The 72,089-nt window shown below is 36.7% G+C and overlaps 4 protein-coding genes, 1 long non-coding RNA gene and 1 other non-coding gene across 9 annotated transcripts in view; 3 read left to right on the top strand and 3 right to left on the bottom strand.

Moving 5' to 3' along the window:
* The window catches only part of LOC136228732 (uncharacterized), a 2,532-nt gene extending 2,470 nt beyond the window's left edge, over positions 1–62 (top strand). For both annotated transcript variants that reach the window (XR_010688822.1, XR_010688823.1), the window contains exon 4: positions 1–62. This exon is cut by the window's left edge and continues 283 nt beyond it. This is a non-coding gene — a long non-coding RNA (uncharacterized lncRNA).
* Positions 63–20,569: 20,507 nt separating this feature from the next.
* On the bottom strand, positions 20,570–22,864 carry LOC136228881 (cytochrome P450 78A7-like). The gene is made up of 2 exons (XM_066017370.1): positions 21,829–22,864; positions 20,570–21,424 (listed from the first exon to the last, which is right to left on the bottom strand). The coding sequence occupies exons 1-2, from the start codon at positions 22,816–22,818 to the stop codon at positions 20,807–20,809; spliced, it is 1,608 nt and encodes a 535-aa protein (XP_065873442.1). The 5' UTR covers positions 22,819–22,864; the 3' UTR covers positions 20,570–20,806.
* An 8,774-nt stretch (positions 22,865–31,638) lies between these two features.
* On the top strand, positions 31,639–31,719 carry TRNAL-AAG (transfer RNA leucine (anticodon AAG)). Its single transcript has one exon. It is a non-coding gene; the product is annotated as a tRNA-Leu (tRNA).
* Positions 31,720–31,777: 58 nt separating this feature from the next.
* Positions 31,778–33,755, top strand: LOC136230010 (uncharacterized). 3 transcript variants are annotated; one of them, XM_066018920.1, is made up of 10 exons: positions 31,778–32,038; positions 32,120–32,215; positions 32,297–32,371; positions 32,463–32,531; positions 32,625–32,701; positions 32,804–32,892; positions 32,977–33,106; positions 33,184–33,274; positions 33,358–33,423; positions 33,513–33,755. In XM_066018920.1, the coding sequence occupies exons 1-10, from the start codon at positions 31,886–31,888 to the stop codon at positions 33,630–33,632; spliced, it is 966 nt and encodes a 321-aa protein (XP_065874992.1). In that variant the 5' UTR covers positions 31,778–31,885; the 3' UTR covers positions 33,633–33,755. The 3 variants fall into 3 exon arrangements, with proteins under 3 accessions (XP_065874992.1, XP_065874993.1, XP_065874994.1); XM_066018921.1 differs by having other exon boundaries at positions 31,896–32,038; positions 32,293–32,371; XM_066018922.1 differs by having other exon boundaries at positions 31,896–32,038; positions 32,120–32,210.
* Positions 33,756–35,006: 1,251 nt separating this feature from the next.
* LOC136230968 (4-alpha-glucanotransferase, chloroplastic/amyloplastic) lies at positions 35,007–41,936 on the bottom strand. Its single transcript, XM_066020192.1, has 16 exons — positions 41,426–41,936; positions 41,230–41,292; positions 40,623–40,711; positions 40,464–40,524; positions 40,012–40,090; positions 38,245–38,381; positions 38,002–38,160; positions 37,799–37,875; positions 37,143–37,282; positions 37,037–37,068; positions 36,875–36,949; positions 36,071–36,143; positions 35,865–35,953; positions 35,562–35,606; positions 35,338–35,490; positions 35,007–35,244 (listed from the first exon to the last, which is right to left on the bottom strand). The coding sequence occupies exons 1-16, from the start codon at positions 41,798–41,800 to the stop codon at positions 35,140–35,142; spliced, it is 1,752 nt and encodes a 583-aa protein (XP_065876264.1). The 5' UTR covers positions 41,801–41,936; the 3' UTR covers positions 35,007–35,139.
* Positions 41,937–45,826: 3,890 nt separating this feature from the next.
* LOC136228708 (stress enhanced protein 2, chloroplastic) lies at positions 45,827–47,713 on the bottom strand. Its single transcript, XM_066017161.1, has 2 exons — positions 47,333–47,713; positions 45,827–46,310 (listed from the first exon to the last, which is right to left on the bottom strand). The coding sequence occupies exons 1-2, from the start codon at positions 47,651–47,653 to the stop codon at positions 46,053–46,055; spliced, it is 579 nt and encodes a 192-aa protein (XP_065873233.1). The 5' UTR covers positions 47,654–47,713; the 3' UTR covers positions 45,827–46,052.
* Between the last annotated feature and the right edge of the window lie 24,376 nt (positions 47,714–72,089).

Here is a 72,089-nt window from a genome sequence, read left to right on the forward strand (position 1 = left end):
TTGGATATATTTTGTAAGAACCGACTCCATTGGATAATATATGAAAGTATATTCTTAATCTTTGGATAAAAAATTTAGTTGATTGGATTCATTAAAAATATTTTGTAATTATATATTTAATTGTAAAAATTATTCAAATATTATATATAAAATAAAAAACCATTTTTAAAAAAACGGTCTAGAGGCGGTTTAAAACTCCTCTATAAGAATAGTACCGTCGTTGTAAACTATCGCAAAACTGTCTCAAACCGTAGTAAAATCATTAGAAAACCGTCTGAAAATCGTCACAAACTAGCCATTCCTATAGAAACTTACCCCGACACCTTATAAAAACTGTCACTTAGAGTAGCAACGTTACAGAAACTTACCCCAACGTTAACGCCTATTGTATAGACGATAAGCAACGGTTTTAAAAACTGTTTTTAAAGTCTTTAGTGATAGTTTAAACCGCCGCTAAAGAAGATACATTCCGTTGGTAAAAGCTTTGTTTTTTTTTGTGGTGTAATGCAGGGGCGGAGAATTGAGAAATTTTTTTTTAGTAATGATATCTGGTAATATTTTGGAGAGAATTATATTGACTCTATGTAGTATTATTTCAATGTTTAAAGGTAGATGAGATGGTTAAGAATGTTTATTTCTATTTGAGAGGTCTATGTTCAACTCCCTACAACCTCGTTTTTATTTATTTTAATTTCATTTTTTAATAATTATAAAAATATGTTACTCTTATTAATTAATTTAAATAGACTCTTTATTTTTATTTTGATAACACTTTTGAATTCATTTTTAATATGTCTTTACTATTAAAAAAAGTAAATATATTTAATATTCATTTTTAGTATGTCTTTATCATTAAAAAAAAGTAAACATGTTTAATTTTCTATTAGTTCAATGTTAGTTTCTAAAAAAAATGATAACATTTTTACAGTCTTAATGTTTGGAGGCTAAAAAAATTTTGCCCAACCCTAATGGACTGGACTTTGAAAATTTACCGTCAATCGAACAGTTAATTTCGATTTTTTTTTTACGTTTTGAAATTTTTTTTACTGATATGTTTGAACTCCGGATCATCCGGGGTCCTGGTTCCGCAACTGGTGTAATGAGAAACAGAGTTGTGTTATTTATAATAAATCAAAGACTTATATGGTAAATGGACCAAGTGATTTAGCCGATCCATTTTATTATTTTTACTACATTAACTCATATTTGTTTTTTCAAATGTTTTTGTTTGAATCTATGGCTAGGAACAACAAAAGGGATGTGGGAAGTACGTAAATAGGTGTCTGGCATGAATGGAGAGCAGTGTTTGGCAAAAGAATCCGAAGGAGCACCGAGTGAAAGGCCAACCTTAGTTTGGCACACCATGCTCAAATAGCATCTGACAAATATTCTGTTATTAAAAAGTGTTTTGAGAGAGACTTGTATTGTTACTTTCTCACCAGTAAATAATTCATATTTTCACATGCCTTTGTTCCTTCTTCACCTCTTCTCTCTTTTCACATCATATCATTTTCCACCTGCTCCCTGCCACTTGTTTAATTTTGCGGATCCAAAGAATTCCCTTTTTTTTTTTTTTTTATCCAAATTCACTTAGGTATGGTAAAAATCCATTTTGTGGACTTAGGATGAATGACTTTTAATAATAATAATAATAATAATAATAAATTATACATAGAAGTTTAAAATAAAAATTTGAGTCTAATATCAAATTATTTGATAACATTTTAGACCCGCATGAATATTATAACTATATTTATAATAAAAATAGGGTTAATTACAAATAACTATCCTGTGGTTTGGCCGATTTGCGATGTGGTACCTGTGTTTTTTTTTTTTTTTGCAAACACAACCCTATGGTTGTAAAATTTTACATGTTTTTTTTACTTTGCCAAATTTGGCCGATGACGACTTCGAAATGAAAATTTTCAAGAGTTAAATGATATTTTAAGCAACTTTAATTCTTCAACTTTTTAGATTTGAGGTTATTTATGTGTTGTTTTTTTTTTTGAGAGAGAAAGAAAATGTTTAGAGAGGGAAAACTCCAAAAATGATGATTTTGAAAAATTAAGAATATGGTTCCATAGTAAATATGATACCAAACAAATTTAATTTTTGAAAATTTTCATTTTGAGGTCGTTATCGGCCAAATGTGGCAAACTAAAAAAAAACATATAAAATTTTGCAACCATAGGGTTGCATTTGTAAAAAAAATATCACAGATACCACATCGCAAATCGACCAAACCACAAGATAGTTATTTGTAATTAACCATAAAAAATAATATTACATAAAAAAAATTAAAGTCCTTTTAGCTTTGGACGGCCGCATTTCTTACCTATACCAAAGGACTGCTTGATAAAAATGTCAATTACATACAAAATTTTATAATCCACACAAATTCAATTCCATTTTGGTGGATTAATGTTTTACTAAATATGTAATGAATTATTATTTTTACGTTGATACATAATTTTTTTAATCTCCGATACCATATCATGGAACCGATTGAACTAAAAGTTCAAACTGATAGTTAAGGCTCAATCATATATCTTATATTAATCTCCGATACATTCCACACGCAAATATCCATTGGACTTGCTGTGTTCCCGCTATGTATTTTTAATTCCACAAATTAATGAGATTGTCGAGACTCGAACCTAGACCATTTGATCCTAGAAACTCTGATACCATATAGAATCTAATTAAGTGTAATTTGAGTAAAGTATATTTTATTGATGTAAAGGGATTAAACTCTTATTTGGGGTAATTTTTGTAAAAAATTACCCCACTAGACCTGGTTGGGAAATTTTTCTCCAAAAGGGCTGTTTCCCAACCAGGGTTAATTATTCATTTTTTTTATTTTTTTTATTCATTACGGCGCCTATGCGCTCGTGGACAGGAATCTTCCTGTCCACAAGTGGGGGTAGTGGCTTGCCACTGCCCCCAACAAATATAAAAAAAAAATTTATTTTATAAAATTAAAAATAAAAATAAAATTTATACAACAATTATAAAAAAGAATTTAATTTATTACTTTATAAAAATAAAATTATATATTATAATAATATTATTAATGCACTAAATATTTTCTTATGTTAGTATATACTAAATATTTAACGTATACGTTTCAAGTGAAGTGCAAATTTAATCATAACGTATGGAATTGTGCAAATTTAGTTATAACGTATGAAATTGTGCAAATTCAACACTAACGTTTTCAAGGAAGTTAATTTATTATTTTATAAAAATAAAATTATATATAAATCATACTAATGTTGATTGAATTTGTACAATTTGCAAGTAATATCAATTTTAACCACACACTACCGAAAATTTAAAAATACTTTTTTAACTGTTATTTAACTATATCGGACATTCTAAACTAGTTTGTCGATAGATTGAAACACTTTCATACATTTTTTTAACTATATTAATAATACAGTAAAATATTTTAGACAGTTTCAAAAAACTTGTCTAAAATATTTTACTGTGTTTATAGTTACAAAAAAATATATGAAACTGCTTCAGTTTACCGACAAACTGGTTTAAAAGGTCTGATGTGGCTAAATAACAGTCAAAGAAGTCTTTTCAAATTTTCGGTAGCGTATGGTTAAAATTGATCTTGCGTGGAAATGTTAGTGTTAAATTTGACAAACTGACTTAGAAGGTCTGATGTGGCTAAATAACAGTCAAACAAGTCTTTTCAAATTTTCGGTAGCGTATAGCTAAAATTGATCTTGCGTGGAAACGTTAGTGTTAAATTTGCACAATTTCATACGTTATAGCTAAATCTGTACTTCGCTTGAAACGTTAAGATTAAATATTTAGTGCATTACTAACAATTATGAAATAATAAATTAAAATTTTTTTATATTTATTTTATAAATTTTATTTTTATTTTTATTAAATAATAAATTTTTTTTTATATTTGTGTGGGCAGTGGCGTGAAGCCACTGCCCACACTAATTGACAGGAATCCAAAGATTCCTGTCAATTGCTTATTACGGCGCCAAAGGCGTCGTAATGAGTAATTAATTTAAAAAAAAATATTTATTAGTAATCCGGTTGGAAAACAGCCCCTTCCAGGGAAAAATTACTCAAATAAAGGGTTAATCCCACTAACATGTACTACTTTGAAATAATATAAGTGTTTGAAATTTTTATTATTTTTTATTATGTTTTTATACATTGCCTTTATTAATAGAATATTAGAATTACAATTATCATATACAAATTTAATTATTATTTTTCATATTTTTACATGTTATTTTTAGGATATTACTATTTACCGCTTTCAAATTACTGATCACCGCCTTCATTGGATAATTTTGCCCTTGGCATAAAAAAAAATTCGAAATTGGGAAATTTTTTTTGAGAGAAAATTCAAAATTTAGCCTAAACGGATGCGGCATACCGTTCGACCCATGGCGGGAATAGATGCCGCATCCGTTCCCGCCATGGGTCGGGCGGTACGCCGCATCTGTTCCCGCCATGGGTCGGATGGTATGTCGCATCCATTTAGGCCAAATTTTGAAATATGCAAAATCGTAAAAAATTTAGTGACGAAAAATACTAAATCATTTAATTTTTTGTGGCGAAAAATGAAAAATTCTCCTATTTTTTGTGACGAAAAATGCAAAATCATCATGAAAAATATGTATTATTTTCATGAGTTCTTTGATAAAAAGAGGTAAATCTTAATGTTTCCGACTCGTAATCATCCATTTTCGGGGTTCGGATTGTCACACATCAATTATTTTTATAATTTCAATTATTGTTGTTCGGGTTTATGATTTTGGAGAAAGAATTTTCAGTTTTTGATCAAAATTATGAGAAGGGCAAAAAAGTCCAAAAGAGGCGGTGATAAGTAATTTAAGGATGGTATTTAGCAGTTGACTATTTTCAATATAGAAAATAAAATTAAATGTGAGATGTAAACATATTACACGAATTTAATATAATTATTCAGTTAATGATTCATTAAATAGATAAAGATAAAGTTTAAATTTGCTGCTATCATTTTTATGGAAGTGCATATTCTTGACGGTCAATCCAGGAATGACCAGATCTATCTAATGGTTGGATCTATCAATCACTCAAGCGATTTCTGACACATGTCATGTAACAGTCGTATGGCTAAAGAGGCAATAGTCGTGTGATTAAAGGGGACTTAGTTGCATGGTTGAAGAGTTATGACTATATGGCTATGATGTAATGGCTACTTATGCTTAAACACTGCCATGATTATCTCAATAAAAATAACACACAACACTATAACTATATTCTCCTCCTTTCTATTAAGTATATTATATAAAAATTATAATTAGGTACAACTAAATTATACTATTAAAATTCATTTTAAATATATTAATTTTATATAATAAAGTATGATCATAATTCAAAAACTCTAAATCATAATTCATAAATTTTAAATCTTAAAAAATATATTTTAGACTCATAATTTATAAATATTAATCCAATAATAATTTATTTAATTTGACGCAATTTAAATTACTACTTGATATAATATAATTATATATAAAAAATAATTATATATAATTTTTAAAAAATGAAATTCTATATAAATTTCTCTATATTTATATTCATTAAACTGTTTATCATTTTTTATTTCTAAAATATTAAATTTAAATTTATAAAAAAGTAAAAAACGTAGGAAAATGAAAGCCGTGGGTTGTAAAATGTTGGCCGGCGCCTGGATTTAGCCCAATTGAGAAGATGGTAGCTATGAATTTACGAAATCCAATGAAATGTTTTGTTGGAATGCTGTGAATTATTACTGCAACTGAGAGACAGAGATAGGATAGAATAGCACGTGGAAAGTAGTAATTGGATGGTACGGAAGCAAAGAAAAAGATGTTGATTTTTAGGGGTACCGACACGGACGAGGAAGTGACAACACAAATCATATTACTATACTATAAATGGGCGTACACAGTACACCTTCACAGTTCCAATTTTATTACTAGTTTCATCTCAACTAGTTTCGTTAACTTCCACTTCTACTTACACTTGTCGGTCCTCCCTTCACTTACATTTAAATCTTTTACTGTTTACTATTAGAAAAAACTGTTTTTCTAAAAAAACATAAATTTTTTTGCTTTTATAAAATACTATTTTTCAGATGTAAAAAACAAAACTAAACACCTAAAACTCACAAGTAAAAAGACAAACATGAACATGAAAAAGAGCAACCAAACACTCATTTAAAGTACAAAGATTAAATTCTCGTTCCATTATCATCATGGATACTAAACTTGAAAATTTTATGTAATACAATCTCCTTTATATATTGTTCGGTTACCTACTTAAAATAATGTGGAACCTAATCATTACGTTTTATGTACTCAACTATTTATTTACCGTTTCTTAATATATATATATATATATATATATATATATATATATATATAATGTTAAGATATAGTAAAAAAAAAACTAACGTGTTTTTACTTTTTGTCAAATTGGTATTTGAATTTATTTTATCCATACTGTTGAAACACATTACCACACTGATTTTGATTTGATAAATCTATTTAAATTAAAATTAAATCTCTAAAATAAATTTCCAACACATTAAATTTAAATGCTTTGATTTATTATCACTAATGTGTTTGTTGAGTATTTTTGGAGTAATTAAATATACAAGTGCAAAAGATATTAAAGACAAAGCCCAAGTCCAATAAGCTAAGTCAAGGCCCAAAAAAAGTCAATTGGATCAAAAGGCTTTTGATCCACTCAACCCAACGTGAAGAAGGATCCAGAAGGATGACTAACTCCTTCACAACGAAGCTGCTGAGTTTAAACTTGGGGACAAAGGCTATCCAAATGAGGAAATGTTCAGACGCAACAGAGAAGATGTCTAGGAATCTTTGCCAAAAATGGAGAGACAATCTAACGATTACTGACTAAAACAACTGAGGCACTGATCAGACAACATAGAAGACTACGTTCTCATTGGCCGCGACATTGAGCACTGAGGTTGAAAGGGACAGCAGAGCCATTTCCCTCCAACGGTTATTTTGAAATTCGAAATGACCGATGGCTTCAAGTGTCATTATAAAAAGCCTGTCATTTGCTTCAATCAAGGTGGTTCTTCAACAAGTCGAAACGCTAAGCAAATTCTCTCTTGAAGTTCCCTTCAAAAGCAAAGCAAATACATCTTACACCAATTCTTATTTTTGTGTAAATGATTAGTTTAGATCTTTCAAAGTGTTATTTGTTTTAGAACAAACAACCTTATCAATTATCAAATTGTTAGGAGACTATGAGTTGCTCGTTATTTAGCACTCAGAGGTAGATAGTGTTGAGTATAGGTTATAGAGGAAGGTACTCTATAATACTCGCTGACTATTATAAGGGGTTTGTGCTCTACCCAAAAAAGCTCATTAATGGATTAAAGTTCGGAAGGATTCCCGGGACTGGATGTAGGCAGGAGGCCAAACCAGGATAAAACTGTTGAGCAACCTTTTCTATCCCTTAACTCCTTTATCTGCTTGCTTTTATTTTGCCTAGTAAACACTTAACTTAACATATACTGAGTTGTGTAATTTGGTGCTGAGTTCAGGAATAGACTCCCAAGTGCTATTTCCTGACTCAACGTTAGAAGCAACTTTAGTCGTTGATCAACTAAAGCTGCCTCTGACTATACCCAATATCATTGTGCTAAGAATCAAGTGAAAAACTTTAACTCATAACTGAAACAAGTCAGTCTAAAAGAGCAAAATTTTAAATAGTTCCTTTAACCCCCCCTTAGTAACTTATTCTCATATCACAAGGGACCAACAAGTGGTACCAGAGCTTAGTAGCTCAACTCACAAGATAACACTATCTTGAACTGATCCCTAATATGGCTATCAATAGCACTCCCTTCCTCACAGGAAATGAAACAAATCAGATCTTACCCGAGGGCCTGTCCATCACTAGGCCACCTTTGTTCTTCTGGTCTAACTATACCTTTTGGAAGAATCAAATGAAAAATTTCATTCAGGCAACGAATATGAGTGCATGGCTAGCAATAGTCCAAGGCCCGTTCATTCCTTATGAAATTGTTGATGATGTAAAAATTATCAAAGATGAGGCTAAGTGGACTGAGGATGACCTAAAGAAATTACAAAATAACGCCTTGGTTATCAATATGCTTCACTGTGAGTTAGATGCTGCAGAGTACAATAAGATTTCAGGATGCGAGTCGACACAGGAAATCTGGAAGAAACTGGAGGTCACCTATGAAGATACCAGCAAAGTGAAATAGTCAAAGGTGAACCAATACATGAGACTGTACGAGCTGTTTGAGATGAATGATGATGAAGGCATCTCTGAGATGAATGCAAGATTCCCCAACATCATAAATGAGCTCAAGAGACTTGGAAAGAGCTTCTCTGAAGAGGAGCAAGTCAAGAAGATACTCAGGAGCCTTCCAAAGAGCTGGCAAGCTAAGAAGACTGATGTTAAGGAAGCTCAGGATCTGACCACGTACAAATAAGATGAGCTGATTGGATCTCTTCTGACTCATGAGATCTCCATGAAGAGCTTTGAGGTCAAGGAGAAGTCAAAGGACAAGAAGCATAAGTCATTGGTCGTGAAAGCTGACTCCACTAACAATAGTTCCTCAGATCATGAGGAAATGGCTATATTCACTCGAAAGATGAAAAGGATGTTCCGCAAGAATGAAAAATATGGAAAGAAGCCTTATCAAAAGTATGACAAGTCTAAAGCTAAGTACAATGATAACAAGGTCAGAAAGGAGAACTCAAAGTCCATCACTTGCTTTGAATGTCATCAACCTGGCCACATTAAGTCAAGCTGCCCCACTCTGAAGAAAGAGAAAAGGAACGGGAAGAAAGCTATGGTGGCAACATGGAGTGACAATAATGAGTCATCTTCCTCTGAAGCCGGTGCTGCTGAGACAGCAGACATCTGTTTCATGGCTGATGAGATTGATGAGTCCTTTGCATCTGAACAGCCTGAACCCTCGTATGCTTCTGAGAATGATGATCAAGCTGCTGAGGTAATATCTCTCCCTGTCCTTAGAAATGAAATGATCAATGCACTAAGTGATCTCTACTCCCTTGTTAAAAAATGTAACAAGAAAGTTAGAGCACTCAGTAGAAGATGTGATGAGATTGAGGAAGTCAAACTCAGTGACCTCCGACATCTCCTCCAAGACAATACCAGGCAAGATGAAAATATTAAAATCATACACAGGTTTGTCTCGGAAGTCCAAGAGAATTCTAAGAAACTCAAAAAGGACATCACATCAATTTAGAACCAACTCAAGGTTTCGAATAAAAAGAATCACCATCGGAATGCTCAGTATCAAGGTTTTAGTCAGAGTAAATGGTATCCACAGCAAAATGTCCAATGTGACTTTTGTGGGAAGAAAGGTCACACAACTAAAGTGTGTCGTCATCGAGTAAAATATAATGTATTGCCTGCTGAGTCTAATAAGAAAGGACCTAAAAAGATTTGGGTACCTAAAAACAAATAGTTCCATTGCAGGTAGGCATGAGGTGTGCTCAAGACATATGACGGGTGATGAAACCCAGTTCATCCCACTTGTGCACAAACGAGGAGGAAGTGTAAGTTTTGGAGACAACAAGAAAGGTAAAATAGTCGGGTCAGGAACCATAGGTGGAAACCCAACTATTAAAAATGTCTCCCTAGTCAGAGGGCTCGAATATAACCTACTGAGCGTAGCTCAGCTGTGTGACAGCGGTAGGAAGGTCATATTCGATGCCTCTGGATGTCAAATTATTGAGAGCAAAGCTAATGCCTTAATCCTTACTGCTCCATGAATTGATAATGCTTTATGCTGAACTTAGAAAAGAATTTTTCAAAAGAAATATGCTTAGTCTCTAAGGAAGAAAATTCCTGGCTATGGCACATGAGACTTGGTCATGTAAGCATGGACATCCTGGCCAAATTAGCAAGAAAGCAACTAGTTGAAGGATTGCCAAAACTCAAGTTTGAAAAGATCAGTTGTGCAATGCTTGTCAGTATGGGAAACAAACAAGAAAATATTTTCAAAGTAAAAATATTGTGTCGACCAAACGTCCTTTGGAATTACTACACTTGGATCTCTTCGGGCCAGTCCAACCACTGAGCTTGGGTGGTAGAAGATTTTCCTTAGTCATTGTAGATGATTTCTCTCTCTACACATGGATCATCTTGCTCAGTAGCAAGGATGAAACACTTGAGATGTTTTCAACCCTTTGTAGGAAAATTGAAAACGATAAGGACTTAAAAATCGCTCATATCCGAAGTGATAATGGTGGAGAATTCAAGAACCAATTGTTTGATGAATTCTGTGAAACCAATGGCATTGACCACAATTTTTCTGCTCATAGAACTCCTCAACAAAACGGGGTTGTTGAAAGAAAGAACAGAACCCTGGTAGAAATGGCCAGGACAATACTGAGTGAAAATAGGCTTCCAAAGTACTTCTGGGGAGAAGCTGTCAACACAGCGTGCTACATTCTCAATAGGGCTTTAGTCAGACCTATACTGAGAAAGACCCCATACGAACTTTGGAAAGGACGAAAACCTAACATAAGTTATTTTCGAGCCTTTGGTTGCAAATGTTTTATTTTAAACACTAAAGACAATCTTGCCAAGTTTGATTCCAAGGCTGATGAAGCCATCTTTTTGGGATACTCAACTAACAGCAAATCATATCGAATTTTCAACAAAAGAACTCAGGTCTTAGAGGAGTCAGTCCATATTGAGTTTGATGAAACTAACCCTGCAGAGAAGGTCAATCAGATCTCAGAAGATGATCCTAGGCCAGCACCTGTTGAGATGAGCACCACTCTTGAGTCCTTCCCACTCGGACTCACCAAAAGTAAAAACGAAACCGAGATTGCCTTTGCTGACCAATCCACTACTGCAGATATTGTTGAAACACCCAACATCGAAGACATTACACTACCAAGAGAAGTCAGAATCCCTAGAGGACACCTTGAGAGTAATATTCTTGATGCTGCTGAGAACCACCTGATGACTAGAAATCAACTAAGGAGGTACCTCAGCAACATTGCGTTCGTCTCAGTTCTGGAACCCAAAAATTTTCTAGAACCTGAGAATGATGAGTTCTGGATGAATGCTATGCAATAAGAACTTGACCAATTCAGAAGGAATGAAGTTTGGGACTTAGTTCCACATCCAAAGAGTCAGAAGACAATCAGAACCAGATGGGCTTTCCGAAACAAGCTAGATGAGCAAGGCAATGTTGTTCGAAACAAAGCTAGACTTAATGCACAAGGGTATAGTCAGCTAGAAGGTATTGACTATGGTGAGACTTTTACCCCAGTAGCAAGTTTAGAAGCTATTCGAATATTGTGTGCTTATGCGAGTTTTATGAACTTTAAATTATTTCAAATGGATGTTAAAAGTGCATTTTTAAATGGAGTTATAAATGAGGAGGTGTATGTTAATCAACCTCCAGGGTTTGAGGATCCAAAGTTCTCAAACCATGTTTATAAACTCAAGAAGACTCTGTATGGGTTGAAACAAGCACCATGTGCTTGGTATGAATGCTTAATAAGCTTCTTACTGACTAGAAATTATGTCAGAGGAAAAGCCGATACAACCTTATTCATAAAGAAAAAGGGTAAGGATACCCTACTGATACAAATATACGCTGATGATATTATATTTGGTGCTATTGACGAGTCACTTTGCAATTAATTTAGTAAACAGATGCAAACTGAGTTTGAGATGTCCATGATGGGAGAACTCAACTTCTTTTTGGACTCCAAATCAAGCAAGGAAAGAATGGAATCTTCATTAGCCAAACAAAATATGCAAAGGAAATGTTGAAGAAATATGACATGGAGAATTGTAAGTCAATATCAACCCCTATGGGTACTGACACTGTCCTCTCAGTCGATGAATATGGTAAGTCAGTAGACAACAAGTTGTACAGAGGTATGATTGACTCTCTACTTTATCTCACAGCAAGTAGGCCAGATATTCAGTTCTCAGTATGCTACTGTGCTAGATTTCAAGCTAACCCTAAGGAATCTCATTACATAGCTGTAAAAGGAATCCTTAAATATTTGCAAGGCTCAGTGAATATAGGTCTATGGTATCCCAACACTTCTAAGTTCACACTCCTTGGATAGACTGATGTTGACTATGGACGAGACAAGCTGGAACAAAAAAGTACCTCAGGAGGGTGTCACTTTCTCGGGAACAACCTTGTGTCTTGGTTCAGCAAGAAGCAGTCATCAGTAGCCCTATCAACCATTGAAGCTGAGTACATTGCCGCTGGAAGCTGTGTTGCTCAACTTCTCTGGATTAAGCAGCAGCTGGATGATTATGGAGTAAAGACAAAAACTATTGAGGTCAAGTGTGATAATAAGAGCGCTATTGACCTATCCAAAAATCCAATTTAGCATATCAGAATGAGGCATGTCAGCATAAGACATCATTTCATTAGAGATCATGTACTCAAGGGTGAGATCAAACTAACCTACATTCTAACTGAGGAGCAGCTCACTGATATATTCATGAAGTCGCTGGCTCGTGAGTAATTCTGCACGCTGAGAGAAGCAATAGGTATGTTCAATCCTCTCCAATAACTCTAAGAATAAACTGTTATGAGTGATAAACTGACTTGCATGCTCTGAGTTCATACTGAGTAGATAACATATCTCCTAAGGTTAGCACGCGTACCTAGTTTATGACTAGGATGACATCATCATCATAATTACTTGAGAAACCATTCGCCGTAGATAGCATTAATGTCAAAATTAAGGCCTCTGAGTGGTTGAACTTCTGACCGTTAGGTTTCTGACCTCTCACCTCCCTCACATTCGACTATAAAAGGGGAAGAAAATTCTCTCATTTTTCCTTACGCTTGAAATATTCGCAATCCCTTTCTCTATCAACTCCTATCTTTCTTTTGCAAACTGTTCTTCAATTCTCAAGAACATCATATCTTCCTCCCAAGATGACCGAAACTCCTTTAGTGGCTCTGAGCAATACAAGGACAGAGCCTCTGACATCAATCCCTCCTCACTTGAGGAACAGGAGCTTGACTACGAACAATCACTTGAACCTCAATCGAGACTCGAACAGGACGAACACACTGAAACCCAACACCATGAACAGCCTGAAACTCAGGAATACGAACATACTCATCCTAAAATCCAAACCTAACAAACTCGGAATACCTCTGAGCAGGATGCTGAGTCATCTCAGCCCAAGACAAAGAAGGCTGGAAAAATGCCTAAGCCACGAACTTTCAAAACCGTATATCCAGGCCTTGACAAAATCGAAAACCCTCAAGTCCATATGTCTAGATGGTTCTCTGTTGAGTTCCTCAAGACTGCTGAGCCATTTTAGAAATGGATTGCTGACCTAGAATGGGCTACCCTTTTCGGTCTTCCTGGACTGACCTACCCAGCGTTATTGGTCATGGAATTTTATGTTAATCTCAAGGTGGCTGATGATAATTGCGACCATCTGACTTCTGCTTCTTGTCCTCTGACTTTTCATTTTTGTGTAAATGATTAGTTTATATCTTTCAAAGTGTTCTTTGTTTTAGAACAAACAACCTTATCAATTATCAAATTGTTAGGAGACTCTGAGTTACTTGGTATTTAGCACTCAGAGGTAGATAGTGTTGAGTATAGGTTATAGAGAACTGTACTCTATAATACTCACTGACTATTGTAAGGGGTTTGTGCTCTACCCAAAAGAGCTAAGTATTGGATTAAAGCTCGGAAGGAGACCGGGGACTGGATGTAAGCAGGAGGCCGAACCAGGATAAAACTGTTGAGTAACCTTTTCTATCCCTTAACTCCTTTATCTGCTTGCTTTTATTTTGCCTAGTAAACGCTTAACTTAAAGTATACTGAGTTGTGTGATTTGGTGCTGAGTTCAGGAATAGACTCCTAAGTGCTATTTCCCGACTCAACGTTAGAAGCAACTTTAGTCGTTGATCAACTAAAGCTACCTCTGACTATACCCAATATCATTATGCTAAAAATCAAGTAAAAGACCTTAACTCATAACTGAAACAAGTTAGCCTAAAAGAGCAAAATTTTAAATAGTTCCTTAACCCCCCCCCCCCCTTAGGAAGTTATTCTCATATCACAATGGACCAACAAGTGGTATCTGAGCTTAGTAGCTCAACTCACAAGATAATACTATCTTGAGCTGATCCCTAATATGGCTGTCAATAGTACTCGTTTCCTCCCAGGAAATGAAACGACTCAAATCTTACCTGAGGGCTTGTCCATCACTAGGCCACCTTTGTTCTTCGGGTCTAACTATACCTTTTGGAAGAACAGAATGAAAAATTTCATTCAGGCAATGAACATGAGTGCATGGCTAGCAATAGTCCAAGACCCGTTCATTCCCTATGAATCTATTGATGATGTAAAAATTATCAAAGATGAGGCTAAGTGGACTGAGGATGACGTAAATAAATTACAAAATAACACCTCGGCTATCAATGTTTCATTGTACGTTAGATGCTATAGAGTACAATAAGATTTTAGGATGCGAGTCGGCACAGGAAATCTGGAAGAAGCTGGAGGTCACCTATGAAGGTGCCAACAAAGTGAAAGAGTCAAAGGTGAACCAACACATGAGACTATACGAGCTTTTTGAGATGAATGATGGCGAAGGCATCTCTGAGATGAATGTAAGATTCACCAACATCATAAATGAGCTCAAGAGTCTTGGAAAGAGCTTCTCTGAAGAGGAGCAAGTCAAGAAGATACTCAGGAGCCTTCCAAAGAGCTGGCAAGCTAAGAAGACTGCTGTTGAGGAAGCTCAGGATCTGACCACATACAAATATGATGAGATGATTGGATCTCTTCTAACTCATGAGATCTCCATGAAGAACTTTGAGGTCAAGGAGAAGTCAGAGGACAAGAAGCAGAAGTCATTGGTCGCTGACACACAGCTGAGCTACGCTTAGTAGTTTATTTTGTTATTTTGTTATTTTTGTTATTTTTTTATTTGCACAGACCATTTTACCCTTTGCCACATCATTAAGTTAAACGTTGTTATGTCATTTTCTGTAATTCTTGTAACGGCGTATGACACAGTCTTTTTTTTTTTGTAAAAACAAACCACATATTTTTTTTTTGAAAAACATGAAACTACATGTTTTTTTGGGAATTTACCCTATTTAATATGAACTTCACACTAGAGTTCAATTCGAAAAAGAGACCTAAGTAGGCTCTAATCACCATTTAATTCTAATGTTTGGTTTTGATTAACTAGATAACATGCATAAAGAATACTTATTATTGGTTCATAATTAGCTTAATGTGTGTTAAGCTAATATTGAAAGATTAATGATTTATGTAGTGCTTTCATTTCTATCGTAAACAGTTATAGAAGTTATGTAACAAAAACATAATACATCAAACCATACTAAGAAAAACAAATTCTCACATTTCAATCAATCAATGAAACTAATAATGTCCTGAAAATGGAAGTTCTAACAAAAAGAAAATTCCAAAAACCACTTGTTCAAACCATTTACTCAAGACCAAAAATTTAAACTTATTCGAAAACAAGATAGGTCCTAACCTACAACCCCTGGACACATCCAAAGCCTAGCCAAAACATGCATTTCTCACTGGAACATATTATATGACACATACGATGTACCTATCAATGTTCCTGGTTAGGGTGCTGGCGTATACACGGGTAATGATTGTTTTTCCCTATCGCACAGTTATAGTCAAACAATTTCAAGGAACTCTAACACCCATATCTCTTAGTCTTCTCATGAACAACTGCACAACCTTTCTATAGTTGTTCTCGTGAGTTTTCCATTTTGCATCTAAGAAATTATAAAGCTTCTCATATTGCAACAATTCACAGAGTCACTTGAATAGGGTATACTCGTTGTACCCTCTAGATAAACCACCTGCACAAATGCACTCTTGCATCTGAGTATATAATGACTCCATGTGGCGCATAATCGCCTCAATGTCATTCCAGATACATACTTATCTAAACGGCACGTCCTAATGTTCCTCTCCATTCGTCTCATTCTAACCCGTTGCTCAGGGAAACGAGCAAGAAGTGGGATCCTGGTAATGTCGATCATATTGTCAAGGCAAAGAAGAAAAAAGAAAGATTAGGTCATGAACTTAATCTTTCGGGAATCAAAACCAATTTCGATCCATTTCTTTGAGGAACAGATGATTCATGATAAAAACAATTTTCTAGATTATGTGTATGTATGATTTTATTGGTTATGTAAACAGATTACAGTCATACAGTTATATGCACTAAATGACATATAATTTTTTTTAGAACAATATTTGATTATCTATTATGAATTAATAATCAATGAATTAGAAAAAAATATTTTTAATAATTATTTTTAATCACACGTACATTCAAAATATATTAGAAATACATTTTGAATATCTAAAAATTAAAAAGTATAATCAATCGTTTATTAATTTTACTTTAATAAAAAACGTGCCCCTGAACATTTAATTTTTTAAATCTGAAAAACGTTTTACTTTTCTGTATTTTAATTTTAATTTATGCAATTTTTTGGATATTTAAAAAATAATAATTTTTACACATTAATGTTTTTTTATAGAATATTAATTAATTCAATATCAATTATTCCGTACACCCAAAAATAAATTAAAAATTACAGAAAAATCCAAAAAATACATACGAGCAGACTGTAAAAATTCGACACCAAGCAGCCGTCTAGAGACGCCACACGTGTCGTGCGTGTGGGCGGTGGCCTGCAGCCCGTGGAGGCCACATGCCTTCTTCCTAGTGTCAGACGGCTTTGAGACTCTAGACAGTGGGGGATTTTTGGGGTCTCTAAGTTTTATGGTGTGGTTGGTTTCATGTTTCGGTGACTGAAAATTAGTGAAACAGTACAAACAGACCCTTAATTGCGTGCATTAAATCGCTAAAACGCGCCAGAAATAATTGGTATATTCTTAGTAATGTTGCTTCATTTTTAAGCAACTTGGCTAATTGTTTTCATTTTGCTTATGTAGAGGGATGACATCGAAGTTTTTGAATTCTCAAGTTGGTTTGTTCTTAATGATGTCTTCTAAATCAATTTTAAATATTTGAGGATTTGATGCGAAAGGTATAGATAAAATATAAATGAAAGATTGTAAAATCCTTCAAATAAAGGAGACACGAGAGCAAGGACAATAAAGAAATTGGATTTTACAATTGCATGAAAAGGAGAACTATTAGCTTTGTTCACGTCATTTTGTCACTAACCATCACCACCATTAACGAATTATCTATCAAAATTTCAATTTAAATGTTGATTTTAATTTGCAATGCAATGATAAGTTTAATTCTCTATTTTTTTTTATTTAGTTAGTAGAATAATTGTTGACACACTTAGAGAGAGAAAATAAGATATGTTTTGCCTATGTATGTGAAGTTGTGTGTGAGTATGAATATTTTTTTATATAAAAATACTTATAAATTTCATTAGATGAACAAGTATAAGTACAACATGAAAATAGTAAGTAATTGAACCGCATCTAAGTATAAGCTAAAGTCTAATATAAGATCCAGAAAGGGAATAACAAAACTATACAAATAACAAAAAAAAACCCGTAAAAGGTACAATTAAAATAAAAAGACAACAAATCTCATACTTATCTTGAATCCAAGCATGAAAGTAGCTGCAAGTCAATTGTTATTATTTAGTTTCTTCCGGCCATTCGGATCTTAGTCATTTCTAGTGGTGCAACCTCGTAGATCAATTGATCTATGTATAAGATAATACGTTTTTACTCCTGTTAAACCCGAAAAAATATAAATGGAAGAGTTATAATTGATAAATGCAAATCAGACAGGAAAATAATCCAAAAAAAAAGTATGGATTTTAACTAAAAACAAAGAAAAGAAAACACCAATAAAAAAATGAGATAGAACCGTAAATTGGAGGAGGAGAAAGAAAGACATTTCTTCTCCCTCTCTAAGTTACTTTTATTCTTGAAATCTAGAGGCATGCAAGGTTTAAAAGAGAGACAAAAGAACAAAAAAGTAGCATGAACAAGAGATGAGATGGGGGCGTCGGTGGTGGTTGTAGAGTTTTTCTTTCTAGAGAGAGTCTCGCCTAGATATTCAGTTTTATTAATGTAAGAAGTTTTTTTTATTATAGTCACTTTTTGCATGTTAGTTTCTTCGGATCAACAATGATTTTTTTTTTTTTTCCTTGTAAATATTATGTTTACACGTCTTAAATTTGAATTTCTTTTATGTATTATTAAATGTATGTTTTGAATTTCATATAAATTCGTTTAAAGTTAAATATTTAGCAAAAATATATCATATTCATGCATTGTGTGGATTTTTCGACTAGTATACATATATATAAATTTCTCAATTTTTTGAAAAGTGATTTTACACGTGGACAGCAAGTAATGAATGTGATATACGTTGAATTGTTGATATATGAAATGCACAAGAATTAATGTTCATTTACAGAGTGCAATGCATATGCATGGGTCCAATTATTTTCTGGACAAAATAAATAAAAGATTTGTATACATCGTACATAGGTACCTCCTCATTCTTCAAATCTTTCATTATATATATGATTGGATTTGGATTTGGATTATCTCTACCACTGCCGACTTCAAAATCTTTTAAATATATCAATAATTTTGTACAAATTCATTTCAATTAAAATGTGGACATAACCATCTCAATCTTCAAAAACATTTTTGTTCTCCTAATGCCAATGTGAACAACATCTTCACATTTCTCGATTGTAAGGTTATAAAAAACGTTAATTACTAATTGAACGGACAAAGTTTAAATAAAGATAAATTATTACAAGCACTCAATTCTTCATGTCAAATGGAAAACATTTCATATATATTTTGTCACATATGTAACATGGACCTACATATATTATAAGAGGTTCCATTATTTTTATTATTAAGCAAGATCATAATACACGTGTCCAATTGAATTGAGAATCCTTTAAATGACATGAAAGACCAGATACTTAACATAAGAACTTCAAACAATTAATCAGATTTGTATTTTTTTTATTTTTAAATAAATAAATAATTATATAAATACGATTAAAATATGAATTATATTATATAAAATAATAATATAAAATATTTAATATATATATATATATATATATATTCTCTAAAAAATATTTATATTTTTTAATATTTATTACATTAATATCCTTCTAGTATCTGATATAGTTCTAGCACCGAGAGTTTTTGCAAACTACTTATGGATTCTCAGAAGATCCTTTTAGAATTTCTAATGCTAAGATCTTTATGGAATCAAAATTAATCGATTTATATTTTCTTAAACGGACGGACTTTCCTTACCATCACGCTAATTTTCTACTTTTGTCGATGAGAATTGTATCTCTCTAAAACTATGGAAGGATTACTTTATCTCTCTAAAACTTTAGATTTTCTTAAACATGGATTCTCTTTCTAGATACTGGTTTTGTCACCTATTGGCATATAGTGTCTTAGCTATAGACAATTGAATTTTAGAACATAACTTATTAATAAATGAATTGTTCATTACTTAGTTATTTGATTTATACGATAAAGTAAGTTTAACTATATAAAGACATATCATCTTTTATCACAACTAAAATAGTTAGGTAGAAGTAATACCTACAGTAATCATAAAGTGTTCATATAAAATGAAGTGAGACTATATACTTTATGGTTCTAATTAATTGATAAACTTAAATAAATCCATGTCCATTATGTTTTGAAATTAACATAATATCATAGAGACTTGCATGTAACAACGTTTTTTGTTCCTAAACAGAAAGCTGATCTCATAAACTTTAGATATATGAGGATATCTACATAGTTACGTGGATCCAATGAATAAGTTGATTGGGATTGGGGTCGAATATGAGATAATATGAGGGATGGATCTTTCTAGTGTCACTTGTCTTATTTCCAGTTACGTGGATCCAATGAATGAGTTGAAACCCTCAATTTTACAAGTTAGAACTCGAAGGAATTGCAAATCCCCAATTTTTTGGTAAAGAACCTTAACTCTTAAAAACAGCAAATCTGAAATTTGGTTAATGATGAAAAAGTTTTCTTACAACTTAGTATGAGATGAATTCGTACTCATCTAACTAAGGGGTAAATTACCTTCTAACTATTTAAAGACAAGAAAACACAAGAAAGAGGATAATAATGCTCAAAATTATAACAAAAACGAGTTTAAATCCAATAAAAAATAGTTAACTCGACAAGCAATATGCGGGAGGTTTTATCTTCCACATAGTTATACGACTTGACGATTGAAATATTGACTTGACGAGTCGAGTCATATACCTTGACTCCTCCTCAAACACTTCTTAAGCTTTTTAATGCTCCGTTTCAAATCCGTCCGGTTGTTCCACCCAATCCATCTTGCTCTTTTCTATAAGGAAATTCCCTCATCATTATTCTTATATATTTTGTATCTTTATGTAACTCTATTTAAGTTGAACTATTTCTTATCATGACTTGAAACTTGGATTAATGTTGATGGAGGCCAGTTCTGAATTGCTATAAGAATAATATTGGATGATTTTGTATGTTCTCCAATAAGTTTACAATCAAAATTAGCCTATATTCCATCCATAAAATAAGATTGAGAAATTAGCGAGTCCTTGAAAGATCACCATAAAACAAAACCGGACTCTAATTAATGTAAATCACCAGTAGCTAGCCCATAACAAGAATATTCAACATGACATGCACTACAAACCATATAGTTATAGAAAAAGTGTTTAAATTAAAACCCTAGGCCTAAAACATCAAACACTACTCCTCCTCTCCAAGGCCACAGCACGAAGAGGATATTTCATCTCACATGACAGCTTCAACACCTCACTTAGATCAACCGGGTTACCGGAGTCTTCAACCCACTTGAACCGGTGCACCATTTTAGCCACCCAAAGAGCCACCGTGGCCAGCCCTAGATTCTTTCCCGGGCAGACTCTCCGCCCTGCCCCGAACGGTGCTAACCGTAGATCACCGCCTCTAACGTCCAAGTCTTCTTCAATAAACCTTTCCGGTCTGAATTTGTTTGGGTTCGCCCATACTTGAGGGTCATGTGTGATTGCCCACATGTTCACCATAGCTGTGGTATTACTCGGAATCACCATTCCATTGCTGAGCTGGACGTCTGATGTGGATAGCCTTGCCCACGACAGAAGTGGGCCAGGTGGGTGGATCCTCAGTGTCTCCTTTATCACTGCTTGTAAATATGGCAGCTTTGCCACGTCAGTGTCAGTCAACATTCTATCTTTGACTTTGACTGTTGTGTCAATTTCTCTTTGAAGCTTGTCTTGTACCTCTGGGTTTAACACTAATTCCGCCATTATCCACTCAGTTAGAAGAGCAGTTGTATCAGTCCCTCTGAATATCATTTCCTGCCATAATTCACATTAATTAATACCTAACCACATTAATGCCTACTTCCCATATATTATTTCAATTTAACTCATAATTTTAGCCATTATTAAGAGCTTAATTCTTTTTTTTTCGACCAAATATTAAGAGCTTAATTCAAAAACTACATAAAATAGAAATATTACAATATTTTTACATTTTTACATTTTTGTTGAATAAATATTCTCTTATGTAATAAATAGATAGTAACATTACCAGTAATTTTAGGATTTTTTTGAAGTAACATTTTATATAAGTGATTTTAAAACTGACACTAATTCGAATAGGTTGACACAAGTATAACACAAAGAAAATTTGTAAAAGTTTTAGGTTAGATACAACACGAACACGGTAATTGACACGGAACAGCAAGATATATACGTACCCAAAGCACAGAAACCATGTCGTCTTCTTGTAGCTTCTCATGGCCATCTAATGAGAGCAAAACATCAACAAAATCAGAGGTATCAGCCTCCTTGATTGAGCCATTACTTGCTGCTCTATGTTCATCGATAATTCCTCTGACGAATTTCCTAACTCGGGGAACGAGTTTCAAGCAACGCTCGTTTATACGGAACGGGTCATAAACGTAACTAAGCCATGGCAAGTAATCACACCAGTTAAAAGCACCTAATAATTCAAATCCTTCACTAACCATCTCCTTAACCTCTTCAAGCTCTTTCCTATCTTTTAGACTTGCAGGATCATATCTCTTGCCAAAAACACTCCCCATAATGCTATTTAACGACGCAAACTGAAGGTGTTTCCTTATACACACGACACCGTTTTGTTCCTGGTCTTCAGCTATATAACGGATCATACTGGCGCACTCATCCTGCCGCAGACTTTCATGCGCTAAAATACGGCGGGGAGAAAAGAGGTGAGAGGAAGCCACTTTTCTTAACAAGCGCCAGTAAGTACCGTTGGGAGCGAAGCCGATAGCTCGGCTAAACATGAGGGTCTTAGCTGATTGTTTAATAGGACGGTCAGCGAAGTGAGGAGAGGTTAAGATTTCTTTAGCAGTGTGAGGATGAGAGGAAACTACAACAGGAGTAGAGCCGAGGCTGAAAGCCATGAGATGGGAGTTGGCTCGTTTAGAAGCCATGGAAGCTAGAGAACGATGAGGTAAACCGCAGCTTAAAGTGAAAAGAGTGCCGAACATAGGCAAACCTCGGGGACCAGGAATAGGGGTTTGACCTTTGTGGTTTCGGGAATTTGTCCATGCAATACCGCCGACAGAAAAAGCCCAAGTGAGAATAGCGAGAAAAAGGAATGAAATGAAGAGAGAAAAGTCTAATAGGTAGTTTGATCCTAGAAATGCTGGAATTGTATAAAACCACCAGCTTGTGTCCTTGTCCACCAATCCTAGATCCATCTTAACGCACTCAACAATATGAGAAAGAGATGTTGTGAAGTGATGATAGGAAGTGGGAGTATTTATATATCAAGATGACAACTTCTACTGTACACGGATTATTATATATTTTACTAATGCATCTAAATTCAATCAAGAGTATTGTAGGGCGTTTATAAAAAAAAAAAAAAGTATTGCAGGGCAAATGATTAGAAGCATTCGGTTCTCCATATTAAATAGAGAACTTCTTATATATATTTTGACACGTGTAATATTGACTCACATATACTATAAGAGACCCCATTATTTTAATTATTACGTGGAGTCACAATACACATATCCAAAAATGTGAACTGGAGGTCATTCGAGTGATATGAAAGACCAAATCTTTAATATAAACCCGTATTATAAATAGGAGACATTAAGACTCTATTCGTTTTGACTGAACTAAACTTGAACTAAAATAATGAATTGTATATAAATTAAAATAATAATATAATTATTTAAAAATAGTAATAATTAAAATAAAAAACTTATAAAAATAAAAATGGCTTTAGTAATAATAATAATTATTATTATTATAATTTTTAATGATAAATTATTAAATTGATTATTGAACTGATTGAATTGAATGTTACTGAACTGAAATTACTGATATTAAATTACTGATATTAATTTAGCCTAAGTAAGAAAATATGATGTATTGGATATTTTATAAAACTATAATAAAATGTTGTTATAAAAAAATAAACCGTTATATTTTAAAATTGTTGACCGTCATGGTATAACAACAATATTAATAAAAGACAAAATTAAATTAATTTTAGGTCTAATACATTACTAGCTCTTTGAATTTGTTCTAGATTGGTTCCTTGAACTTTACAAGTGTCTTACCAGCTCTCTAAATTTGTCCATAAAAATTTATTAGCGTCCTGAACTTTGCAAGTGTCTCACCAGCTTCCTAAACTTGTTTATTCCGTAACAACTAAATGCAAAAACTTATTAATTCTAAATTCTAAAAATACGTCTTCATCTATTTGTGAGGTAATTTTTTCTCTTCTCCTACCTTCTAATCTATAATAAGAGTTAATGTTGCAGGATTTAGAGATCGAAATGATGAGGATCGCGAGTTAGTATTATGGTTTTTGTATTTAATTATTATAGAATAAGTAAGTTTAGGAAGCTGGTGAGACACTTTCAAATTTCAGGAAACTAATAAATTTTTATGGTCAAATTTAGGGAACTGGTGGATATAAAATAAGTAAATTTAGAGAGATGGTGAGACATTTGTAAAATTGAGGAAGCCAATTTATTATTATGGATAAGTTGAGAAAGGTGGTGACGCATGAGGTCTTAAAAGATTTAATGAAAATAACATTAGTAGGAGTGATGAGGCATTTAATGAAAATAAGATTAGTAAGAGTGATGAGGGATGAAATCACGTGGAAAGAGAGAAAGAAAGAAAAGAAAATGCATGGATAGTGGGGTATATGTTTTTTAAGAAAAAGAAAGACCATAGAATTCGACTCTAAAAACGGCTAAAGAAAAAAGAGTAGTAATGAGTATTGAGAGGTGTGAGCTGAGCCTGAGCCTGAGCTGATGTTTTTGCATTTATTGTTTGACGGACACAAACTCTGCAGGCTTTAAGACACTGCTTTTAGATCTCCCCTTCGATTTTCCTATTTCCATTCTCACGGACTCTCTAGCTTTTCAATGGCCAAACAGAGCTAGCTAGGGTTTCTCTACAACAAATTAAATATACATAATAAAACTTGGGTAAATTTCAAAAAAAACCCCTGTGGTTTCACTTTTTTGTTAAAAAAGGACTGTGGTTTTTTTCGCTTCAAATACAGGACTGTGGTTTATTCCGTTACACTATTTACGGATTTGGTGAAGATGCTATTAATTTGCTGACGTGGCTGAAGGGCAATTATGGGTTTTTAAAAAAATTAGGGTAAATTTAAAAAAAAACCATGTGGTTTCACTTTTTTGCAGAAAAAGGACTATGGTTTTTTTTCTTTTCAAATACAGGACTGTGATTTATTCTTTACACTATTTACGGATTTGGTGAAGATGTCGTTTATTTGCTAACGTGGCTGAAGAGTAAATATGGATTTTTAAAAAAATTGATCAATAAATTTTTTATAACTATTTTGGGTCTACAATATTTACCGATGAATTTTTTATAACTATTTTGTGGCTACAATATTGACTATAAAATCTCACATGAGCGCAATCTCACATGGTTGTTCAAAGCCTTTTATAGTCAATTTTTTTAAAAAACTCATATTTGCCCTTCAGTCACGTCTGCAAATAAACGACATCTTCACCAAATCCGTAAATAGTGTAATGGAATAAATCACAGTCCTGTATTTGAAAAGAAAAAAAAACCACAATCCTTTTTCTGCAAAAAAAGTGAAACCACAGAGTTGTTTTTAAAAAAATTTATCCCAATTTTTTTAAAAACCCATAATTGCCCTTCAGCCACGTCAGCAAATTAACGGCATCTTCACCAAATCCGTAAATAGTGTAACGGAATAAACCACAGTCCTGTATTTGAAACGAAAAAAACCACAATCCTTTTTTGATAAAAAAGTGAAACCACAGGGATTTTTTTTGAAATTTACCCATAAAACTATTAGTTTTGTCTTTTCACATTTCTAAACATCACTCACGCTATAACTTTTAAGATCATTCGAATTATAATAACTCTTCTAATTGGTTAAAACAGAATATAAAATTAGTATGTATTGTAAACATTTCAAACTAAGAGGCTATCTTAATTGTAAGGTGTGTCAAAAATTAATATAAAAACTATTTTTAGATTTTTAATTATAAGTTTAAGTTAGAACGTACTGATATGGATATTTGTACCGGTGAGGGTGCAAGTACATCAAATCGTATATTTAAAATAAAATGAAACAAATGAGTTAATCGGTGTTGATGGTTTTTTTTTTTTGTGTTGTGACTTTTTATTCTCCATCACATATTTAGATGTATCTATTTTTTTTAACATTGATTTGGTTTTTTCAGGTTTGAATTTTTTGGAGTCTTAAATTTTAATATCTTTCCTTTACATAAAAATGGGTGGTTACTATAGTTTTTTCTTTAACCTTTTTTCATTAGGGTATTTTATTTTATTATATATATATCAATCCCTTTTTGAAAAAAAAAATTATTCAAGAAAAACTTCTATATTTTACATTATTAATTAATCCAAAAATTATGTCTTCAAAGTTTTCTTATATTAAAAAAAAATATATAGAAAGAAGGGACACTTATTTTGGTATGACTGATGCATTTTTCCGTATATGCATAACATGTTAACCTTCTAGGAGTTAAGTGCTTCCTAGGGTTAAGCTTTTAGTTAGAATTGTTGTTTGATACAAATCAGAGCTTCTTAAACCACGTAATTGAAGGTTTAAATCTTGATAATAAATTTATTGTTAGCGTATGAATATTTGCCATTGGGCCAAATAATCCGCTATTTGGATGTAGTTAGAATGAGCTGATGGGTTATTAGGTGAACCTTAAAGTACCTAAAGGATAATTATACTCCTAACTCTAGACACCCTAGCTAAGATAGATTAACCCTAACAGTCATAAAAGCAAACGTTGCTCTCTCTCCGTACATGTCACCACCATCCCCTCTTTTTCCCTCTCAAACATTAATTCTTAGTTCATGGATCATAATGTCTTCTCTTGATTTATCTTGGTGTAGTTCATTCTTGATCGAAAATACACAATAGTAGTTTCTTTCTTTCGCTGCAGTTATGTCAATGAGTTTTCTACAATTTACGAGATAACTGGAGAATCCCTTTATATTTTGTTTATCTTTATAATAATCCTGGTTTTTATTTATCATCATAAATAATATCATATGGTAGATGCAATTTCATAGATGGATTAGAATTGTTTAATTAATAAACAAAATATAGAAAGATAGCATATTGATTGAAGAGGAAGGAGGTCCCAATAAAATCGAAATCCATGTTTAAATAGAAAGTATTGCCATTTGATGGTAATAAAAAGAAGATTATGGTCCAAAGAGATAGTTTTGTGTAAAATGAAATGAAGTTGACCCTACAATGAAAAGGAGAAGAGAAAGATAAAAAAGAAAAACATGAGGTGAGGGTGACAATGTATACAGGAAAAGAAGTGAATATTAAATGTGAATTGGACAAAAGAGAATGGGAGGCAGCTGTACATTCATTTCTATTATTTATGTCTTTCTTACTATCTTCATGTTTTTGTTTGAGTTTATTGGCGGTGCTAATTGTTTTATATTCTTTATTGCAATATAACAAAACTCTGCCCACCATTATCACCAAAATAGTGTCTACATTGCCTCTCTATTTTTAAAACCTCTGGCGGCGGAAATACAGAGATAGACTTTTTTCCTGTTCAAATTTCCAAATATGTAATTGAGAGCGGTTTGCTTGTTTCCGCTGATCCTGTTCGTTGTATGCAGTGGCTGTTAGCTGTTTTCCTTTTGTTAATAAATAGTAGATATTAGTTATTTTTACTGTAAAAAGCAATTGTTTCGGAATTTTATCAAACACTTCTATCTTTCTTTTAGTATTTAAAGGCAAAAAACAATTCCAAAAATTAAAACAAACCGGTACTAAATTTCCTTTAATATACTATATATGTACATGTGGTCTTTCACTATTTATATTTAGATAATTATATATGTTTCGTGCAATGATGCATTTAGCCCAAAGTTTGAATGTTTTAGACTCCCACGGCCGATTTCACCAAGGATACATATGGTCGATTAACCAATCTATTAATAAAAACTATTAATCAATCCATTTAATTCGGTCAATCATATTTCAATTAACCTATTACTTCGGCCGGTTAACCATTGGTGACTTTTCATAGTAAATATTTATTTAAATTTATAATTATTCACTTGCAAATAAATATATAGTTATTAGTATTAAATAAAAATATTGAACTTCAAATTTAATTAACAAAATCACAAAAAAAAATAATTTTAATATTTTCACTTAAAAATTAAATATAAATATTGTAGGGATAATTTTTTTTTTTTGATTTACATGGAAGGCTCAAGGCCCGAGAGAAAAAAAGGGGGGAAGGGGGAGAGAAGAAAGCAAACTGGACCTAAACACGGATGACTCTGCTAAGAGTCGAACCCTGACAGTCTTCACTGAGGATTCCCTGGAGGCCTACAGGAGGAGTATCAAATTCATAAAACCCTGTGTGACAAGAACCTGCGAAATTCGTCAACCAGATTGTAGGGATAAATTGAGTAAACGGGTCCTGACCCATTTATGACCCGTGAATAACCTAGTCAAATTAGAATTAAGGTTTTATCCAAACTATAAATAGATATCTAAGAATGCTAAAACCCTAAGTCTATAAGATAAGTGTTACTTCAAATTTTGGTAGCTTCAATTAACATACAATATATTGGTAGATCTCACTTATTAAATATATTTTATGCCACAAACAAACTTTTGAGGAGAGAGAAATTTGTTACTAATATTTGTAACAAATTATATTTAGTAACAACCACTTTAGTGGTTTGTTACAACTTATCCTCACTATTATAGGTGGTCTAAGAAAAGAAAAGAGACTCTCTCTCTCTCTCTCTCTTACGCGCCTCCTCTCTCTCTTTGTCTTCTAGTTATGTTCTTAGTTCGTGAAATAACGGAGACTACGACCGGCTCTGATACCACCTGATACGAAATTATATAAAAGCCTAATATATAAATAATTAAAGAGATAGGGTTAATGGGTAAAATGAGGTAAGTGTAATGGTGGTAAGTTTGTAAATAAGATGAGGGTATGAATTGTAAATAAGGGGTGACAAACTTGTAATTAAAAGGAAGCTGGAGAAGTGGCAATACTGATTTGCAATGGTCTTTTAAAAAGTCCAGACGACGTATGTGGATAGTCACACTGTGTGTGGGCTTTATTTTCAAAATGATATGGTGACTTTACAAGTCCACACGACGTGTGGGAATATCCACACGACGTGTGAATTAAAAATAAAGAAGCAGAAACTTTTATTTGGATTCATACGACGTGTGGGTTTTCCACACAGCGTGTGGGCTCTGTTTTCCACATGAATTGTCTTCTCTTCCTCTTGCTGTATCGTCCCTTTGGCTCGGCGTCTCCCACTACCTGTTTCCACATATTCGGTCAACTTGATGCCTTCATCAATTACCTAATAGTTTATTATGTCATTAAAAAGTATAAATAACTCATCAAAATATATGAAACTGTTTCCGTTTATCGACAAATTTGTTTCGAAGATACGGTGTGGGAATCGAATAACTGACAAATCAATCTGTTCAAATTTATTGTTAAATAGTGGTAAAAATAGACCATTCTGTACGTTAAGAATAAATTTGCACTTGTCTAAAAATGACAGGGACAAATTTATATCCTATCATATATTAATGAGAATTAGTATTTTTTTTAACAAACAAGAATGCTCTTTTATTCAATATTTAGACCAAGAGTATCAACAAGTAATAAGGATCGAATAAAATCGGGGATCCTAAAAAATGAGGACGGGCTAGCATATGAACGTGACCCCCTAGCAACAGCATGGGCGACACAGTTCGCTTGCCTGAAAGCAAAAAAAAAAAAGCTAACAGCATGTAGCTGTTGAGCAAGATGTTTACATTGCAAAATTACCAAATCAAACTCACTGAGATTTACAGTTTCCTTCTTCATGCTGTCCACAACGAGCCTTGAATCCATTTCAATTTGAACTGCTTGTGCTTGCTGTAGAACCAGCCATGATAGAACATCTTTTACTCCGATTGCTTCAGCCATTGTAGAATCAACCAAATTAGCCTTTGTGTTCATATAGCACCATAGAAAATGCCCTTGTGAATCTCTCGCCACTGCACCAATTCCAGTTTGTCGAGTCTCCCGAAAGATAGCCGCGTCAATGTTCACTTTGTGTAGACCAGCAGCTGGCCTTTCCCATTCTTTTCTTACAATATCTGTTTGTGCTCTCACCACCCCATGTTCCTCCCTAGTCTGAGCCGCAACGTACTGAAGTAGGAAATCCAACGCTGAACGCACAGCCACTGATGGAGGAAGGATCGGCCGATCCCAGATTTTACCATTCCCGTGTCGCCAAATACACTAGAGAATAACACCAATCCTTCCCAGTTCCTGTTCAGTATGCCGGGAAATCAGAAGCTCGAACCAGTCCCTGAAGGAGTCGACCGGCGGAATATCCAATGTGATTGACGCCGCCGACCAGCAGCTTACCGCGTAGTGGCAATCCGCGAAGACGTGAAGGCCGTGTTCCCCTAACTCTCCACACGATCCACAATTATTCATGATGTCCAATCCTTTTCTGCATAACCGATCACGGGTTGGTAAGAAGTCCACTCCAAGCTTCCAAAGGAACATTTTCACCCTCGGCGGAAGTGTTAGCCTCCATATCTTATTCCAGATTTCCACTCTACCTTCAGTAGTTGTACCTGCATCCAGAGAAGATTGGTTAAAAATAACACGGTAACCCGATTTGACTGAGTAACGCCCATTCGAGTCAAAATGCGATCTAAGCACATCCGGCCTGCTTAAGTCACCTCCTGGCAGACTAAAAACAGCTCCCACCTCCTCTGGCAACAATATCGCATTAAGAATATTCAAGTTCCAATCCGTAGTTCCAAACAACCATAAATCCCTTACCATCCTTATACCTTCAGGCACTGCAGCTTGTGGATTAACATAGAAATCATCTCTAGGAAGCCAGGGATCACTCCACACTCCCACCCTCGAACCATCTCCAATCCTCCATCTATAACCCTCCTGAACATAATCAATAGCGCTATGAATGCTTCTCCATGCCTGACTCGGATTAGTACCTAAGGATGCCGAGAAGACGCTCCCTCTAGGAAAATATTTAGCTTTGAGAAGCCTACTTAGAAGAGCATTCGGATTTTGCACAATATTCCAAACATGTTTACCCGTTTAATGTTTCACCAAAAATTATAATTGGTCAGAAAATAATTTTATTTTAGGGATAAAGTGTAAAAATACCTTTAACGTTTACAACCAGGAGTAATTTACTCATAACGTCTAAAATGATGCAATTTTACCTTTAATTTTGGCAGCCAAGAGCAATTTTACCCATAACGTTGTCAAGTTGGGTAAATTTTAGAAATAATTCGTCGAACTGTCTTTTTAGTTATGATTTTTTTTTAACGAACTGATATGCAATTGGTGCAGAATAAGAAACAAAATATATGTGTTTTACAATAACGCCTGAAATTGACTAAACTTGACAATGTTAGAGATAAAATTGCTCTTGACTATCAACGTTAAGGGTAAAATTACACTATTTTAGACGTTAGGAGAAAATTGCCCCTATCTTTAAACATTAGAGATATTTTTGCACCTTATCCCTTTATTTTATTTGACATTTGACAAATTTGGAGTGTATTTTATTAATATCTTGATCAAATGCTTGGGAGTAGAAAAATTTCTACTGATTGCTAATTGGTAAGTCAATTTATCTTAGATGTAGATACCATATAAATATAATAATTGTGTTAATTTATTTCAAATTTTTCTTCAAGTAGGTGGATCTATATTATAAAATTTCATATCTAAAAAATGACTATTGAATTATATATTTCATACAAATAATTAACATAAATATAACTACAATAATTTTTCTCAAAAAAAGAAAAGGATTATAAAAAATAAGTCACTTTGAATTATTACTTAAGTGGATAGAGCATAATATTAATTTGATATTTTATTTACTAAATCATTTTGGTTCTTCATGGTAACATTAATAAACGTGTTGATAAGTTAATAAAATGAATACATAGACGCAAAGTTGAGATGGCCGAGTTGGTCTAAGGCGCCAGATTAAGGTTCTGGTCCGAAAGGGCGTGGGTTCAAATTCCACTCTCAACAATTTTTTTTTTTTTTTTTTTTTTTTTTTTTTTTTTGTTTTTTTTTGGGTACGAGCAACGTGTGCTAAACCCATCCTTCCGAAAACCTGTAGGCTGTATCTTATCCAGCTGAGCTGAGTTATTTTTGCTCCTTTCTTTCTGCGAATGTGATTCATTAAAATTTAGAAATGGCAAGTTTGATGACATCTTGTTTCTTTTCAAATCCTAGATTAGGTTATTATCAGTATCGGCACCAAACGCAATTGAGAATAAGAGCCTCCTCCTCATCTTCTGCTGCTCCTGGTGTTCATCTCAACACTCTTCAATCTGCTATAGATAAGGTTCGTAATTAGTAATTTACTATTTGCTGTTTGGTTTGCCTTAATTTCTGATCAAAAAACTAAAAAATCGAATTGATGCAGAAAGACAGTAATGCAGTAAAAGAGGCACTGGATCAACTCAGAGAAGAAGGTTGGGCTAAGAGATGGAGTAGTCAGCCTTATGTATCTCGTCGTACGGTCAGACCATTAATTGTTGTTTGTACAATTATGAAATTAGAAAATGTGATTGATAATAATGAATAATGTTGTGGTAGACAGACATCCCTTCGAGAATTAACAAATCTTGGAATGAAAAACGCAGAAAACTTGGCCATTCCAAGTGTTAGAAATGATGTAAGTAATATTGTTGTATACAGAAGAGATTGAATTGAAGCTTTGGATATTGGGTTTTTAATTCAAATTATAATATTTTTCAGTAATACAGGCAGCTTTTCTTGTCACAGTAGTCGGAACAACTTCAGTTTTGGGAGTTCTTACCGGTCAACTTCCCGGAGTATATATTCATATGCCTTCCTTACTTCAATTCCTAATATTGGAAAATTTGAGCATTTCTTGCATTAATTTGTAGTTGAATTATGATGTGTAGGATTGGGGGTTCTTTGTACCTTATTTAATTGGCAGCATTTCTCTAGTAGTATTAGCTGTGGGAAGCATTTCTCCTGGGTAAGTTCACTTGAATTTTAACACATAGTTGGGTTTTATTTCATGTTATTATCAGATAAACACAACTCATGCTTTTATTTTTCAATGTGGGATTATATATAGCCTTCTTCAAGCTGCAATCGGTGGATTTTCGACGATTTTTCCGGATTATCAAGAAAGGATAGCTAGACATGAAGCAGCTCATTTTTTAAGTAGATGTTGAATTTGGCATATTGAATTAATTCAGAGTTGTTATTTAGTTAGATAAACAAAGGTTTTTCATATTGTATTGGCAGTTGCATATTTGCTTGGGTTTCCAGTACTGGATTATTCATTAGATATTGGAAAAGAGCATGTCAACCTCATTGATGAAAAGATGCAGAAATTGATTTACAGTGGACAGCTTGATACCAAGGAACTAGACAGGTGCCTTTAATTCCAAAAAAAAAAAAAAACTCATGTCGTTTCACAGTTTTTATGGGTTATAACGAGTTTGCTATCAGGATCGCGGTGGTAGCAATGGCTGGACTTGCAGCAGAGGGTTTGCAGTATGACAAAGTGGTTGGTCAATCTGCTGATCTTTTAACTCTCCAGGTGTTTCATTTATTTGCAACTCTACTTTTATTTTTATTGTTGAGATTGAATGTAGAAGATATTGATTAAGTAAATGTGTGCAGAGGCTTATAAATAGAACGAAACCACAGCTTAGCAAAGAGCAACAACAAAATCTTACTAGATGGGCTGTAAGTAATTGCTTCTGTAACTAGAAATTAATTAAGGATTCATGATTTATATGAAGGTTTTATGAGCAGAAAGTATATATTCGTTTCAGGTATTGTTTTCAGGATCTCTGATAAAGAACAACAATGCAATTCATGAAGCTCTAGTGGGAGCTATGTCAAACAAGGCTACTGTTTTAGAATGCATCCAAGCCATTGAGAATGCTGCATAATTATTTCTGCAATTCCATTCTTCTATTTCATTTTACTGAAAATTATATGCCAATTTCTCTGTATATTTATAAACTCAAAGGAATTTGACCAAAATATTACACCAATATGAGTTGTTTTTGGTATAGAGTTTATTGTTTTTTGATTTTATAGTCACCAGCAGGCATCTTGCTCAAAATTAGATAGGAACAAACTCAATCGCAATTCGCTGCTTCAGTTTAAATTGTGTTTTTTTTTTCTTAAAGAAAAATAAGAAAAGCTTTGGATCTGTGAAGTGTTACCATATTGTCCACTCTTATCAGTTAGCTAATCATTTAAATGTGTTCAACTATACACATTCTTAATAATGTATCATCTATTTACTGATTTCATAGAATAATACATATGTTTATTTTAGAGAAAAACCATCCGCACCCGTCACCATTTATTTTTTTTATGTTTTGTCGCATTTAGTGATAAGTAGTTAGTTGTAAACATAAAACTCAGCCAACATAATTCATTTCATATGTTGCTAAAAGTAAGTTTTGAACTATTTATAAATGTGAATTTCAAACTCCGATGAAATGAATAATAACAAAGTATGAAATTAAAAGCTGATTTAAGTGAAAAATACAAAACGAGTTTATTGAAATGGAAAATAAGAGGTTAAATGCACTAAAAACAGAATGATTCGGAGCGGCAGGATGCTGTTTGATGTGTTTATAAGGTGAATTTCCTTAATGTAATTAATTATAGATATAATGCATTACAATGAATTTATTTTAAAACTTAAATTTATCTCTTTTAAAAGAAAAATTCCTTAATTATAATTATAAGTAATTAATTATAATTATAGTGCATTACGAGTAAATTATTTTAAAACTCAAATTTATCTCTTTTAAAAGAAAAGGTCGTTAACTATAATTATAATGCATTACTATCAATTTATACAGTACTTACTAGGCTTAATATATTTTTCGCAAGTTCAAGAGGCTAACTGAACATTTTATGCAAGTTGAGGAGGGCTATCGGGACACTTTAAAAGTTCAGGGGACCAATCAAGCTTTTTGGACAAGTTCAGAGGGTAAATGATGTATTAAGCCTATTTACTATCATATTCTCTTTTTTAAAGGATTGATTTATATTCTTTAATTATATATATACCATATATTATGTTGCAAGTCATGCTCAATTTCATTGTTGTATCAATAAATATTTGACGAATTTAATATTCGGAACAACATTAATATATTATTATTATATTTTATCAAACAAATAGCAATTGTCAATATACACTTTAAAGTTGAAGAAAAGGTAATTATCAGTGTTTATCACTTCCACTAAAGGTGAAGATGAAATTGAAATAAAATAAAAATCATGGGAACAAAAGTAGGAAGAGGTCTTCAAAGTCTACCTGGTTGATTGCTTCCCTGACCAAATGTTCAGAGAAGTTATTCATGCTGGACCAACTACAGCTTATAAGAAGATATCATTTTATGGAAAACAAAAAAAGATCTTGAATCTCAAGGTCTAAAACCGCCCGTACATGGAAAGTAAATCTCTTAGTCTCATTGCTTCTTTCTCCAAATCATCAAAACTCATGGTACCAGGTATTCTCCAACTCCAGTTTCCCAACTGCATACAACAACATTCAAACACACACAACTCTCAACATCCTTCTTCTCTTTACATTGCAAAAGTAACACATCAATAATCTATAGACTATACCTGTGTAGCAGGAATGTTCATTCTCCCCGAACTTCCCAGTCCAAGAATATCTTGCAAGGGTATTACCGCAGTTTGGGCCACTGACGAAACTGCAACTTGGATGAGTGCCCATCCCACATCATTCTCTTCACTAATTGACAGATACTTCAGTACCTAATTACCAATATCACTCTCATAAATACACAACCATAAACTAGTCAATCAATGTACGACCAATTACTCACATTTGACTTCTCCCCAGGCTCCAACACATCCCACCAACCTCGAATCTGTCATCACAATATTTAAAAATTATGTATTCAAATCTCTTTGTCAGGTGACTACAGTTTGCAATATTTGTTCGGAAATGTTTTCATGTCATAACTAAGAAAAATTATATACTACTAGCATTTCAATGTGTAAACTAACTCCTTTGCAAGATATCATTTGTACTGTAATAATTAATTAACCAAATGCGATGGGTAGTTCTTTTCTTATAGTCCAAATCAGCAGCAAGGAGAATGTTGGAGCAATATAGACAAATTTACCGTGTCATTATCATGTGTTCCAGTGTATACAACCTGATTGACTTCATGATTATGAGGTAAATGAGGGTTACTTGCATCACCCCCAAAACCTGGACAAGGAAAATACAGATTATAACTACAACTTACACCATACATAGTCAGCAGTAATATCGAGACAATCTATTTATGATGAGCATTTGCCTCAAAATCAGAAAACTAATGATTACCAAACTGAAGGACAGCCATTCCAGGAGCACCAATAGACTTCCTAAGCTGTACTACATCCTCAGTGATAACACCCTGAGACGTCACAGTATAAGAAGTAATAGCATATTAACAGCAACTCAAGAAGCAAGTAAAAATAGATATACACAAATTATTTCCTTGCAGCAATTTATCTTGTCTTTATCACTCATGGAAACTAATTTAGCTGGTGGCAATCCCCTCACAGTATAAAGTCATAGCCAATGAAAATTAAGAAATAGTATGTAAATAATGAAACATCTACAGCTACTCTTTGAAAGCTAATATTGCAACTTTCAAGAGACTCACACTATGAGATAATAAGGCAATGAAAATAAAAATAGCCTTCAAACAATGAAACAGCCATGTTTCTAACTTAATCGCTGAACCAACTATATGAATACCATTCTTATTGCATCGTTTGCTTCTTTAATGCCTTCAACCTTCATATCACAAACAGAAACTGCAAATTATGTACATCACTACTCAAACATAATGAAAATTAGGTGAATTTTGTTTGAACTAATGAATTCATGGTAGTATCACAGATAGGTTTTTTTACATCGCTTTTAAACCAAAATAAATTGTACTGGCAGGAACAATCATGCGCCAGCCAAATAAACCATCATGTCAAATACAAGGAAAGTTCGATCAAACTTGTACATCAGATTACAGTTTTGGTGATTTGAGAAATGAGTAACTGATATTATAAGAAGATGCAAATCCTACAAGATAAAAACAATGGAGAGAGAATGTTTTTGCATCCTGTCTGGAGAAAGAAAACATACCAAATCTTCTGCTATTATACTGATCTTTCCAAAAGCTCTGGAGATGGCTTCAAAAAGAGATTTCCCAGGTCCAGCCTACTGTCATCAGAATAATATATATCTAGGTTGTAAAACAGGAAATGAACCAAGTATTACACATTAATTTGAAGGACAAAAACAGACCTTCCAATTTCCAACCGTTGCGATTTTTGCATCTGCACAGTCATTTAACGCATTAGAATGACTTTATGTATTCAAATAATATCAATATAATTGCAAATCATCTCACCAGAAGGAACAGCCCAATAGCCAGCAAAACCTCTGAAATGATCAATCCTAAATTCATCATAAAGATCTTGAGCTCGTCGCAAGCGTCGTATCCACCATGAATAGCCATCTTTCTCCATAGCTTTCCAATCATATAGAGGGCTTCATTTGATATAATAAAAATATATCGGTAACTTGTCCAAATTGTGCACAAGCAATATCAGAAAGAGAAAGATGATAGCAAGGAGCAAAGAACATTTCATATCTCTTAATGCTTTTCGTTAAACTTGGAATATCAAAAAAAAAAAATTGTGCAGATGACAAATTGCATTGAATAATCCTAGTATTCTGTGCAGGCTAGAAGCTTTAGATCTATAGTGATTCCTCTTAGAATTCACAAAAAGCCTCCAAATGTTAAAGAGAACCACAAATGGTATTAATTAGCACTCAAGTCTATGAGCTACGCATACATAAATAAATGAATGGAAAGACAATATGAAAATTAATGTATTAGACAGGTAACATGTAAACAAAGAAAGGAGCTGATTGCACATCTGATATCCTCATGAAACTAAAGATTCTTTTGCAATTATTTACAAAAGCATGGAATCAAATTGCAATATATTATTTAATCGTAGCATAGGATGTAATCACTGACAGTATTTGTTAAGAACAAACCTGCCCCACAATTGACCAGTCTCGCTGAAGGCATCGGGAGGGACACCACTAACTAGAAGAGGAAAGCCATTCCTGCTCTGGCAGACATTAAAACAGTTCAGATATTAATGTAATCACCTGCATGGTTTACTGGCACAGAAAGGAAAGCTGAGGAAACTGTGTATGATAAGCAACAAATTCTCAAATCTAAAGGGACTGCTAACCAACAAAAAATGTTTCTTGTTTGCCCAAACATCAGCACTGTGATACCCTACATAAATGGGCATGTCACCCATTATACTAATTCCCTTCTTCCGTGCATAGTTCCGCACTTTCTGCCATTGTCTTTGGAATAAAAACTGCTCCGCCATAAATACCTCCATCTGTGAGGGAAAACAAAGAATAAGGACTCATGTACACAATGAACTAGGCATTTTTACACCAAAAGACAAGGATACAGATCTTACAAAATCCTTTTTGCTTTGGTAAATGTCCTCCAAGGCTGCAAGATGACGGTCTTTCAACGATTCAGGCCAATCATACCAACTTGAAGTATTTGAAGAACCATCAATGGCAGCAAAATAAGCTGCATCTTCAAGCCAACCTACAGATCATAAATTGAACTTTGAATACTAATGAAGCAAGGAAACATCAGAGAATAGCTTGTTCATAATTTTGAGCAGTTAACAGCATAAAGCACTAACATAAAGTAATAACAGATTCATAATATCTGGCACAGGAGTAGAAACAGTGCAGGAGAAAGTGGGGAGTGCTGCCACACTCCCACTTAGTAGGTCTTCCTCATTCCCACTGACTTGACAAGGATCAAATTGTCCCCATCCGAGACCCTGCTGAGATTCTCATTTCCCGCCAATTTCTTTTTCATTAATAGTTTTGTTCTTAAAAAAATTAACTAACAAAATTTTCTAAAGTTGGGCTATTTAAAGTTAAATACTTTATTAATAATAACAGATACCTCTCTCTTATTAAATAAATAAAATAAGGGTTTATTGATTTATGAAGCACAACCCTCATTTGTTGTAAAAGCACTGTGGAAATGATTTCATTAATATCATATCATGTAATATTTTTGAAAACTGCACATTGAAATGAGCCACAAATTTCTGTTTTATAAAAGAGGACGTCACTCAAATGTGGAGCTTTAAGTCCCCGAACCCGAAAAATTGTGTTACTGTTCAAAAACTAATATATGCTACCGAGGCTACAACTTTAATATTGCTAACAATTCCTAGCAAACATATAATATCCTAAACAAAATAAATTACAAATTTTTCTATTACTAAAAAAGAATAAACTACTAAAAGATCTTTTTTCTAAGACAACTACGGTTAGGACTTTAGCAACATGAACTAATTCATTGTCCCTCTCTGAAGCTTTCACTCCCTACCAATCAGGATGGACAAGCCTGTCTGTGTTATGAACAGAGTTTGAGATCTTGTTGTAGGACCATGCACCCGAATATCTCCTAAGACAGGTTTCTTTGGTGTTCTTCTATCTTTACCTATTGTGCCACAATTTGGTTAGAGGTCATTACGAGAGAACTCTATGATCTCTTAGCCAATTGGTTTCAACTCATAATAATTAAATTAATGGTCTTCCATATATATAGAAGAGACAGAATTACAAGTCTAGCAAGAGCTGCTTATTAAGACAAGTCGACAACAAACTGAATAGGAATTGAACAGCTAAGCAATAAAAATAACTTAAGTAATAACTTAATCTTAACAGGCTTAGGCCACTTTTTTTCACAGGATGATAAAAAAGGCAACTGAGAGTGACTAAAGCTAATTCCATTTATATGAAAGCAGATATATTTTTCACCTAAAAATGACTCAGCATGTCGATTTCCAAGGATTCTAAAGTTACTTATAATAATGAATTTGCTACTGTTAACTCTATTAGCAATTAAACAAACTTTTATGGCCTTGTCCATTTTCTAATTTCAATTATGGAATTTATAGTCATAAAATGTCTCATCAAACAGCAACTTGAGATTGGCATTTTCAGGAACAAGAAATAATCTTTACAAGTAGTTTCAATTCTTCATTCCTTACCTTATGCAGTTCCTTTTTTCATCATTGTTATCAAATCCAAAACTATAGCTGTATGTATTAGTGATAAATCCAACATGTGCATGTGATGTTTCAGTAACTATAAGTTAACTTCTTCTAAGCATGAAAGAAAATCATCATCTATGACAATATGAATCTTACTCAACACATTGGGGTCTTTGCTGAAATCTTCAAGCTGACTTTTAAGTTCACCATCACTCAGAATTAGCCTCTTTGCAGCCTAAGAAAGGACTAGTATAAGAAATTATTGGCCTAAAAAAGAACGGAAGGGAAAGAAGAAACATAGATACTGAAATATAGAACAGCAATACTAGAATTTAAGTTTTTGAAGAATAATCAATTTCGTGAAGCAGACAGAAAATATAAAGTTGATGTACAACAAAACGTCAAAGTCAATTAAATAGATTAATATGCAAAAAAATAAAAAGATTCAAAATGACGATCAACCTTCAAATTTATTTCATGGTTGATATTGTTTGAGTTCTAAATTTGTCTCTTTAATCAAGAGAAACTAGTTAACATAACTAATTTCCCCACTAGTTATTTGAAGAATTTTGTGAGTGTAGAAGAGGATGATGCAGAATATAATTTACCTTAGCTATTAAGGGGTCCTTAACCTCAGCAACAGCAGAATAGTTCACACGGTCAGAGACTCTGAATGAATTAGACAACAGTATTTTTGGTCAATAAGAACAGAAACACTATGACCATGGACTTATTTAATGATAGTCAAAGAAACAAAAAATTCTAACATGGGATCTGGAAGCTCATTCTTTGTCAGCAACCCGTCTTTTACCAACTCCTCAAGTGAAATTAAGAGCGTATTACCACAATTAGCATCCTGAGAGAAATTCAAAATTAAAGACCACCTCTTGGAATATATGTTTATATATGAACTATACAGGAAACTAGTTGATCACGATTATCAATTTGATGGTTCAACTCTAGAAAATCATAAAATTACATGAGAAGGCTTATTGGAAACGATCATTATCAAACATTATGTTTATTATTTTAATGCATTGGGGGCCATATAAATAAATCCTACAAAACGAAGAAGGATCCTCAAACAAAATTTTGTATAGCAATTCAGGTATGAAAGGTTATCTAAGCAATTAAAATTTGGCTTCTCTATTTTCACAATTCAATTCCATCTTTGACAACCTCTCCTATGAAAACTCAGAAACCAGAACGCCATGGAAAACACGTGATCTTCATAGAAAATGATTTTCAGATACTGCGGATAGTAGATTGGCGGTGAAGCATGATGAATGCAGATTGCTTAACCAAGAAGCTTGTGATACTTAGATGAAGGTACAACGTATCAAAACATACTTATTCATTGGAAGGAAATGTCACCTGCCCTGCGTAAGGTGATCCATCTTCATTAGCCTTCCTTCCCGGAGGTACAAGAGGAAGAACCTGCATTTAGAACACAATATAGTTAGCTGTAAGAAAAACTTCCACTTATATGCAATTAATAAAATTTGAATAATAAAAAAGTAAAAATAAATGGAATTCAAACAATCTAATATCAAAATTGGTAAAAAGAAACCTGCCAAACGGAGCAACCAGCTTGATGAAGCCAATCAATGAAGCGAAAAGCCTGGTCCCCAAGATCCCCAATACCGTAAGGCCCTGGAAAGGACGTAGGATGGAGCAAAATGCCGGCTCTCCTTCGAGAGGACGGATCGGTTTTGGGCAACCAGTGTTCGTAATCAGCGGGCAAATTGTCGCCGACGGCAACAGAAGGGGAAAGAGAAAGAGTGGAAGAGGACATAGCATTGGTTTTGGAAATGAGAGCGGAGGAATGGGGTTTGAGGAGAGGAAAGGAAATGAAGGAGGTTAAAGAGGAGTGAGTAGGATTAGGACAGAAAGGAGAGGAGGAAGAAAGAGAAGGGAGGAGTGAAAGAGAGGTAATGACCGCCATGAATTAGCATATAGATAAGAGAAAGTGATTTACAAATTCAGATTGGAAAACAGAGGGAAGGAGAGCTGGTTTTATTTTGAGTGGGAAAAAAGGGAAGCATTAGATCCAAAGGATTTTATGCATTCTTTCTCTATTCAATATTCATTTATGGCCAAATCTTACTTCACCGCAAAAATATAAATATATAAAACGTTATGGACTATTTTTGTTTGCTAAATATATAAAACGTTATGGACTATTTTTGTTTGCTTAATGCAGATTGATTAACTTTTTATGTCCACAAAATTTTAACAAATAGAAAACTATACCATTTGTACAAGTTTGGAGGATGAATATAACCAGAGAATGAATGGTAATAAATTATTTTAAATAAATTCAGAGTTACAAATCACTTTATAAATTCAAGTCCTTCAAAGGTTCGAGATTTGTTGATGATTAGCTCTTGGAATAGCTATATGTTTAGGCAATTATCTACCATGATGTTGACCGCTCTACTTTGACTTGAATGGCTTTCTACTCGAATTTCTCCATATAGTCCTTAAAGATTTTTTTTCATGATGTGCCATGTAGTTAAGATCTTGCATGGTTTTGTTTTCGACGATGGATGTTACAAAGCGATAGGTGAAGAGCTTTAACATCTGCTTCAAGTTGATGATCGTCTTGGTGCCAAGCTGCTCGTACTAGTAGGAGGCAACATCTTTTAGGGTAGTAGGGAATATGCGGCACAACACATCATTTGTTGCCATGGTAGTGTCCATAAACCACCTAAAGTTTTTGATGTGAATAGTGGGGTATGTTGTCCCGTCATACTCTTTTAACAACGGGTATACCCTCGGGGCATGGGCTTAGTCATGATCTTCTTGCATAGTGGTATTTATACTATGTTATATCAATATGCTTCAAGTCGATCCATGCTTCGGTGATTTAGGTTTATGATTTTATCCAATTATTTTTAGATTGCCTCCAACTTTGCCTCGGAATCTCGCATTTTACCAAGAGGATTCTTTCATTGGGCGCCCATCGATCCTGAGTCTAGGGTTCAACAATCCTTTCCCTACTAGCAGATCTAGACTCGATAGATCTGTCTTGGGTTATTATTCGATTTGTGTCTAGGGTCCTCCAATTCAGACGTTTCTCTTTTCTCACCGAGTTGATCTTTCAGAGACTGCTTGTTGGTATTCTTTGATTTCCTTACAAAGGGGAATTTGAGGATCTGTAGTGTCTTATTAGGGAGTTTTTTCCCCCTCGAGTGCACGGCTGAATCCCTTACCCGGTTTCTTAAAGATTCGTCATACTGACGATGAGAGCTTCATGTAGTATAATGCCTAGTTGAGTAGTTGTTATTCTCAGGTTTATTTATGTACATGGGAGTCTCTTCTGCTATCTCCACCTTTTTTTTTAACTTCAGCCATTTGGATGGCGTGCTCTTGTCGCATGACGTTAACGATGTTGTGGATAGATCCCGGGTTTTCTGCCAATCATTGGGAGATTGTACCTAGGAGCCTTTGTTATTGGGCATCTAGGGCCTTAATGTCCTCTGCCATGTCCAGAGCTAGTTCGCAATGGCCTAAAAATGTCGTCGTTCTTCTTCTTCTACCATAATCTAAACTCCGGATGCAGGGAGTGCACTAGAGGAAGAAAGTTGGATGTAATTACTTAAGCGAGTCATTATTGTGTTTGTTCCATGCTTACTGCAGCAATTTGATGTGGTTGAATCATGAAAGTCCATTTGTAGACCTGCATTTGGACAGAAAGAAGGTCAAAGGGGGTCGTTGTTTGGCTAACCTGTTCCGTGTAGAGTGAGAATTTCGACCCCCCTACCGTAGAGGACGAAATCGCACCGCTTGCTTCCATTTGATTAATTTTGTCTCTTCCTCTTTCTCTTTGATTCTATATTGATTTATTAGAGACAATCTCTATTGATTGTTTTCTTTTGGTTGAGATTCTGACTTACTTTGATCTTGTGTTTTCTTTGTGCTCGTGAACTCAGAACTAGAGTTGAGGGCACTTCGTTAGCAACGGTAGATAGTTCATCATATAAGGTATTTCCTTCTATCCTTCTTTGTATGAAATAACAATTAACGGATCTTGGTTTAAGGAAATAGGTAAAAAAAAATTATATTTCCGCTGTCCTATGATTGCCTATTTTCCTTCATCATCCTCTCCCCCAAATCAAACTCCATAACCTCAAACCTTCACTTTTCTCCATACAACCTTTCTCCAAATTTCCTCTCCTCTCAAGTCCGAATTCACCAAGAACTATGCCTAGACAGAAAGTTGTTGCCAATAAGACTACCTCTTCGAGTCGTTTGCGTAGCCTCTACGGAGCTCCGTTCAACATTGTTTCCAATGAAGAAGGAAAGCGGTATCGGCACTTTTCCAGGCCTAAGATCCTGTTTCATGATATTCTATTTCTAGATTTTGTCACTGTGAGTAATTTTTCCTTCACCGATCGCATTAATAGTTATCTTAAGGCTCTGGGTTAGGTAAGATTTGTTACAATGTGTTTTCCCCATAGTGAAACAAATATAATTGAGTTTTTAGTTATCCTTTCATATGATAAAAAGAATAAGAAGCTTACCTTTAGGAATTTGGGAAAACCTTTTGTCATCGGGTATGAAGAGATGGGTAATTGGTTCGGCTTTCCTACAAACAATTTCGTTGCTAAGCCTAAGAATTTTCAAACTGATCTGGGTTGGAAACAATTAACTGATTTGGATGGGTTTAATCCCAAGAATACTTCAAGTAAGCTCATTAGGGACAATTGCATTTTCTATTTTCATAAGTTTTTGTCCTATTCGCTTTTCGAGAGTGTTGAAGGATCTAAGGTTCAAACTCGTGACTTGTTTGTGTTGGATTGTATTTTTAAGGGTTTGGTTGTGGATAGTATCGGTATGATTTTTGATGCTCTAGTTCGTGCCTCCATCTCCACAAATAGACAAGTTCCTATGGGAAATTTTATTACGAGACTTGTTCTGGGTGCTACGAGTGGATTGGAACACTTTCAATCCCTTCCACATGGTTCTTTGCCTATGTTGGACTATGCCGCCCTTTCACGTGCTAATTTGGTTTTTAGCATGGGCCCGCCTACATTTAAGTCTTATGAGACTAGGACGACTAGTTTGTTTGCGGTTGTGGGTGTTGGTGCTTCCAGTTCGTATGGGAAGAGTATTCAAGGAGAAGATAATGAGGAAGCAGATGATGGAGAGGAAGAGTAACCTCATAAAGAGGAGGCGCAACGTGAAAACGTAGCGATAAAGAAGACGTTGTGGGTTGGCAACAAGTTTTGGCCCAACTCAATGCAAACAATGTATAAATGACCCAAAGGATTGATCAAGTTGACCAAAACGTCAATGTCTTGAGAAAGGAGAACAAATCTATCCGTCGACGGATGATGTCTTATTTTCGCCGCTAAGGAGTCGAGTTGACACCATCGCCAACGGATTCTCCTTCTCATCCATAGGTTTCATCTTTGCTCATTTTTGAATTATTTTCTTTCCTTTTATGCTTGTTTGGAACTCATTTCTTTCAATTTTAATTTCGTATTTCTTTTATGAATTATCACTTTTTGCACCAATGAGGACATTGTACTTTATCATACTCTCTTTAATGGGAGAATGTGATAGGGAGATATATAATGAACTCTTCTGCTACTCGGGTTATGCGTGATACTAAAGGTATTTCTCTATTTTCATCCTTCTGTTCTAAACAATTCTACTCCAATGTTGATTTTGCAAATGGATTGGCTGTGTTATTTGGTTTAAACGTGGCAGCTTTTTTACGGTCTCTTTTTAGCACGGCTAAAGAATAACAAAAGTTAGAGCTCATTGATTAAAAAAAAAAAAGTTAGAGCTCATTCTTTTGGCTAAAATGACATCTTTTCTTGATGATTCTCAAGTTTCTATGGAGTATGTTCCCGAGTATTCATTTGACATTCTTTGCAATGTTTTTCCTCTTTAGCTAAAGAAAGTTCATCTTCTATCAAAAAAGGAAATGTACTGTAATGGCACAAACATAGAATAAATGGGATCATTAAAGAGAAATATATATTTAGTGTAATGTATTTTATAGTAAGAGAGGTTTTAATCATCTAAATACCACAACGTAGACAATACTACCTCTTAATTAGCCCATCACTTTACGTATATAATTAATTATGTATATACCTAGCTAGTTATACACATACATTTTACAAGGAAAAACCCAACTCCCGGATGAGATGCCACTTGATCCGTCTCTGTTTAAATGGGATTCAAATATCAATATCATCATCATTGTAGAACAAGCCATCAACAATATCATCAATTAAGGAATCGATCAAAGTGTTGCAGCTGCTTTTGAATATTCCGCCTACTCTGTTACGAGCGCTTGAGAAATATGCGAATGTTGCCGAACATATTATACCAACTAAGCAAACTCCACCTGCTTCTTCTATTCCTTGTATTTCCACCTTTCCAAATATTGAATTGCCTGTTACCCATTCTGTTGTCACTGTCGCTGCAAACACCATCTGCCATCCATTTCAATTTCGTTAAATTACGTTACACTACACCTTTCATAATATATGATTCAACTCATCCATAAATTTCTTTTACGAAATTATCTTCATTTTATGAATTTCATCTCATAAATTCATTACCGTACAAAAACAAAAACATGATATTATAGTTTTGGATAATTTACTTGATCAAATTTTTACTTTTGACCCTCGTTTAATTGGTTCAAGATTCGTCACTTTGAGCCATTTTCTAATTAAAATTTGTTCGATAAATTATAATCTGAATTCAAGTTTTCTAACTTAAAAGATTGGAACAACTTAGCTCTAACTTGAATCTGATGATTAAAAAGTCAATTTATTAAACAGTTCAACAACACTAATTTAGTGCATAACAATACAATTGATTAAGTTCAATTTTGATCAAAATAATATGAGTTTCTTTATTACAAAATGTGTAATTTCAAATCTAACATGATAGAAAGCTTATAATAAGAAATTGAATAGAAAAAAAACTCATTTATTATTAATAAAACAATAAAGTTTAAAATTGATCCATTTTAAGTTAATATATCTCTAATTCTTTATGTTTGATTTAAAAAAAAAAAAAGTCAATTAACTTGTTATATTTTTTAAGTATTTAATTTTCTAACTGAACTTGTTTAAAGCGAAATATTAACTTTTTAAAATTTAAGCGATGAAATATAGAAAAAAAAAAGTTGAAATGAATATAGTCCAAGCAAATCCATAGATGAATAAGTCATTTTAAATAAAGTTTGAAAGCTAACAGTTAGAATTAAAAGAGTATATATATATATATATATATATATATATATTTACCAATGTTGATCATTTAAGTAAGTTTTAACTTTTAATACAGCTTTTCCAAAGTGAAAGAGCAGATATTTTTTAGACAAAGACAAAAAAAAACGCATGTATTAAGCTTCAATTTTAACATTATAATAAAGTTATAATCCAATTTAACCAGCATCCATAAATCTAAATTTGTATAATAAGAAAGATAGAAAGTGACTGACCATAGCAAGGCGGCCGGAAATGATCTCAAAATCGTGACTCTTCTTAGAGCTTTCAATATAATCCGACAGTGTCTCAAAAAAGCGGGACACCTCATCTCCGCCATCCTTTCTGGTCTTGACCACCGCAAAACGATCCTCGCCGTAGGATCTGAGGGTACACAACCTAGGTTGCAGCATAATCTTTGAGTTTTCTGGTTCACCAGCTGGCTTCATCTTAGGAGCTGGCAACTGAACCGAAACGGAAGCAGATTCTCTCTTGAGAATTGAAGCTCTCTGAGGAGCATCAAGCTGGCAGTGAATAGCACGCGCCACCCTGGCCATGGATAGATAGATAGATAGATAGAAGAGAGAAAGAGTTGGAATCGAGATTCCTAGTATATTGGGAAGGGAAGGGTCCAGTGGTTGCTTATGAATCCACGTATGTGTCCTTTTTCTTTGATGACGTGGAGAGTGTTTAGCCCGATGACGTCGTTGTCCTAAAGATGGAAATAACGTGTCACCAATTGGCTGAGTGTCAATGTCCAACAAGACCTGTCGGTCGCTTAGAAAGTTTCTTTAATTTCAACGAATGAATGATGCACAGCTATTTCCAGTCCAATATAGTTTACTAATTTCAGCTCTATTACGCATGCAATGCAGATGCATTATATATTCATGTTCGTTGTTGGGCAGCTTGGGATTAATCCTTTGCTTGGGGTTTATTTGGAAGATAAATAGGAAGGTGGGGAATGTTGAAAATTAATTCCAAGGGAGGAGCTGTTTTTTACTATAGTTAAGAAAATGTTACCATTCCGGCGCATTAGGCGCCGGAATGGGTACCACTATGCAAGTCAAACTTGCACAGTGGAATACTATTTGGAATAGTAACCATTCCGGCGCATGTGGCGCCGGAATGGTCACTATTCCACTGCCAATAAATATTAAAAAAAATTATTATTTTATAAAAATAAATATAAACAAGAATAATTTATCATTTTATAAAAATAAAATTATATTATAATAATGTTATTGAATTTGTATTTTATAAAATTTAATTTTGCTTGAAAACGTTATTATTAAATTTGCACAATTTCATACGTTATGGTTAAATCTGTACTTCACTTAAAACTTTACGATTAAATATTTAGTGTATTACTAACAAAAAAAAATATATTTAGTATATTAATAATAGAGTAAAATATTTTAGACATTTTCAAATAAATTGTGATTAATTTATACGTAACAGGTTTAGTTTTTTTAAACTGTCTAAAATATTTTACTATATTATTAATAAAGTTACGAAAAAAATGTAACTGATTCAATTTATCGATAAACTAGTTTAGAAGGTCTGACGTGGCTAAATAACAGTCAAACAAATTTTTTTCAAATTTTCAGTAGCGTATGGTTAAAATTGATCTTCCTTGAAAACGTTAGTGCTAAATTTGCATAATTTCATATATTATGGCTAAATCTGCACTTCGCTTGAAACGTTACGGTTAAATATTTAGTGCATTAATAACACAGTAAAATATTTTAGACAATTTTAAAAAATTATGATTAATTTATATATAGCAGGTTTATTTTTTTGAAACAGTCTAAAATATTTTACTGTGTTATTAATACAGTTACAAAAAAATGAATGAAACTGTTTCAGTTTATCGACAAACTGATTTAGAAGGTTCGATGTAGCTAAATAACAATTAAACAAGTCTTTTTAAATTTTCGATAGTGTTTGGTCAAATTTGATCTTACTTGAAAATGTCAATTAATCATAATTTCTTTCAAAATGTCTAAAATATTTTATTCTATTATTAATATACTAAATATTTTTTTTTTGTTAGTAATACACTAAATATTTAACCGTAAAGTTTTAAGTGAAGGGCAGATTTAGCTCTAACGTATGAAATTGTGCAAATTTAATCATAACGTTTTCAAGCAAAATTAAATTTTATAAATACAAATTCAATAACATTATTATAATATTATTTTATTTTTATAAAATGATAAATTAATTTTTTTTTATATTTATTTTTATAAAATAATAATTTTTTTTTAATATTTATTGGGTGGAATAGTGACCATTCCGGCGCCGCACCCGCCGGAATGGTTACTATTCCAAGTGCAAGTTTGACTTGCACAGTGGTACCCATTCCGGCGCCTAGTGCGCCGGAATGGTAACATTTTCTTAACCACGGTCAAAAACAGCCCTTCCTTTGGAATTAATTTTCAACTATCCCCACCTCCTTATTTATCTTCCAAATCAGCCCCAAGCAAAGGTTTAATCCGGCAGCTTAAGGTTTGTAGCTCCGACCGACATGCATACATAAATCTGTTCTTGTCACAATTATTTTGCTCTATTGCAGTTATGCAACTTTAAGGGGTTTCTTTTTCCTACGTTGACCATCTAACTATTTTATATCTTAGTTTTCTACTCTAGCTTTCTCTTATTTCACTTTAATTCTCATCTTCTTGTTATCGACTAAAAGATTGGAGGTCAAATATTCTTTGATAATATTAATCAACATAAGTATAGTAGTAGTATTTATAGATATTCGGTCTATATACAATCATTATTGCTAAGACTTCGTAAATAACTTACTACTATTGTTAGACGAGGTGCCGCGGCCTAATCTCTCGGGCGGACCGGGAGGTGGACAACCTCATGGCGACATAAGCGGTGATTGGCGCCGAAAGCAACCAATCGCGGAATCAAGCTGCTCGGCAGGACCGGAGCTCGGAGATATGGAAGAGTCGCCACCCACGAATGGAAAAATGAACACCGATCCCTTGCGGGAGACCGGTGTGGGTTCGGGAAACTTAGGTACGAGCCGAGAAGGCTAGCTCCTTTCCGGAGAAATGCTACTAGGCACCCCGACATCGCCCGGTTATGAACCACCGGCCTCCTACTCAGCATGTTAGGCGATAACGGACTAATCGTATACTTCTTTAAGTTTAAAATTCATTTGAAACCCTTTTCTTTCTCTTTTTGGAAACCATTTTGAGTATATGATATTGAAAAGCCACATCAGTAAAGAATCACCCATTTATGTTTATACATACACAGAGAGGGGGAAGAAAGAAGTGATTTATTTACAACCGTATTTAAATGTTATGTTGTGTGTCTATTCTACATTAACTCATTTCCCCAAAACGATGTTTATTACATGGTTCGCACCTTAATCGCCGTTGGAACGATTTAGGTGCGTTTTAAAACCCCGTTTGATGAAGCTTACCCGAATCGCCGTTGGAACGACTCGAGTAATTGAAAACGTTAAAGTAAAAGCCTTTTAATAAGAAAACGTGGTTAAACATACAAGTCAATTTTATTTTGTACCAATTCATTAAGAAAGCGATCCAAAATCTCCATTATTAACAAAGAAAACGATTTTGATTACAATGTTCGCTTAATCCGTCGTTGGAACGGACTAAGGTTTTAAAACGTGGTGTTTTGAAGACGATTTGAAATATCAACCAAAATGACTCTATTTATCTACATTAGAGATCTAAGAAAGCTCATTAGCTCAAATGATTTAATTGAAAACTCTCTTTTTGTGACTTATTTTCCCCACTTATTTAATGGACTCCCTAACTATTATAATTACATCAATAAACACATTTAGGCCCAAAAATTAATTTTTCCAAGTGAATCCCATTTGAAACATGGACTTGTAAATGACCAAAAGAAATAAAGAAAATAATATAGATATATATTTACACATTTTAGCCCAAAAGACATAAAATAAGAGTAAAAGAAAATATACTATCTAATACATATATAAGAAAGAATAATGAAAATAATATATTTATAAGAATAATGAAAATAATATATTTATACTTTAAACATAAAAAAATAGTGAATGAAATTCATAAATAAGAAAATAGCATTTATCACTCAAAATAATTTTATTTAACAATAATTAAGATAACCCAAATATACCCCAAAACTATATATATACATAACTAATATAATCCTAATGCCAAAAAGACTATATGTTCATCCCCCAATATCTACTAATTATCTCCCAAAATGCCCAAGTAAATAACATTTAAAATAGAATTTAATGTAATTTAAATGAATAATAATAAAAAGAAAGTAATATGTACATATACAAAAAAAATAGAATAAAAATGGAATACCAATTTCCTAAAATAATTATATATGTTAAAGTTTTAAAACAATTTGAAAAGAATATATTACATAATTATATATATATATATATATATACTAAGGATTAAAAGTCTAAAAGTTAAGAAAGAGGGACCGAAATGGCATTTTTTACATTTTGGCAGATTTACCGACGGAAAATCCGTCGGTAAACAGCATTTAGTGACAGAATTGGCAAATTACAGCAGCACTCCAATATTTTCCAGATTTATTCAAAAGCTTTAAATTAAATCTAATTCAATCGTTTTGGACTTCCAAACTACCAAAGATGGATCATAGTCGAACATGGAAGTTCCTAAAACGATGTTTTTATTTTAAAACGTTATTTGGAAACCTCTTTTAAATAAAAAACTTATAATTACAACATTTTCGATACCCGAACTACCTTTTTATCGGATCACGGTTCGTATTGGGATATCCAAAATGAGGTTTTTATATTAAAACAAAACCGAATTTTATTTAACACGAAACGAAAATTAAATAAATATGTTAATTAAATAAAACGTGACCAAATAACTAAAGGAATAAAAACTATAGCATAAAAAAAATAGAAGGAGAGAATAAATTAAATAAGATAAAGAGTCTAGTCCTCGGATAATACCTTTAATTCGGTATCTGACAGTCGAAGCCGATTGATTCCACGAACCGCGAGCTCCCGTTTTTTATGAAATATTTAGTAAAAATTGAACTTAGGAAATTTAGAGATTTTCAATTTTAGGAAAAAAAAATGTTTTTTTTCCAAAAAATCCACTTCCTCTCTCTAGAAAAATATCTAGTGTGAGAAAGCTCTCCCAAAAAATCCTCCTCCCCTTTTCACCTTGGGATCCGTGCCCTTATATAGGGAAACGGATCCCGGAACAATGGGCGACGCCCAAAAAAAATTGGGCGTCGCCCATTGTGGTTGGGCGGCCGCCCAACCTAGTGTTGGGCTACCGCCCAACAATGTTGGGCGATCGCCCAACGCGAGGTTGGGCGCCCGCGCCCAACCCTCGTCGGGCGTCCGCCCGACGCGTTGGGCGTTCGCCCGACGTGGTTGGGTGCCCGCCCGGCGACCCTCGGGACGTGCCCCACGCCGTCGGACGCGTGCACTCCGTGGCCGCCGAGCGCGCGTTCCGCACAGCTAGACGCTCGCACGTCGCGGCCGCCGAACGCGCGCCTCACGCTGCCAGGCACGTGTGCTCAACGGCCCACGAGGGCGCGCACCGCCAGCGGTCCCAGGCATTGCTCGGGCGTCGAGAGCGTGCCACTCGCGGTGCGTCCGACGGACGCCGCGCGCACGTCTCGAGCCGTCAAGCGGGCGTTCGACCATCGTCGTCCGCGTGCGGGATGCCGTTGTGTGCCCGCGCCGTGCCGTTAATTTTCCTCAGCTTATTATTCTTTATATATTTTCAAAACTTCCGGAATCAATCGCTTCGACCGTCTTGTTTCAGGTTTTCATCACAGGTCCTCCGACTCGGTGTCTACAGTTGCCCCTACTTTTCTATTTTGACAGTGATGTGTGTGGTTCGAAAACGTTTTTGCTAACGTAACACATGCAATGTAAAACATATAAAAGTAAAAGACACGTAACGAGTAGGAGGGAACATACCTGACCTTTGCGCTGCGCGCTCCGGCGTTGCTCTCTGACTGCATCAGACTCTGCTTCGGGCTGCACCCTAGTTTACGACCACGGGGATGATGGCTAAATAGCTACCCTAGTTTACGACCACGGGGATAATGGCTAAATAGCTACCCTAGTTTACGACTGCGGGGATAATGGCTAAACAGCTACCCTATTTCAAGATCGCGGGGATAATGGCTAAATAGCTACCCCATTTTAAGATTGCGGGGATGATGGCTAAACAGCTACCCTGGTTTACGACTGCGGGGATAATGGCTAAACAGCTACCCCATTTCAAGATTGCGGGGATAATGGCTAAACAGCTACCCTATTTCAAGATTGCGGGGATAATGGCTAAACAGCTACCCTATTTCAAGATTGCGGGGATAATGGCTAAACAGCTACCCTGATTTACGACTGTGGGGATAATGGCTAAACAGCTACCCTATTTCAAGATTGCGGGGATAATGGCTAAACAGCTACCCTATTTCAAGATCACGGGGATAATGGCTAAACAGCTACCCTGATTTACGACTGTGGGGATAATGGCTAAACAGCTACCCTATTTCAAGATTGTGGGGATAATGGCTAAACAGCTACCCTATTTCAAGATTGCGGGGATAATGGCTAAACAGCTACCCTATTTTAAGATTGCGGGGATAATGGCTAAACAGCTACCCTGATTTACGACTGGGGGATAATGGCTAAACAGCTACCCTATTTCAAGATTGCGGGGATAATGGCTAAACAGCTACCCTATTTCAAGATCACGGGGATAATGGCTAAACAGCTACCCTGATTTACGACTGTGGGGATAATGGCTAAACAGCTACCCTATTTCGAGATTGCGGGGATAATGGCTAAACAGCTACCCTATTTCAAGATCGCGGGGATAATGGCTAAACAGCTACCCTATTTCAAGATCGCGGGGATAATGGCTAAACAGCTATCCTGATTTACGACTGTGGGGATAATGGCTAAACAGCTACCCCATTTCAAGATTGCGGGGATAATGGCTAAACAGCTACCCTATTTCAAGATCGCGGGGATAATGGCTAAACAGCTACCCTATTTCAAGATCGCGGGGATAATGGCTAAACAGCTACCCTATTTCAAGATCACGGGGATAATGGCTAAACAGCTACCCTGATTTACGACTGTGGGGATAATGGCTAAACAGCTACCCCATTTCAAGATCGCGGGAATAATGGCTAAACAGCTACCCTAGTCTGCGATCTTAGGTAAATATGGCTCAAAAGCAACTCCGGTCTGCGACCACGAGTCAGATGGCTCAAAAGCAACTCTGATCTGTGACCGTGAGTCAGATGGCTCAAAAGCAACTCCGGTCTGCGACCGTGAGTCAGATGGCTCAAAAGCAACTCCGGTCTGCGACCGTGAGTCAGATGGCTCAAAAGCAACTCCGGTCTGCGACCGTGAGTCAGATGGCAAAAAAGCGGGTTCTATTTCTGGATTTTCTTACCACACTGTTGTCTGTATTTTCTCACTGGAGCTATCATCTCAACGATTCGATGGGCACACGTCTGAGTCCGAAATGAAATAGACTACTGATTGTTTTTCTGTTGACTGTCGTCTGTATTTTGACTGGTGTCACTGTTCTGTAAAAATTAGCTGTTGTCTGGAATTGATGTTTTGACAATGTTAGTCACTGTCTGGGAGAAATGCAGGCTGAAACGGACTGCAAATCGGAGGTCTGTGCACCTGGTAATTAATTATTTACTTTTTACCTTTATGTCAAATCGTACTTTTTTCACTATTTACGGGAATGTCATTCCCTTTTCCTATATAAGGTGGTGGGGTTTCATTTCAACCCCACACCTTCTCTCTCCTCTTTCTCTCACTAGACTTCAATTTGGATTATTCTCGGGATGGATTTAGACGAATGGGATGGCACCAGAGGCATGGACGAGGTTTATGTAAACCTGGATAGAGTGGATACCTTCCACGACCCTACAACACACTTGAGCAGGACACGCTGCAACGAGGTAAGTGGTTTCTCACTTTTATTTGATTTGAACTCTAGGATTTAGCACTCCTATACGAACATGATTTGCATGCTAACTCTTAGACTACCTTAGAGGACCTTAGCTAGAAAACGTGAATTCCTTTATTTACACGTAACACCTGTTTGTTTTTGTAAGAATGCGCGCTATATGCATGTGGATAGTACACTACGAATTTATGCATGTTGACAGTAAAAACGATGTGAATAGTAAAAACGTGAATAGTGCACGTGAATAGTAAAACGTGAATAGTAAAAACTTAGCTAATGCACGTGAATAGTAAAAACTTAGCTAATGCACGTGAATAGTAAAAACTTAGCTAATGCACGTGAATAGTAGAACGTGAATAGTGCACGTGAATAGTAAAAACTTAGCTAATGCACGTGAATAGTAAAAATGTGAATAGTGCGCGTGAATAGTGAAAACGACGTGAATAGTAAAAACTTACCTAATGCACGTTAACGTACGTGAATAGTAAAACTTAATCTACGCTCCCCGTCACCTGTAGACGAGGGTGGATTAAAGAATTGACTAAACCTTACGTGAATGACCCTACATGAGAGATTTTTACAGAAAATTGGTCCTAACTGACCGGATGTCTCTAGGTTAGATAATGAAAGAATACCTGTTCTTGACGCGTTCTTATCAAATACATGCTTTAGGAGCCGTATTTAAATTTTCTTGTCTTGTTCTTTTTAGTTCATTGAGATTTCGGGGACCACCGCCGAGATTCACTCATGGTACGATAGGCTAGGCGCCGCGGCGAGAGCCTGCGTGCGCGAGTTGGGCTTCGAGCCCTTTATTGCAGCGCTGTCCCGCACCAACGGGGTATGCGATCCTTTTGGCCTACGGGCCTTATGCGAGCGGTGGGTTGACTCGACCCACACCTTCCACCTTTCCTTTGGGGAGATGACCATCTCGCCTCGAGATTTTTCGCTGTTGACAGGATTGCGAGGGAGCAACACTCCCGTCCCTTTCCACTTTGGTATGATGCGACCACGGGTCGACCCTGCTAGGCTTGCTACCTTGATTGGACCGGGAGTTCGTCTATGCGCCAAGTCTACTCCGGCGAAGTTTGTCTCTACCGCGAGCCTCTTGAGTAGACGTGATTTCTGCGAGACTGACGCTACCGACCTGGCGGTTCGTAGTTTCTTAGTATATGCTCTGAGTGAGACGATTTTCCGAATGAAGGGCGGGAAGGTACACGCAGGTCTCATTCAGGCACTTAGCGATCTGGATGCAGCGGCTTCTTATGATTGGGCAGGGGCAGGCTTAGCCTTTCTTTACAAGTTCTTGGATCTGACTTGCCGGAAGCGCAAGGACTTCGGCGGTTATACCTTTGCCCTGCTGGTACGTGACGCCTTCTTGACTTATCCGTCTTATCTTTTTCGCATTTTTCACACTCCTAGTCCTTGTTTTTACCGCAGGTGTGGGCATACGAGAGACACATCCTTCCTAGCCGGTCTCGACCTCGACCGAGAGTGCCGAGGCCGCCATTTATGACTCGATGGAGGGACTTCGACTTGAGCGCTGAGAGGAGTCGGACAGTGTCGCGGCTTCTGGATCGGATCGACTCGCTGACCCTGAGTCAGGTAGATTTTGCCCCATCATGCCAGATTTTGGTTTGAGCCTTTCTGACTTTCTCTTTGTGTATTTTGCTTTAGATTCAGTTCAGGTGGGATGACCTCGACTTCGGCCCTGAGTATGCATACGTGTCGATGATCCAGGAGCAGCAGTGTGTGCTCACCGGCCCCTGCGTGCGGGTGTGGTATCTAGGGGATCGAGGCATTACCAGGGTTAGAGACGCTCATTGGACGCCGGGTGAGATCCCCATCTCTATGTTCGCGGTACGGACCCTGCCTTTATCGGTCATTCATCGGGACCTGACCCGTAGGTATGTTGGTAGAGCGGTGTGGATTCACGCCGGGGGCCACGAGCCTTACTTGTCTACTTTACTGAGCGCGAGGGATGCCCCGGCGACAGCGATGGAGGTAGATCCGGTGACAGACGTGTTTTTGAGAGAGGCTGTCGCGGCAGTCTTCGGTGAGGAGGAGGTTCCGGTAAGTGATTTCGTTCCCCCTTCATTTTATTCACGATATGTTCGGAGGTTTTATTGTGTGTTTTTTTTTTTTGCAGGAGGGATCTTAGAGGAGTGCCCACTTATCTGATTTTTTTGATGGCACTCAGACTCAGACACCAGCGCGCGAGCAGCCCTACTTCATCGGCGAGTCCTCCAGCGCAGCCCGACCGGAGAAATCGTCCATAGGCGTGCCTATACCAGGCTACGGGAGGGATTATGCTACGATCCGCTATGACGAGTCTGGGACACCTTATGCGGGATTTGAGGCGGCCCCTCCTATCTTCTCCTCGAGGGTCCCGTTTGATCCCTCGGACGCTTCACTGACCACTAGGGAGACCTGTACAGACTACGTGGATCTATCCGGCTTCCTACGAGATTGCCTCAGCTTGCGCTGCACCGACCACCTGGTATGTATCATTACTGTACTTTAGTGTAGTGAAATGTATGCATGTATGTATGATTTATGTTTTTGCCTATGCTGCCTCTTATCTGTTTTTTTTCTTTTTTTTTTTTTGTAGAGTGATCTTCATGCCCATGAGCGGAGACAGAGTGAGCTAGTGCGGGAAGCTGATGCCCGAGTTGGTCATGTGTATCAAGAGAGGAACGACCACTGGTCGGGGGTGATGCGACGGGAGACTGAGGGTCGCCTTGCCGTCGAGGAGAGGGCGCGTGATGAGTCGATCAGACGCCTTGCTGCAGAGGAGAGAGCACGAGCTGCTGATGAGAGAGCACGGGTTTCTGATGAGAGAGCGCGAGTTTCTGATGAGAGAGCGCGTGCTGCCGAGGAGACACTATCTGCGGAGCGGGCATCTCACCTGAGAGATTTTGAGAACTATTGGGACTTCCCTCCGTATTAGGCTCGTTATGTATTGCTTTGTAGCTTTCATTGTTGCTTTGTAGCTTTTATTAGAGTTTCCCCGATGTATAGCTGATGTATAGGGAGTGGGGTGGATAGTAGGTAGGCTTTTTGTGGAAAGTAGGATAGGAAATGTATAACCCGTGATTCATATTACCATGCATTCGGTAGATTATAATGATTCCAATCATTCTCGTCAAATATATTCATGCCTTTATTTATTTACAAACAACAGAAATACTTAGTCTCTTATACATTGTTTTTGTAATTGCTCAAGTTATAACTATTGTTACCAGGACCCGCCTTTCGGTTTTCGGATCCCGGCGATTTTTCTCCTCTCCTTTTACTATCCCGGAATTTTTAAATGAGTGCCCTTTCGGGTTTTCACCCATTGGGATTTCCCTTATTGTTGCATAGGTCGCCCTTTGCGGGTTTTCAACCTATCGGGAATTTTTCTTTATTTTTTTTTTTTTTTTTACGAAAAGTATTTCTTAAGCCTATCCAGATTGGTAGGTTCGAAGAATTCCATGCCGTCCATTGTGGTTAACTTCACCGCTCCTTTGCTTAGTATCTTCTTTACGACGAATGGTCCTTCCCAGTTAGGCCTGAACTTCCCCCTCGGGTCGGTGTGCGTCACACGGATCTGTTTCAGCACCAAATCTCCTTCTTTGATGGGGCTGGTCTTGACTTTTTTATTGAAAGCCCGAGCCATCCTTCTTTGATACAACTGTACATGGTAAAGGGCTTCCATCCTTTTCTCATCAACTAAAGCCAACTGCTCGCATCGCCTCTTTACCCATTCCGCCTCGGGAATTTCTGCTTCCACTGCGATTCTCAACGATCGCTTTTCAATCTCAATCGGCAAAACTGCTTCTGTTCCGTATACCAAGGAGAATGGCGTTGCCCCAGTCGAGGTTCTGACTGTCGTGCGATAAGCCCACAACGCGAGTGGGAGGTGCTCATGCCAGTTCCGATGTGATTCCACCGTCTTTACGAGGATCCTTTTAAGGTTCTTATTAGCTGCTTCTACTGCCCCATTAGCCTGTGGACGGTACGGAGAAGACCTGTGATGTTCAATGCCATATTCTCGGAAAAGATTCCTTACTTCCCCCTGAAACTGGACTCCGTTATCCGTGATCATGTGATGAGGCACTCCGAACCTGGTGATCAAGTGTTTTTTAATGAACTTTCTCATCTGCTTGGATCCTAGTTTGCTAAACGACTCTGCTTCTACCCATTTGGTGAAATAATCGATGGCGACTGCAATAAACTTATGTCCATTTGAAGCATTAGGCCTTACTTCGCCGATGATGTCAATGCCCCAGGCAGCGAATGGCCAAATAGGTGCTAGCACATGTAGTTCCATGGCCGAAAGATGACTGCAATCGCCGTGGATTTGACAATCGTGACATTTCTTCGCATACTCGTTACAATCTCTTTCCATGGTGAGCCAATAGAAGCCTTGCCTAATAATTTTCTTAGCGAGTACTGCTCCTCCCATATGGGCTCCACAAATTCCCGAATGTACTGATTCCATCGCTTCGCGGGCTTCACCCGCATCCAAGCATCTTAGTTGTAATCCGTCAATGTGCCTTTTGTAAAGCAAGTCGTTGTTGATGACGAACTGACGAGCTAGCCTTCTAATCACAGCTTGATCCCTAGGTTCTGACTCTGCCGGATATGTTCCATTTTTCATGAAGTTCACGATATCGAAATACCATGGTTTTTCATCTGCCCCTAACAGCATTACGTCTTCGTAGCACGGTTTGTGAGATCTTCTCAATACCAATGGTTTCGAAGCAAGGTTCCGGGGGTTGTCCCAAACTGACACCAAAGTGGCCAAGGCATCCGCGGCCTGGTTCTGAGCTCGAGGAATGTGATAGAAGCGACATTCTTTGAATCTCAATGCCAACCCTTCTAGCTGATCTAGATACGGACGTAGCCTTTCTTCTCTCACTTCCCAGTTTCCTTGTGCCTGTTGGATGATCAACTTGGAGTCACCCCAAATTTCGACATATGACGCTCCCAGTGCTGCTAATGACTCCAAACCATAAATGCATGCTTCGTATTCGGCCATATTGTTGGTAAGGGGGAAGGATAACTTCTTCGCCATCGGGATTCTTTCTCCTTCCGGGGAGACAAGTAGTACTCCTACTCCGGCTCCATTCAAATTAACTGCTCCGTCGAAGAACATTTTCCATGGTATAACTTCGATTGCATTCAAATGTTCATCGGGGAAATCATAGCTTATCTCTTCTTCTTCTGTATTCAGGGGTTGATTAGCCAAAAATTCTGCCACGGCTCTTCCTTTGATAACCTTCTTCGTCACATATTCAATGTCAAACTCGGATAAGAGCAACAACCATCTGGCTAACTTCCCCGTCAAGGATGGAGTTCGGTATAGATACTTCACGGGGTCCATCCGAGAAATAATGATCACTTTATACGATTGGAAATAGTGCCGCAGTTTCTTCGTCAACCACACCACTGCCACACATGTCTTTTCGATCATGTTGTATTTGAGCTCATACTCTAGGAACTTCTTACTCAAATAATACACCGCGTGTTCCACACCGGTGTCTCCCTCTTGAGCTAACATTGCTCCGATAGATCGCTCCTCAATTGCTACATAGAGGAGAAGTGGCTTTCCCAGTTTAGGCGGTCTCAACACTGGCGGATTAGACAAGTAACTTCGGACACTCTCCAACGCCTGTTGACACTTATCATTCCAAACGACGGGTTGGTCTTTCCTTAACAACTTAAAGATTGGCTCGCAGATTGTGGTGAGTCTTGCTATGAACCGACTGATATACTGAACTTGCCCCAGAAACCCCCTCACTTCCTTCTCATTTCTCGGCGCTGGCATTTCCTTTATAGCCTTCACTTTATCGGGATCCACCTCAATTCCCTTATTTCCGATTACATAGCCTAAGATTTTCCCCGACGAAACGCCGAAAAAGCACTTCTTCGGGTTTAACCTTAGCTTGAATTCTATAATTCGGGCCAAAAACTTCTCGAGTGCGGCAAAATGCCCTTCTCTTGTCTCTGATTTGACCATCATGTCATCCACGTAGACTTCTACCTCCTTGTGTATCATGTCATGGAACAGGGCTGTGGCCATTCGCTGGTAGGTTGCCCCGGCATTTTTCAAACCAAATGGCATCACTCTGTAACAGTATGTTCCCCACTCTGTTGTGAACGAGGTTTTCGCTTTGTGCTTTTCGGCCATCTGAACTTGCATGTAGCCCATGAAACCATCCATATTTGTGTGTAAGACGCTTGATGCTGCACTGTCGATCAATACATCGATATGAGGCAAGGCGAACTCATCCTTGGGGCATGCCTTGTTAAGATCTTTGTAATCCACGCACATCCTCACTTTGCCATCCTTTTTTGCAATGGGCACTACATTTGCGACCCAAGGGGGATAGTCGATCACTTCGATGAATCCTGCTTCTTCACCTCCTCTCTGATCTTATCTGCCCATTCGGGTCTCATACGTCGGAGCTTCTGCTTTACGGGTCTCGCCTCGGGATATGTTGGAATACGGTGAGTTACGATTGATTGATCGATTCCAGGCATGTCTTCGTATGTCCACGCGAATACAATTTCGTATTTTTTAATTATTCTCTCAAATTCTTTTCTCTCTTCAATAGTTAATTCTTGAGCAATTTGTATAAGTTTAGGATTTTCATCCGTACCAAGATTGAAAGTTGACATTTCTATTGTATTGATTTCAAATGTAGGCATGTTATATGAATGAGAATGCATGGAATGATCATGATCAACATCAAGCAAGTAAGCAAAATCAGAATTCATTTCATTGATAGCGTGGGTGATTACATCATCGGACTCAAACAAAGCAGTAATACAATTTTCATCCTCAATATCTTCGGACTTCTCATATACTCTCGAGGTACTAGGCTCAATTTCAGCTCCTGTAGCCGCTTCAATGGTAATGACCTGCTCCTCGGCATTTGAATCCGGCATCATGATCTCCTCGACAAAGCAGCTTGCCTTTCCTTTGCCCCAGTCGGCGACATCATTGAAGATTTCAAACCCTGGCAGAATCTTTCCTTCCATGCTAGTCCACGACTCGGAGGTTCCCGAATATGGCTTTCCATGCCCTTCGCTTACAAAATGCTTCCTCAAGTCTATTTTTCCTTCTGCACTCATGTTGGATGGACTCCCCTGCTCATATCCCAAACCCCTCCGGGTTTTCTGACTTTTAAAATCCGGAAACTCCGACAACCCTTGATGGTGTGCTCCTAATCCCATTCCCGGGATGAAACCTCCTTTCATCATCTTCACCACATCGGTGGTCATGCTCGATTCGTAAATCCCGGAGACTTGGAATCCGGAGAAAAGTTGAGGCTCAATTCCCAATGCTGCCACCGAGCTTAATTTCTCAGCTCTAATTGTTACTATCTCCTCCCCGAAAGGGAACTTGATCATTTGGTGGAGCGTGGAGGGCACACCTCCCAGCTTGTGGAACCAAGGGCGTCCCAACAACACAGCAAAAGTTACCGGGATGTCCAACACTGTGAATTCAGTCTCTTCCTCATGCGGCCCTACTTTCAATTTGGCCTTGAAGACTCCTTCAATATGCCTACGGCTGTCATCGTATGCTCTGATCACTGTTTCAGAAGCTGTCAAGTCTCCTCTCTCCACTCCCAACTTCGACAGGAGTTTCAATGGGCAAACATTAATGGCCGATCCATCATCGACCATCACACAGCTAGTCTTCTTCCCGTTAATTTCCGCTCGGATATACAATGGCTTGTTGTGAGCCTTCCCCTCTTCTGGGAGATCCTCGTCGGTAAACGTGATCTCAGTCTTTTTCCGGGCCATTATTGCCCCTACTAGCGCTGCCGGCTCAGTGTCAGTGGAAATAACTAAATTCTGCAACTCCTTCATCAGGTTCTCGCGATGGTACTTAGAATGGCATAAAACTTCCCAGACCGTAGACTTAGCTTGCGTCTTCTTCAACTGTTCAAGAAATTGGTCATCGGGCTTAGGAGCCGACCCTTCTCCAATCTCACTCTCTACCATTGGTGCCTTTCCTTCGGCCACACGACCTGATCTCGTCATTATCGCAATTTCCGACTCATCATCTGATTCGTCCCAGATGTTAATAGGAACCCTTCGATTAGCATCCTCCTCGTCCGAGGAACTCGCCCAAATGTCTACGACCATCAAATCCATGACGTGAGGAACACTCGGATTCAGGAAAAAGGGATTCGCCGATCCATACAAGGCCCAACCTATCAACTCATCATAGTCACGGAGGGACACCCGGCTCATCCTCCTTGCGGCCAATGGAATAGCGCCGCGTTGTATGCACATAAGCTGCACCTTATCGCTCATTGTCTCATTACATCGCTCATAACGGTGCCTCCACCTCCTAGCATAATCCACAAAATGTTCCTCGGGGAATTGCCTAATCCTGTCCAGATCATCTAGGGATCCCGTCCATGGAATGTACATTTCATATCTCGCCACAAAGGCATTTCGGAGCGGTATCCAATGGCACATCTCTTCCTCTGACAGACCCTGATGCCACAATAAGGCTTCTCCCATCAAGGTTTCCGAAAAATGTTCATGCAACTCACACTGTGGGAATCCAGCGTTATACATATGATCGCGGAATATCCTCGCATGCTCTACAGGATCCCGGTATCCACCATACCTAGGAATTGCTAACACCGCATCAGGTGTTTGGTAAGATGGGGAATCAGGAGTTTGCTCTGCTAGCATCCATACCGCATATTCCTTAATAAATCTCTTCATCATAGCTGCCCAATCGGTCTTAACATACATCGGCAGTGACATGTACCACATCAGCGGTTCACCCATCAGTGAATTACAAAACAAGCTAGTGATCTCTTCCTCTTTGAAACTCAAGGCTGTCATAGCCGACAAATAGAAGTGAAGGTGCTCCATAGGGTCCTTATTGCCGTTATACTTGCTCACCCTTGGCAATGGACGCTTGATGGGTCCAATCTGCATTGCAAAGTGCTCCGCGGTTCTATCCTCAGCTCTCTGATACTTTTCAAGAAACAAATCCGACAACCGATCCCAGTCGTGCTTGCAAGAGTCGGGCAATAAATGGAACCATTGCAAAGGCTCGCCTACCAGTGAATGGTGGAACCACTGAGCAATTTCTTCTACCCCGAAGGATTCAATAAACATGTCGTGCATATACTCACGCAAGTGCACTTCGAGATCCCTTCCTCCACTGAACAAACCCAAATTTGGCACGATAGTCCGAGACGCCCCTTCATCGGTCTCTTCGGCACTATCCTCATCATATGGTGCTCCACCATCTGATCCCTCCTCCATTGGTTCTTCCTCTTGTTCCTCACCCAAGAAGGACACATATAAAGCATTTCCCACATTGCTTCTTTCGACGGAGTCCAACAACTCCTCTACATCTTCCTCAAAAGATTCCATCACTACAGTTTCCGTCAAACCAACTCCGATCACGCTCACCCTATGATTAGGCAATGGATTGCGCCTAACGGAGGGGTTTGCTGATGAAGGATCAGCTATCTTCTTCTCCTCAATCAAATCTTGGATTTCGTGTTTCAGCCTCTCGCAATTCTCAATCGTATGTCCATAACTGCTGTGGAATTCACAATACCCTCTAGCCTGAATCTGCGGAGTAGGTTGAGCTTTGTTATACGGGGTAAGGGCTTTCAACAACCCCTTCTTCTGCAGACGTTCAAAAACTTTCGCATAGGTCTGATCGAACTTGGCGAACCGCCTCTTTTCGATAGCATTAAAATCAACCACTTTCACTGTCGCAGATTCCGCACTCGCGCTAGGCCCTCCGGCACTATATCCAGACTTCGTCCACTTGGTATAAGCTTTCTTCGGCTCCCCATCGCCTTCGACAGTCAAGGCACAACTATACATCTGATTGAAATCTGTGAACGGCATATATCTCAACTCATTCTTAATATACGGCAACGTATTGCCAATCACCATTCGGATCTGATCTTGCTCAAGCGGCTTCTGTTTCATGACCGCGGCCTTAGCCCTCCATCTCTTCACGAAGTCTGAAAGGGATTCCCCAGTCTGCTGCTTAGTGCTCTCTAACTCTTTCAAAGTGACTTCCAACATGGTGTTAAAACTATACTGAGCGATGAATGACTTCGCTAACTCCTTCCAATCCTTCTTTGTCACCATTGGCAGCGCATGGAACCATGTGAGGGCAGCCCCCTCCAGGTAAGTGTTAAACAGCCCCAAGACTTGATCCTCGGTCAGGATCGTGTGCTTCATTACCGCAACGTACTGATTCATGTGAGCGGTGGGATCTCCAGTTCCATCGAACTTTTTCATGTCAGGGAGCCGGAATTTCAGAGGCAAAGCTGTTGCTGTCAAACAATTCTTCAAGTTATAGAAATCTTGACTCCCGGAGCTTCCTCCACGCAAGTCCTGCACTTCTTATGTGATGTGTTGCCTCCACTCCTCTTCCTTAGTTTTCTCCTTCTCCAGCTGTTTTCGGATATAATCCTGATAATCCTCCTCATTCCCAAAGTGAGGGCCATCGTTCACCTCATTCTCAGCACGCTTACTACCACTCTTGTTGTCCTTTAGTGCTAACTCAGCTAGCTGGGCCAAGATTGCGGCCAGCTGGTCGTTGATATTGTTCATAGAATTCTCCAATTCAGCCACCTTCTCATCGGTTGCAGACATACTGACGGAAGACTGAGTATACTCGGATGAAGATGATTCAGAAGCCACAACTACTGATTCGGGACTGTCTACTCGCGACTGATCAAACTGTCTGACAAGCCGATTACTCTCGCGAAACCACAACCGCTTAATGATGACGTCTGCGTGAACGGTATCCATTAGTATGTATGCATGATTTCATATGCATGATTCGTGGTGTGTGCGTTTATTTATTTACGATTATAAGATAAGAAGAACAAACGTTAGTTCTATTTACATGTATCACAACATCTCTCTTCCACCCTTATTCCTCCACACACTCGTTGGTCCAGGTCTCTTTCCTAGGATTTTGGTTTTTTGGCTCACATTGCGGTCCCGGGGACGCGTGATGCCGTCGATTATTGCGGAAAAATAAATCATTCATCAAACAATACAGTTCGTTTTGACGTATCAACGTTCAGTGACTAAGAAATCGACCAAGTTGGATTGTCCTTTCGGAATAACTCGTCTTTCGTCCTTTCGTGAGACGCATTAATTCGGGTTTTGACTCCCTTTGAGCGCATCTCAGTTTTTAGACGTGGTTCGAGTTATTCTTCTAGTCCAATTGTTCGTTATTGTCAATGACTCGTTCCCTTTAGTTCGTGTGGGTTCGTGTCTCGATTTTTGGATTACAATGGGACCTTTTGGATCTATCGAGAGACGTAACCACGTGTTTATTTAGTGATGGAATCACTTTTGGATTTTATTTTAGGGAACGGACTCATCGCGTAACGCGTTTGTTCTTAGCGTCGAGGATCCGTTTGCTCATTTTGCTACGTGAAAAGACGGCGAGTCTTATTTTGAGCGCACGATAATCTTTCGGCTAATTATAACTCTTTGTTCCTCCCAATCCACGGGATATATCATCTCAGTGTGGTTATAGAAAATCAACGTTTCGTTGAATCGCGTGTTTATTCGAAGCGAGGATATCACCGTTTTCCTTCCTTTAGGCACGATTTAAGCAAACACGTATATCGGGCCATATTTCTTGCAGTTTTGGTAACGGTCGAAATGATCGAGTCGTTAGTCAAAACCCGCAGTCTCGTCCATATGGCGTAATTATATGGTTCGGCTTAATCCGGCTTCGAGATTTTAAACGGGGTATACACTCGTTCGAGGCACGTATTCAACGGTATTGGTTTATTTTCTTTAACTACTCTCGGGATTGACATATATCGTAGATTCGGAATGATTTTGGTCGTTTAGTACATTTTTCGCTTTTCTTTTCTTAGTCACCCTTTGGCGGACACGTCCATTTCTCTTAAGAATGACACAAGGCATAACGTAAAAGCTCGTCTTTTATTTGGAAGGGACGGGCTACTTGTGCGAAACTTTTCACGTTACAACAAGGTCGTTCGAAACAGAAATGTTCTTCGTTTTCGTTTCGTCGTGATCTCATTTTATCCCAATTTATTTAAAGAATGTGAATAACGGCTACCGTTAATATAGTCTCTTGTATCGAAATGTAACTATCCTTAACACCGAACCGATTAATACTAATACGTGCTTACGTCATAACGTATTTCCTGAACACGTGCCTTCATCGGGACACCGAAAGGGACAAGGCGGGTCGCACGTGTTCATTCATATGAGATGACTAAGTCGTCTTTAGTTCAAATCGTTTCGATGTTTTAGGGTAATTAGTATGTCGATTCATGAGTATATATTAACGCATCGTCTTATTTTCCTTACATAATTTAGGATTAGATACGTATCATGGCGGTTTGAAAACACGAACTGATTCATTTATCACATCAAAAATAGTAACGGGTAATCCTATGGAAACTTCTAAGGCTACTATATGCTGACACGACTGACCGCGGGACCTCACAGGACCGCACAGATTTGCCCCTAACGAATGGATCGGGACCCTCTGGCGCCTTACTGTAAGGGGGAACTTACGCTAGCCTCTTTCGAGCGACGAATGGACTCTCGCTAGAGGTTTCGCGGAAATTACCCAAAGGGTTTGCAATAATGCTCGTGAATGCATACGAAAAGAAGTAAAACGATCCGTCCCCGTTAAGGGCTTAGTGCATGCCTTCCGGAATCAAATTTCTCGCTTCCCCAGCAGAGTCGCCACTTGTTAGATGAGGTGCCGCGGCCTAATCTCCCGGGCGGACCGGGGGGTGGACAACCTCATGGCGACATAAGCGGTGATTAGCGCCGAAAGCAACCAATATCGGAATCAAGCTGCTCGGCAGGACCGGAGCTCGGAGATATGGAAGAGTCGCCACCCACGAATGGGAAAATGAACACCGATCCCTTGTGGGAGACCGATGTGGGTTCGGAAAACTTAGGTACGAGCCGAGAAGGCTAGCTCCTTTCCGGAGAAAGGCTACTAGGCACCCCGACATCGCCCGGTTATGAACCACCGGCCTCCTACTCAGCATGTTAGGCGATAACGGACTAATCGTATACTTCTTTAAGTTTAAAATTCATTTGAAACCCTTTTCTTTCTCTTTTTGGAAACCATTTTGAGCATATGATATTGAAAAGCCACATCAGTAAAGAATCACCCATTTATGTTTATACATACACAGAGAGGGGGAAGAAAGAAGTGATTTATTTACAACCGTATTTAAATGTTATGTTGTGTGTCTATTCTACATTAACTCATTTCTCCAAAACGATGTTTATTACATGGTTCGCACCTTAATCGCCGTTGGAACGATTTAGGTGCGTTTTAAAACCCCGTTTGATGAAGCTTACCCGAATCGCCGTTGGAACGACTCGAGTAATTGAAAACGTTAAAGTAAAAGCCTTTTAATAAGAAAACGTGGTTAAACATACAAGTCAATTTTATTTTGTACCAATTCATTAAGAAAGCGATCCAAAATCTCCATTATTAACAAAGAAAACGATTTTGATTACAATGTTCGCTTAATCCGTCGTTGGAACGGACTAAGGTTTTAAAACGTGGTGTTTTGAAGACGATTTGAAATATCAACCAAAATGACTCTGTTTATCTACATTAGAGATCTAAGAAAGCTCATTAGCTCAAATGATTTAATTGAAAACTCTCTTTTTGTGACTTATTTTCCCCACTTATTTAATGGACTCCCTAACTATTATAATTACATCAATAAACACATTTAGGCCCAAAAATTAATTTTTCCAAGTGAAGCCCATTTGAAACATGGACTTGTAAATGACCAAAAGAAATAAAGAAAATAATATAGATATATATTTACATATTTTAGCCCAAAAGACATAAAATAAGAGTAAAAGAAAATATACTATCTAATACATATATAAGAAAGAATAATGAAAATAATATATTTATACTTTAAACATAAGAAAATAGTGAATGAAATTCATAAATAAGAAAATAGCATTTATCACTCAAAATAATTTTATTTAACAATAATTAAGATAACCCAAATATACCCCAAAACTATATATATACATAACTAATATAATCCTAATGCCAAAAAGACTATATGTTCATCCCCAATATCTACTAATTATCTCCCAAAATGCCCAAGTAAATAACATTTAAAATAGAATTTAATGTAATTTAAATGAATAATAATAAAAACAAAGTAATATGTACATATACAAAAAAAAAAAGAATAAAAATGGAATACCAATCTCCTAAAATAATTATATATGTTAAAGTTTTAAAACAATTTGAAAAGAATATATTACATAATTATATATATATATACTAAGGATTAAAAGTCTAAAAGTTAAGAAAGAGGGACCGAAATGGCATTTTTTACATTTTGGCAGATTGACCGACGGAAAATCCGTCGGTAAACAGCATTTAGTGACAGAATTGGCAAATTACAGCAGCACTCCAATATTTTCCAGATTTATTCAAAAGCTTTAAATTAAATCTAATTCAATCGTTTTGGACTTCCGAACTACCAAAGATGGATCATAGTCGAACACGGAAGTTCCTAAAACGATGTTTTTATTTTAAAACGTTATTTGGAAACCTCTTTTAAATAAAAAAACTTATAATTACAACATTTTCGATACCCGAACTACCTTTTTATCGGATCATGGTTCGTATTGGGATATCCAAAACGAGGTTTTTATTTTAAAACAAAACCGAATTTTATTTAACACGAAACGAAAATTAAATAAATATGTTAATTAAATAAAACGTGACCAAATAACTAAAGGAATAAAAACTATAGCATAAAAAAATAAATAGAAGGAGAGAATAAATTAAATAAAATAAAGAGTCTAGTCCTCGGATAATACCTTTAATTCGGTATCTGACAGTCGAAGCCGATTGATTCCACGAACCGCGAGCTCCCGTTTTTTATGAAATATTTAGTAAAAATTGAACTTAGGAAATTTAGAGATTTTCAATTTTAGGAAAAAAAAATGTTTTTTTCCCAAAAAATCCACTTCCTCTCTCTAGAAAAATATATAGTGTGAGAAAGCTCTCCCAAAAAATCCTCCTCCCCTTTTCACCTTGGGTATCCGTGCCATTATATAGGAAAACGGATCCCGGAACAATGGGCGACGCCCAAAAAAAATTGGGCGTCGCCCATTGTGGTTGGGCGGCCGCCCAACCTAGTGTTGGGCTACCGCCCAACCTTGTTGGGCGGCCGCCCAACTTTCGTTGGGCGATCGCCCAACGGCGTTGGGCGAGCGCCCAACGCGAGGTTGGGCGCCCGCGCCCAACCCTCGTCGGGCGTCCGCCCGACGCGTTGGGCATTCGCCCGACGTGGTTGGGTGCCTGCCCGGCGACCCTCGGGCCGTGCCCCGCGCCGTCGGACGCGTGCACTCCGTGGCCGCCGAGCGCGCGTTCCGCACAGCTAGACGCTCGCACGTCGCGGCCGCCGAACGCGCGCCTCGCGCTGCCAGGCACGTGTGCTCAACGGCCCACGAAGGCGCGCACCGCCAGCGGTCCCAGGCATTGCTCGGGCGTCGAGAACGTGCCACTCGCGGTGCGTCCGACGGACGCCGCGCGCACGTCTCGAGCCGTCAAGCGGGCGTTCGACCATCGTCGTCCGCGTGCGGGATGCCGTTGTGTGCCCGCGCCGTGACGTTAATTTTCCTCAGCTTATTATTCTTTATATATTTTCAAAACTTCCGGAATCAATCGCTTCGACCGTCTTGTTTCAGATTTTCGTCACAGGTCCTCCGACTCGGTGTCTACAACTATACCATTAGTACTTCTTATATAAATATAACTTTATTCTGAGTACTTCTTATATTTAAGTATAACTCTATTATGAGTATTTTGTATGCAAGTATAACTCTATCACCCGCCTCAAGTTGTGTAAATCGGTCACAAACTGTAAGCTTGTCACATAAAATTGAAAAGGTCGTTGAGCTAATGGCTTAGTAAACACATCAGCAGTTTGATCTGTAGTGGAGATATAGTGAACAACTAATGATTTTGAACGAACCCTATCACGAACAAAGTATAAATCAATTTTCAAATATTTTGTTGAATTGTGGGAAAATGGAGATTAGCTGAAAGATAAACTGCACTGAGATTGTCACACCATAAAATTGGCGGTTCCTTGATAGGAAACCAATTTCATTCAGTAACATTTGTAACCACCTGATTTCTGAAGTAGCCGTAGCAATAGAACGATACTCGGCCTCTATAGAGATGTAAGACATCGTTCTTTGTTTTCCAATCATCTTTATCACCTCCCCAGTCGGAATCAGAAAAATAATGTAATCGATCAATAAGGCCTTTACAAATGTGCAAACCGTAACACACACTACCATTGAAATAACGTAAAATATGTTTCACAGCTCCCCAATGTACTTCAGTTGGTTGATGCATAAATTGTGACACTTTATTCACAGCAAATGCTATGTCAAGATGTGTAAACGTCAAATAATGAAGACTACCCACCAAACTCCTATAAAGGGTCGGATTATCAAACAAAGGTCCATCACCCAACTGTAATTCTCGATTGGATTACTCGGATTAGCCACTGCCTTCGAATTCGCCATGTGAGCTTTGTCAAGAATCGCTTTACAATACTTGGACTGGTGCAACAATAAACCATCTGGCAAAACGGACACCTCGATCCCCAAAAAATAATTCACCTTACCCAAATTCTGAATAATAAAATTATGTTCAAGAAAACCAACCAATTTCTGAACCAAAGATGGTGAATTTTCCGTGACTAGAAGATCATGAACATAAATTAGATAATAGATTAGCATTGTACCCTGTATATAACAATACAAGGAGCTGTCAGTTTTGGAACCTCGAAAACCAAACAGAACAAGTTTGGAGGTCAACTTTTTGTGCCACATCCGCGGTACTTGAGATCGTAAAGAGATTTATGAAGTTTACAAACATTGTACGGTTGAGTAGGATCAACAAAACCAGCCGGTTGGCTCATGTAAA

Source organism: Euphorbia lathyris, chromosome 5 (assembly GCF_963576675.1).
Source record: "Euphorbia lathyris chromosome 5, ddEupLath1.1, whole genome shotgun sequence".
Lineage (NCBI taxonomy): Eukaryota > Viridiplantae > Streptophyta > Magnoliopsida > Malpighiales > Euphorbiaceae > Euphorbia > Euphorbia lathyris.

Bases quoted from the DNA above. Each gene is read 5' to 3' on its own strand.
- LOC136228881 (XM_066017370.1), bottom strand. From the start codon at position 22,818: ATGGATCTAGGATTGGTGGACAAGGACACAAGCTGGTGGTTTTATACA. The intron at 21,425-21,828 runs GTACGTATATAT...GAATTATGGCAG, and splicing joins ACATGGTTTCTGTGCTTTGG to GAAATGATATTCAGAGGGAC.
- LOC136230010 (XM_066018920.1), top strand. From the start codon at position 31,886: ATGGCAAGTTTGATGACATCTTGTTTCTTTTCAAATCCTAGATTAGGT. The intron at 33,107-33,183 runs GTGCCTTTAATT...GTTTGCTATCAG, and splicing joins GATACCAAGGAACTAGACAG to GATCGCGGTGGTAGCAATGG. The intron at 33,424-33,512 runs GTAAGTAATTGC...TATTCGTTTCAG, and splicing joins AAAATCTTACTAGATGGGCT to GTATTGTTTTCAGGATCTCT.
- LOC136230968 (XM_066020192.1), bottom strand. From the start codon at position 41,800: ATGGCGGTCATTACCTCTCTTTCACTCCTCCCTTCTCTTTCTTCCTCC. The intron at 41,293-41,425 runs GTTTCTTTTTAC...TTCTAAATGCAG, and splicing joins CTGGTTGCTCCGTTTGGCAG to GTTCTTCCTCTTGTACCTCC. The intron at 40,091-40,463 runs GTAAATTATATT...GTCCTTTCTTAG, and splicing joins AGGACCCCTTAATAGCTAAG to GCTGCAAAGAGGCTAATTCT.
- LOC136228708 (XM_066017161.1), bottom strand. From the start codon at position 47,653: ATGGCCAGGGTGGCGCGTGCTATTCACTGCCAGCTTGATGCTCCTCAG. The intron at 46,311-47,332 runs GTCAGTCACTTT...AATGGATGGCAG, and splicing joins TTTCCGGCCGCCTTGCTATG to ATGGTGTTTGCAGCGACAGT.